The sequence below is a fragment of the Cinclus cinclus genome, chromosome Z, assembly GCF_963662255.1.
Source record: "Cinclus cinclus chromosome Z, bCinCin1.1, whole genome shotgun sequence".
NCBI classification, from domain to species: domain Eukaryota; kingdom Metazoa; phylum Chordata; class Aves; order Passeriformes; family Cinclidae; genus Cinclus; species Cinclus cinclus.
In genome coordinates this window covers 14,285,797-14,357,885 of record NC_085084.1, presented here as the reverse complement: position 1 = coordinate 14,357,885, position 72,089 = coordinate 14,285,797, and the positions used below count along the sequence as shown (strand labels likewise).

Here is a 72,089-nt window from a genome sequence, read left to right as displayed (position 1 = left end):
GTTATGACAGATAAGTGTTACATGAAAATATCTCTCATTTCAAAAACTGCTTTATTCAAGGTGCAAACGGTGGTAGTGAGTCAGAGTACAAACGTTGAGCACAAATTAAGTACAGATTTTCACAGCAGATATTTGATCTTTCTGCAGTCTGATCAAAGTTTGAACCCATAGATTCAGCACTGGATTTTCCTGGAAGACTCTTTGCATCTATGAACATCTACATAAAAGAAAGCTGATGAGGCATACAAACTAGAAAGGAACAGACTCTTCCTGTAAAGAACATAAATTTGCTAAACATACTGGTTCTACAGAGGAGAGTCTCTTGGTCATCAGTAGCAATCCAAATGGCTTTAAATACAAATTCTGATGCTTGTACTTCAGGTCCAAGGGAATAAGCAATATTTTAATGGCTGTCCTCAAACTGAGCAGTCTGGACAGCGTCTTTTGCTGGTGGTTTAAATTATGTCATCCTTGGCAGGTTTTTTCCCTCAGGTGGGCTGATGTGTTATTTTCGTTTCCTTTTAAAAAGAAGAGGTTTTGGTGTTAAATGGAATTCATGCACATAAACATTGGGTGAGCATGCTCAGTTTTAAACTCAAGTGGTTAAAATGTGAAGTGCATGCTATTCATTCATTCTTGAGGAAGTACAAATCCCCTGACTTTAGAGGGAGACAAATCCTTTCTGAAAATGGATGTTATCACAGCTGGATTGCACACAAAGTGATACACAAATAGGCCATGGTTTAATCAGTCATCAAGTACATGTTGATATTTTCTTTACAGTTTGAAAAGCAGGGCTTGTTGGAGTTTATTAGACTCTCATTTCTTCCTTGAAGGTAAATTAGAAGCACAAATTTTGCTTGTGTCCAGTTTTAAAAATTACCCCACGCTGAGTCTCAACAGGTTAATATATCTCTTCAGACAGATGGGACTGATTAGACTGAGGCACAGTTCAGGTGTTATAATTTAGGTAATTTTCATGCCTCCAGTGTCTTTTGGCACAGTGACTACAGTTCACATATGACATGCATAACTTTATTGCTGCAAAATATGCATGTGTTTATGTAGATATTTTGTTTTGTCTTGTTTTTATACGTCCTCTGTGCCCATAGATTGACTTAAGCACTTGACTGGAGATTTTTGAAAGTCAACATTCTCTTAAATATAGAGGGAAAAACATGCGCAAGGTAAAAAAGGAAATACATTAGTCTATATTTTCATTCTTTCTGTGAAAGAAAGTTTAATATGGCTTGCTTGTCTAGAATTATTTATATCAAACATTATGTTGGTGTTGCACCTGTACATGCCTGTCTTAAATGAGCCATTTATGGTCACTCAGATTATCACCATCAAAGGTATTAACAAAAATAGTTTTAATATGAATTTATAAAAATGCAATTTAACAAAGTTTAATGGCGAGCCCTACTCTAATACTACGTGGATGAAACACACAATACAAATCAAGTCAGACCTGAGTTAGAATGAGACTAATGCATAAAGATGAGGGAGACTCCCCCACTGAATGATGAATTTCACAGGGGACCCCTTGTTTTATAAACACCTGATAGAACTTAGATGTGTAAGAACACATCTAAGAGTCCTGCACCTGGTGAGGAACGCCTGCATGCACCAGCACAGGCTGGGGGCTGAGCTGCTGGAGAGCAGCTCTGTGGAGAAGGACCTGGGGATCCTGGTGGACAACAAGCTGTCCATGAGCCAGCAGTGTGCCCTGGTGGCCAAGAGGACCAATGGTGTCCTGGGGTGCATCAAGAAGAGCACTGCCAGCACTCGAGCTGATCCTGCCCCTCTGCTCGGCCTTGGGGAGGCACATCTGGAGTGCTGTGTCCACCTCTGGGCTCCTCAGCACTGCAGGGACATGGAGATCCTGGAATAGCTCCAGGGGAGGGCTACAGAGATGATTAAGGACCAGAGCATCTCTCTTATGAGGAAAGGCTGAGGGAGCTGGGCCTGTTCAGCCTCAAGAAGAGAGAACTGAGAGGGGATCTCATCAATGTCTGGAAGGACCTGAAGGGAGGGTGCCAGGAGGATGAGCCAGGCTCTGCTTGGTGGTGCTGAGCAACAGGACGAGAGACAACGGGCACCAACTGATGCACAGGAAGTTCCCTGAGAACATAAAGGAATAACTTGTGTAGGTGACTGTGCAGTGGAACAGATTGCCCAGGAAGGGTGCAGAGGTTCCCTCACTGGAGATATTCAGGAGCCATCTGGACACAATCCTGTGCCATGTGCTCTGGGATGACCCTGTTTGAGCAGGGTGCTTGGGCCAGATGACCCTCTGTGGTCCTTTCCAACCTGACCTGTTCTGTGATCTTGTGATTTAACCCTGAACTATTCTGATTATGACTTTAATTTATTCCCATTTAAAAGAGAAATATCTTCAATGGAACTTGTGGATTTGCAGGTTTATTATATTGTGTGTTTCAGCTTTTGAAAGATATCATAAAGAAGGAGGCAACCAAGTTGTGCTAAACCACAGAAACTGCCTGGCAGAATTTTCCAAGTAAAAAGACTGTAATATTATTATTAGCAACTTTTCTTTGAAAAATTATGTGCAGATTCAATATTTAGTAAGTTAAGAATGTTTTTTTTCATGACTTAGGATGTAAAGAAATGGTGAAATTAAAAGGATGAGATAATTTTAGCACTAGCTATTAGAAACTGCAGAAGTCTTTTGTCATGGAAGTAGAATTAAATTGTGAACATCTGGTATGAGCTTTATTTTAATCTTTTCTTTCCAGTATATTCCTTGTTATTAATGCATGCCATTACAATGTTTACACAGTGTTAAGAAGGTACTATAGTCACTTTGTTTTACACAAAAAGAAAATTTAACAAATTTAGTCACTATTATGACATCATATTTTTTTAAATACTAGCTGCCAGTTTTTAATATAATATCAATGTCTATATTTAAACAAAAAAACTAGTGCCTGTATGATGAAGTATGATTCCTCATCACAAAGCCTATTAAAAATAGCCTCTTAAGTAATTTATACTGCAGAAAATCTAACATAGTTGCTTTGAGTTGGCCTCTTTGTACTATAAAACACATTTAAAAATAAACTTGGGTCTTAAAATATTTCCTATTGCAGTCTCTGTGTATTCCAGTACATTACTTATTAAGGCCGTTAAAATGACCTTTGAAAGAATAAAAAATTAAAACTATTTTTAAGGAACTAATTTCATAACTTTTTTCAACAGTGATATTTTGTTGTCTTTAACTGACAGATGATGTTTAATGTCATTTTAATTAATCATCAAAATTGTAAATATGCCTGTATATAGCTGGTGTGGTGAATAAAGTGCTTATATATTAATTCTTCTGCTATTCTGCATCATAATGAATTTTACCACATTATTTTCATGCAAAACAAATAAATAAGACTTGCATGCCAATAATTTTAAAATTTAATTGTTATTTTGACTATTTTCAAACACTTACTGAACAAACACCTGTTGCTAATTGCCATGATGCATCAGTACAGAGCATTATATTTGTTGAAAATTCTCATCAGGCTGAAAAAGACCCTGGACCACATATTTGGTAATTCTTGTGCTTTTACTACACACTGTATTTTACTATATTTAAATCTGGAAACCAGCCCATAGCTCACACTAAAAAGCTGTTGTCTAGCAAGTCCTTAAATCTTAAAATACTGTTCCTCAGAAGTGCTGGCTCACAGATCCTGACTTTTTTACAGTACAGTATAATAAGATTTCAACTCCCCCAGCAAACTGCTCAGCTTTGCTGATTAACAAGCCAAAACACAAAGCCACAAGCTTCCCACTCCCTCAACAAAGTTCAGCACAGACAGGGGTAGAATACAACAACTATGCTTAGCCCACTAAAGCAAGGGAAGATAGAAATAAAAGCAGAAAAAAGAGAGGGAGAGAGAGAAGTTAGAAGTTCACAAGACCCCACATTGGTCCTGCTGCCTGGATGGTCCTGGGCTGAAGTAGTGAGGAAGAAAGCAAAAGGAGAGTAGAGGAAAATAAAGGGGGTCTGATCTGCTTCCTTTTACAGTTAACCTATTGCAGCCTGTGATATAAACTGTAGTTGTTGTGCCATTTCACTCACAGATGCACAGACAGCATTTTGAACACTCTTCCAAAGAGCGTCAGGAATGACAGATCCTGACAAGGATGACAACAAAACACAGGTGTCAAGGCAGAAAAGAAAGTTGGTTAAGCACACACTGTCCCATCTCCATGGGACCCTCTCTTCCAATCACAACTTTTGTGTAGCAACAGTCAAAATGTTTGAGAAAAAGCATGCTTATGCCTGGTCCTCCACACTAATAATTGGAACTGTAAGTGCAATTTCAGTTAAAAGTGCAATATAGGAATCTGTATCAAAATCTGACTTTGAGAGATTCTTTTCAGGTGTGTAGAACAGTCTATTCCCTACCAAAAACATGTTTTCCAACTAAAAACTACCAACAGGTTAAATATCAAAGTTCAATATTTTAGTCATATCCATAAATTCAAATTTGGATGGTAAAGTTACAACATAAAGTCATTTAAAAGGATGAATTTCTTCTCTTTCTCTTCTGCTTCTTCTGTATTTACATTGCACAGCTAATATAATGTCTATGAAATTTGAATTATTTTTTTCTGTATCTGTGTTGGGCTTTGTTTACACTCATGAAACTGATTCCTGTATCATTAACCAAGTCAAATCTTTTTGACATAATAACTTTATTAATATATCTAATGTATAATATAATGCTTCATTTTATATATTTGGATACTAGTACAGCTAGATGTATTCTGGTGTTTAATTAAATTTTATTTTCCAAACTCAGAGGACTCTACAGCAGGAAACTGCTAAGCGGTCTGAAAATTTGTCTCTATAAACATATTTTAGACATAGGTGAGGTATGATCTCTTTAATTTGAGAACTTCACTTGGATCTATGATTCAAATATGCAGCAAAGTCCTTCTGAAGCATGGATCTCATTTCTTTTATAGTTAATGGAGAAATGTTAACAGTTTTTAAGGACTCTGGAAGCTGAACTCCACAGAGAAGACTATGAAAAACTATATTTGGAACTGGTCTCTGACCTGTCCATGGCCTTTTGTAGAAAAACATTGTATGAGCCGAAGAAACATGGGAATGAAATGCATATCCTGTGTGTGATGCTGTTACTGTGGTCAAATGATGTGGTACACACAAGAATGTTTAATAAGTGGCATACATAAGAATGCATTTTTATACTAGTATATAAGAACCAAAGAATACAGAAGGGAAAGAAAAGCTTAATTTGGTGAACCTATGTATCTAAAAGAGGAAAGAGGCAATCAAAGATACATTAAAGTAGTGAGAGGTACTTAAAGTCAGCAAAAAATTCAGTTGTTGCAACAAAAGGCCTGTAATTTAGAACAATATACCATCTCTGGAGGCACTGAAGAAACAGTTTCAGCAAGAATGCTCTGTCTGTCCCATGGAGGAATTGCTTGAATTGCAGAGTATGTCACTAATGTCCCCACCTGTCAGTGGGATGGGATGGGTTTAACTGTTAAGTGCCTCTAGGCAATTTCAAATCTGGTTTTGTGTTCTTCAATGAATTAAAAATTATTCATACTGCCAAAGCTGCATATATGTCCTTTGCATAAGTGGCGGTGAAATGCAGAAACAGGGAAATAAAATGTCTGGTGGAAATGAAATAGAATCAACAGTAGGAACTTGGTAAGTAAGGAGAAGGCAAAGAGCTCAGAGGATGAAATAATGAGATCAAGATAAAGGAGGCAATGATGGGAGCAGAGGGTTCGAATGCACTCGGATTACATTAATTGCACAAGTGAGGGTTGGGAGGATTAACCTCTGTTATTGACCTTGAACATGCCAGAAAAATTACCACAAGCAGAAATATAGAGTCTTTTCTCAGTAAGCAGTAGGCACACTTGCATTAACCCACAGAGAACACTAAGGCTGTCCTGCCATCTAAGTGCTCCAGGAACGAGGTCATGCTCCAGTCCCAGCACGGCCACACTGCCTCACTCTGCCATCAGCAGAGATGGAGCTGGCACAGGCAAGACCGAGTCCTGCCCCAAATGTGGTGGGGACACAACTGGCTGCTCTGTTTGTTAAGGTGAGCCCAAACACTGGAGACACTGTAGATACAGCCAGAGTCTGCATCATCAGGACCAAAATTGCTCAAGGGCACAGAGTGAGGCAAAAATTGCCACTCACTTCAGGATTATATTTGTAATAAAGAAAATATTATACATTCAGCATTTGGACAAGCTAATCTGCCTGATTATAATTTTCAGTTAATGCACCTCTGTCTGCAGCTGTCATTTTAAGAGTAGATAAAGAAATAGTAGTGCACATATAAAGCAGTATAGGACACTACTGAGAAATGTAGCCTGTGAAAAATTCTTTTAGCTATGACTTGAGTTTGATCGGAGGCAATAGATCTAGCTCTGCTGAATGAAACCAGGAAATATGCTTTCTCATTTATTAGCAATCTGGATTTTCAGTATTTATTTCATATTATAACCGAGTAACAATTTAATAATTTATTTATTTTTCTACCCTGAAAATGTATTTGCTAATTTATTCAGCTTACAGCATCCCACAAGAAGTAAGGGTCCTGGAGAGCTAGGGAAAACACCTGAACACACCCTAGATCAGTGCACTTGCAAGAATTTCTCAAGTGGGAATGTATAGGGTACTTGCAGCCCCAAATTCCATATACCTCAGATTGAAGTGAAGCCTACTTCTTATGATACTTTGGATGTTATGAGAAAGATTTTTGAATGAAAATTTTTGCCCCCTTTTTTTTTAAACATTGTAATAATTTCAGACACATTTTAAAGGTTCTAAATATAGGCAATATAAAAACAAGAGCTAATATAAAAGTTCCAATTTTATTAAGCTGTAGTAAAGAAGAAATTTTTTGAGCTCCTGGGTGTTAATAAAGCAATTCTAAGCTTTTAATTGGTATACATGAGAATGTCAGAGTATTTCAGAATAGGGAGATTTAGCTTACATTTTACTGATAAATTTTTCAGTTGGATTTTTGGTTTTGTTTGTTTGTTTTATTGTTTTGTTTCTTCTTTTTTTTTTTTTCCTGTGCATATAGTGCATCTTTACAGGACATTAAAAAATTTCAATAATAAATTCATGTGATCATATTTTACTCAAGAAAAACTCATTGTTTTATGAACAAAATGAAAAAATTCTATTAGGTTTTTTTTGCAGGACAAAAGATTAGATTGCTAGATTAGAACTATGCAGATTTTTGTTTTAAAGGGTACTTGATTTTACAGCTAAGATTCTTCCCTGATGAAAGTAACTTTTAAATTAAGTTTCTGGATAATGTGATTTTTCTAATTATTATTTGTTCTCTCATTGCACTCTTCTGTAATTTGATTACATTAGTTTCTTAATCTTTTTTTTGTTTGTTTGTTTCCATACACCAGAGGAGCAGTGAAGTAAAATTATCAGGGGCCATGTCAAATGCTTTGCATAAATCCAGGTAGATGATGGCAGTTGCTGTGCCCCTATCCAATGCTGTAGCCCCCATCACAGAAGATCATAAATTTGTCAGGCATTATTTCCCCTTTGTAAAGCTATCTTGGCTGTTACAAAGCATCTCTTGGTTTTCCATGTGCCGTAGCAAAGTTTCCAGGAGAATCTGCTCCATGATCTTGCCTGGCACTAAGGTGAGACTGACCAGTCAGTGGTTCCATGGGTCTTGTGCTTTCCCCCTTTTATAAATGGGGATTAGATTTTGCTTTTTACAGTCATTGAGGGCTTCACCTGCCTGCCACAATTTTTCAAAATTAATGGAAAATGGCTTAGCAACTATGACCTTGGATGAATCTCATCAGGTCTTCCCATGGATTTGTACATATCCATGTTCCTTAGGTGGTCTCTGATCCTTTCCCATAGTGGGCTTAGGGTCTTCATACTCCCAGTTCCTGAATTTGAGTTAGTTCTCAGCTTGGGTAGTGTGGCTGGAGCAGTTCCTATTGAAGACTGAGATACAGAACTCAGTGAGACCCTCATCCTTCTCTTTGACCAGGGCAGTCAGGTCTCCTGTTTCCTGCTGCAGAGGATCTGCATTATCCCTAGACTTTCTCTTGCTTGCAACATACCTATAGAATCCCTCTCTTTTATCTTCAATATCCTTGGTCAGGTTCTATTCTAACTGGGCCTTGGTTTCCTTAAGCTTGTCCCCAGTTTCCTTTGCAATTGCCCTGTACTCCTCCCAGGACACCTGTCCCTTCTATTTCCAGAAAGCTTCTTTTGTTGCCTGAATTTGCTCAGCCATGCTAACCCTGGAGGCTGCCCATCATTTTTGCCCAATTTCCTCCTTGTTGGGGTTCATTGCTCCTGGACTATGATTCTAAAATAAAATGACACTCTTTTCTTATACTTATTACTGTATATTGATTAACTTAATTACATTTAAAGTATGTAATGACTGGTATTTAAAGTTATGTTTTATGGCTAATTTTAACTAAAATCTAGTTCCCATCCTTAATGTTGACATTGTAAGTTAGTAAAGACCAATAGCCAAGCTGAGAAATTATTCCTTTCCTCTTTGTCACACAATGGAAAACAGATATAAAAGCTAGCAACTTGATGCCATGAAATTGCTTCAGAAAACTTGCATAGACATGAGATTAGGTGAGGGAAGGAGCTAAATGATAAGATTTCGAGTCAGGCATTCAAAAAGTTTATAGAAATAATATGAATAGTGCCAAAATTTCTTCATAGAATAAATCTTTTCACATGAGGACTCTAAATAGCTAACAAAGCTAAATAATAAAATTAATAAAAATATTTCTTTTTTGGATATTTTACTTTACACTTTTATACATAAAACATTCAATTACTTTCCACTATACAGTTTGATAGCTGAACTACAGCTCAAAGATCTCCTTTGACTTAAAGCAGAGCTCTGGCTTTCTACGTGACTTCCATTCTTTAAAGTTGATTTAAAACTGGCCTTAACTGTCTCATTATCAAAAAATCAAAATTCTAATGGCAGTTAAAAATCAAGAAGTGTCTAGGTGTTCATTCTGCATGTAGATTGCATATAGCTTTTATAAATATTTAGGTTTTTTCTCTCTGTGTGTGGACTGGAACTGGTTCAGTCCTGTTTAAGCTTGGACTTATCATCAGTGTTGCTGCATCTTGGAGTGGTATACTCACAGTGAAGCACTCAACATCACCCCCTCAATCCACTCTAGCTGTTTTTCTCTGCAGCATCTTCACCATAATGCATCTACATTTCAGTGACATCTCTGTCCTTGTTCTTTTTCTCTTGCATTCCTTTCCAGTAGTCCCACAGTGCACTCTAAGATTCAAATGCAAAATGCCCTGAGCATGGTAATGGCACTCAGAAACAAACACTGTGTTCCCAGTACTACAGTTTCCAGAAGGACAGTTCCCACAAGGACAGTGGTAAGTGCACATCAATTTGTTTGTATAAAAGCACCATCATAGGGATGATTCATACATATAGAGTGTTCCTTCTGGATAGGTGATTCAAACCTAGAAGATGCACCTTATGAACAGACATGCAGTAAAAAAAATAAAGCTTGTGGATGTTTCTATTTGAATTATAGATCAGTGCTGGAACACAATTTTTTTTCCAGTTTACGATATGGGACTTGCTGCAACTGAGTAGTTCAAATAAACCACTCATCTAAGGACACATGCTTAACAGATGACAAAAAAACTCTACCCAGCTCTAAAAGCTCACATTTGGTATTTGAATTTACAGTGCCCATTTACTTCCAGGAACTTAGCGTTGTCATCTTCAACAACTACTTGTTAGAGACAAGCTGTTGTCTTCAACAACAACCATCATCTTCACATTCATTTGCTCCTTATTACAACTATGATTTCAAATCTTATATTTTTGAAGTTTTCTTCCCATATATGATTTATTGAATTTCATCTTTATAGAAAAGAAAAGAAAAGAAAAGAAAAGAAAAGAAAAGAAAAGAAAAGAAAAGAAAAGAAAAGAAAAGAAAAGAAAAGAAAAGAAAAGAAAAAAAGAAAAGAAAAGAAAAGAAAAGAAAAGAAAAGAAAAGAAAAGAAAAGAAAAGAAAAGAAAAGAAAAGAAAAGAAAAGAAAAGAAAAGAAAAGAAAAGAAAAGAAAAGAAAAGAAAAGAAAAGAAAAGAAAAGAAAAGAAGAGTGCGTGAAAAATTGAAACACATACCGTGGTGTAAAAGCCAGCACTTTAAAACACACACTGAATAATTTGAAGATGGACAGACCAAAGTTAGTTTGGGGTGCTTGTGCTTCACAGATGAAAGTTAGGCTTAGGAGCCACATTTCTGCAGATATTGTTTGTAGAGTCATGTTAAATAACCCACTTTAGACAGCAAAAACTTATACACCTTGTCCTCTTGCAATGGATCTATATCTGTTTGACTCAAAGGCCCCTTTGCTCAGCCACAGACTCCTTCAAGTCATTACTAAGCTTTTTTGTTTCTTTTTTTCTTTTAGAGGATTTCTTAAAAACATTCATTAAAAAGCATAAAAATTTCAAAGTACTTAAATACCTGCATAAGCATTCTGATATTTAGTGAACTACATGTTGACTCAAAAAATACTGCAGAAAGTGCTTTTGTGTGTCAAGCTTTCTCTCCAGTGCTCCTCTCTAAAATAGGGAGCTTGTTTCAGTGTTGGCATCTCTTTAATATTTCTTCATTATCCAGCAAACATAAAAACTCAAAACAAAAGCAAAGGAAAAAAATGCAACAGACAATACAGTTAAAATTAGCAAAAATATAATTTAAAGTTTTAAACCTTTATTTACCAATGAATAATTTCTCAATATTACCTTGACATGACCGTTGTTATCTTATCATGATCTTAACCTACTTACCCATCTAGGGTAAGAAATTATTTAATGCAAATTTGGGTCTCTTTGCTTTGAGAATCAACAACCAAAATATTGTAAATGTATTATAACACTCTGGCTTTTGATGCATTTTAATGTATATAGTTGGATCAATTTCAGCAGAGAATCACAGAATAGGTCAGGTTGGAAGGGACTACAATGGATCATCTGGTCCAATGTCCCTGCTCAAGCAGAGCTGTCACACAGCACATGGCACAGGATTGTGTCCAGATGGCTCCTGAATATCTCCAGTGAGGGAAACTCTGCACCCTTCCTGGGCAATCTGTTCCACTGCACAGTCACCTACACAAGTTATTCCTTTATGTTCTCAGGGAACTTCCTGTGCATCAGTTGGTGCCCGTTGTCTCTCGTCCTGTTGCTCAGCACCACCAAGCAGAGCCTGGCTCATCCTCCTGGCACCCTCCCTTCAGGTCCTTCCAGACATTGATGAGATCCCCTCTCAGTTCTCTCTTCTTGAGGCTGAACAGGCCCAGCTCGCTCAGCCTTTCCTCATAAGAGAGATGCTCGGGTCCTTAATCATCTCTGTAGCCCTCCCCTGGAGCCATTCCAGGATCTCCATGTCCCTGCAGTGCTGAGGAGCCCAGAGGTGGACACAGCACTCCAGATGTGCCTCCCCAGGGCCGAGCAGAGGGGCAGGATCAGCTCGAGTGCTGGCAGTGCTCTTCTTGATGCACCCCAGGACACCATTGGTCCTCTTGGCCACCAGGGCACACTGCTGGCTCATGGACAGCTTGTTGTCCACCAGGATCCCCAGGTCCTTCTCCACAGAGCTGCTCTCCAGCAGCTCAGCCCCCAGCCTGTGCTGGTCCCTGGGGTTGCTCCCTCCCAGCACCTTGCATCTGCCTTTGCAGTACTTCAGAGAGCTCTTCTTTGCTCATCTTTTCAGTCTGTGGAGGTCCTTCTGAAGCACAGCACAGCAGCAGTACCAGCCTCTGCTCCCAGCTGAGTCATCAGCAAATTTTCTGAGGAGGCATCTGCTCCTTCATGAAATCCATTGATAAATGAATTAAACAATACTGGGCCTTGTACTGAACCTTGAGGGATATCTCTAGTGACTGACCTCCAACCTCACCCTGTGCCATTGATTATGATCCTCTGGGATCTGCCATTCAGTCAATTCTCTATCAGCCTCACTGCCCACTAACCCACTTCACACTCCCTGAGTTTGCCTATGAGGATGTTGAGAGACACAGTGTCAAAAGCCTTGCAGAAAACATCCACTGCTCTCCCCTGATTCATCCAGGTAGTTGTTTCATCATGGAATGCTATCAGGTTTGTCAAGCATGATTTACCTTTAGGGAATGCATTCTGACTGCTCCTGATCACCTCCTATCCATGTGGCTAGAGATGGCCTCGAGAAACAGGAACTCCATTGCCTTTCCAGGAATTGAGGTGATAGTTCTCTGTGCAGTCCTTCTTGCCCTTTTTGAAGACCAATAACATTTGCTTTCTTCCAGTCCTCAGGCAGCTCTCCCCAACTCCATGACCTTTCAAAATGATGGTGAACAGCCTCCCTGTGATTTCCACCAGCTCTCTCAGCACTCAAGGATGCATCCTGTCAGGGCCTTGTGGATGGCATTTGCCCAGTGTGAGAAAACTCAATTTAAAGAGTTACTTTTTTGAGTTATTTACTCTGATGTAAATTCACAGGAGGCAATACTTCTTTTGTAACATAGCAAGGAATCCATTTATCTTAAATTATTAGATCTATGGAACTGGAGCTGCTGGGGCACATGCACAGAAAAGCAACAAAGCTGATGAAGGGCCTGGATCACAAGTCTTACGAAGACTGACTGAGGCAACTGTGGATTTTTAGCCTGGAGGAAAGGAGGCCCAGGGCTTTAGGAGGCTTTATTTCTCTCTGAAACTACGTGAAAGGAGGTGGGAGTGTGATGGAGAAGTACATCTTCTCCAAGGAAACAAATGACAAGACCATGGGAAATGGCCACAAGTTGAGCTAGGGGAGGTTTAGATAGGATATTGGGGAACAGTTCCTCATGCAGAGGGTTGCCAAGCATTGGAATAGTTTGTACAGGGAAGTGGTTGAGTCACCCTAGCTGGAGGTGTTTTAAAAACTGTGTAAATGTGGCCCATAGGGGCAGGGTTTAGTAGTCGACTTGACAGTGCTGGATTAAATAGTTGTCTGAATTATCGTAAGGGTCTTTTCCAACCTAAAGAGTTCTATGATTCCAATATATTTTGCTTGTAACAGACATCAAGGGACACCAAGATGCATAAAGACTTGTACATGAACAACAAAATAGATATACACATGCAAAATAGAACATGGGAATCCTTTTAAACACAAAAAAACCTGTAACCCTGTAATTCACCAGTTAGCAAAACTTTGGCATTCTTGGATGTAAATGTACTTAGACATCACAGAAAAAGAGTGAATCTCAAATCCCTTAAGAATAGCTAGAAAAATGAGCACATTATTAATAACTCACTTAAAACAATATGGGGTGATACATTGTAATGTGTTACCTTGATTTCCATTTCAAGCTTCTGCATGAGTTCCTCAGAAAGGCGACTCTATCTCCTCAAAGCATATTGCAGGGTCTCCTGGAGAGTTCCATAATCATAGTTACACAGGATCAATATATAACCTAATAAATCTTCTAAATAAGAAGTAATAATTTCTTCAAATAGAAGAACACATCCACCTTCCTTTCCCTAAACCACCTAGATCAGGCTTTGTGTTGCAGAATCATAGAAAAAGCAAATCAAGTATTTGAAGAAAGATTTTCTGCTAGTGCCACTAGAAGAGCATAGTGTGTTAAATTAATGCAATAGATATTTTAAGTTTTCTTGAAAAGGGGTTATTGCTTGTGAATTCCACATTTATTATTTCATTCAGTGCATGTCTGACAAATCTGGGGAGATTTTGAATTCTTCTACCGAGAACATGCATTGAGATGTTTAAACACAATATAAAGACATCTGTTTTCAAAATAATAGAGATACCAAAGAAAAGAAGTATGGTGGAGTAAAAATTTGGAAGTCCTGTGTTTACAAGTCATGACTACAATTCACATAGTAGCTGACTAAAATGCACAAAATGGAAGATATGTCATGGTAACCCTTAAAGCATGTTAACAACACGCTTTTTATGGCTCCACTGTTGTTTTATATCTTTAAAAGTATGTTGGCTGAGGAGAGTCAAGTTTCTATTATTTGACAAGAGGATTTCTCACCCGACCAGGCCACATAAAGACAATCCCTTTTAATCCAGTTGGGGATTTCTCCTGTCTGGATACAATCAAACACAATTTTTTCTGTTTCAACATATTCTAAATCAGACTTTGCTTTCCCAGTATTTCTGAAAAGCTTCGTTGGAAAGTGTGTCCTATCATAAAAAAAAAATAAAGAGAAAGAGAGAAAGAAAAAGGGGAAAAAATTTAGAAGTTACTTATAAGGAAGTTAATTTGTAAAGAAGTTAATTTGCAAGGAAATTCCTGTAGGAAAAGTAAGAAGAGAAGACGATGCTGTAGCACAGGGCTGCCAAATAAGCTTATTTCAGCATATTTTATAGTAAGTGGACAAAACTTTCACAAGCCATTTAAGTTGAAATGTTCTTCTGCTTTTTAGACAAGGTATTGTATCTAAGTTATTTATTTCTTTCATAATACAGATATAGAACCTGCTTTAATACTTTCCCCCCCATAAATACACATGAAAATCATAAAAGCATTCTTCACAATATATTTTCTCTCTGTGAAAAGAGCTCATTATTTTTCTATGTTATGCCTATCTTTGTTTTAGTAACTATTCAATATACCTTGTGTCATCCATGAGTTCATCTCCACAAAATATTTCATAGGACAGGATGTCAGCCTGTGCATTATTAAAAACTTCTTTCACATCAGCTCTTTCATCCTTGTTCTTCCTGATAAGCTGATGGAAGCATTGTTGTGCCGCAGGGACATCACAATATATGGTGTGAACCTAACATGGAAAAAAAATTGCAGCTCATGCAGTTCACATAATTGAAAGGTTAGAAAAACATGTGTTTTTTCCCATGGTGCCATTCTCATGCTTCATTAATTTATCTTTAAAAATAATGCCAACTATTAAAATTATTAAACATTATTAAAAACAATACCAACTAATGAGTGTTCAAGTTGGTCATTAATTCCATGTGTTATTCTGAAAATCTTTCCTGTAAATTACTACATACAAAATAACATTTTGCCATTTTTAAGACTAGAGCATTAATAAACTGCACTCTTTTGCTTTAATGAACTTTTTAAACACCCATTAAATAAACTTTCATCTTTGCAGAAATGTATTCTTACCATCTTGATAAGAGATTTCAAGAACATTAGCACTGTCATTTGAGGTTTCATTGCCTTATTAAATTTTCTTTCACTTTGCAGGAGCTCAGTGACTTCCCTCTGTCGTTTCTGTAAAGATTCTTGTATCTCCTGCAGGATGCTGTGTGCTTGCCAAAGATATTGCTTTTCCACTGACCAGTCAGTCTTTTCTTCTTCATCAGTTATCTGGAAGCAACCAAGATAACTTTTATACACTAAGCCAAGGTCCAAATTTTGATTGCTTTAATACAAAACTGCCAAGATTATAACAAGCAAGGTGGAGCAGAAATGGAAAAAATCAAATTAATTATTGAATAAGCTGGTTTCTTTGGTTCCAACATTCAGAATATAGTTTCTATAAGTCAAAGAGGTGGGTACTTAAAATAATTTTGTAGCAAAGTTTCTACTATCAAATATATGATGACAGCCATAGCATGCTATCAGTGATTCTTGAGCCAATGAGTTTGTTTCATTATTGTGATGTTTAAATCATTCATCATAAATGTATCATTTCAAACCATGTATACATTTACACACCTTAATTATGATCAGTTATGTTGATTTTCAGCTAGAATCGGCCTGATTGCCTTGAAATACCTGCAGTAATCCCATAAACAATCAGTTACATTTCCATTTTTTGGCTTACTTTTTCTGTTTTTAATATTAAAACTTCTGACACATCTGAATTTTCTCCCTCTGCCTTTTCAGTCTTTTGTTTAAGAATTTTTATCTGGAAATTCATGAGGTCTTGCAATCTTTTCACATGTAAACTGATGTTGTGTAGTTCCTGTAAAGCTGAATTGAGAACAATAGAAAACCAGGTAAGAATAATTTCAGCAGTCCCAACAATACTGTCTCTGTGAAATTATCTTCCAATAGAAATCAAGAATTTATCATGAACCAATAATTTTTAATAATCAATATCTCATTTTTATAAACAATTAATTTAAATTTATGTAAACTCAAAGAATTATTAAGGATTCATGATTTGCTTTGCTTTATATTTTCAAAGGAAAGGATGCAGCTATTAAAATAAATTACTGAGAAATTATGCTGATAGTATAACAAGGTATGCTAAAGAGTTTGGAGTCATTACAGGCAGTATTTGTAGTTTCAACATTCTTTTGCTATTCTACCTGAGCACTCAGTATTGAAAAGGAAATACTTATATTCAGCAGGTATGCATCTCAATGTAAACAAAAAAAAAAAAACAAATGGAAGAAACAGATCAAGAAACATCTGTATCTGAAACACTCACTCAGTATGTGCTGTGTATAAAGGTAATCTAACTTTTTACACAAATTTTCTAGAATCCAGACCTGCAAGACAAAAAACAAACAAACAAAAAAACAAACAAAGAAACGCTGGAAATCAATATTCTACCACTCTTCACACTTTTCATTATATTCCCTTTGGGAGAATAATCAATAACATGGCAATCAAGCTGTTGCTATTTATGTGTACAACCTACCTAAACAGGTTATTAAGCAGTAATTAGATATTACTGAAAAAGAAAATACAGAAATAAACCAGAGACTGCTCAGGGACCAGTGTTTTCACAAAAGCCTCAGTCAAAGGGTTCTACGCATATATTTTCTTAAGCATTTGTCAACAGTACTGAAATGATAACAGAGACAAAGTGATTGATTCTCCTGAAACAGTTGAGTAACAAAAGCTTTTGGAAGGGTTTCTATGGCAACTCTAAAGAAAAGGTTGTGCGTGCCAAATCTTACCAGCATCACCTGCCTAAGAGAGAATATTTCTTCTTCCCACCAGCTTTAGAACATAGTGTCCTCACCACTTTTAACTCTTCATTACAACACTTTTGCTACCTTCCCTCTAGATGTAATAATTAGGTCAAAAGATTTGCAAACCCCACAGGTATTTTTTGCAGTTTATCAATAAGGCATGGGACATTATAGAGGTGGGCACAGCTCAATATCCATGAAAGGTGAAAACCCTAATTTTAAATAGTGGTGCCATGCAGAACTTAAACAGAAGGTGGTGCTGGGACACTTGAAAAGAGAAACTAAAAGGGCCGCCTGAGATCTTCACTAAGAAATCATACAGGAACACGCATTCAGTGTCACGAATTAAAAAAGAATATGCCTCATAGACCCTGCCCCCAGACCACCTTCCTCCCCCACCACTCTCCAGCACAAGGTTGGGTAAGATTTCCTGAGTTTGTGTCTTGGAGAACTGCAATGAAAACTGGCTGTAACAAAGAAATATTGCAAACTTAAAGGAAGAATTGCACAATTTGAACGGAACAGAGAGAGCCCTGTGCAGAAAATGACAAACGTCAGGCCAATGTTATCTATTAAAACCCTCCCAAAATTCTATTTTTTTACACCTATGCTGTTAGTAAATTAAAAAGTGTTGTTACTACAGACAAATCTGGAAAGCCTCAGTAAATTTAGGCAGTTTTTTCTGAGAACTACCAAATAAGGTAGGTTTGCTGCTGTGTCAGCCAGCTGAAATGCAGTATTGCAATAACTTAGATAATGAGAGGCTTTGTTGATTTTTAATTTTAGCTGCTAACAAGGAAGAAGCAATGTGCTGTATTGTAATTTTTAAATTCTTACAAAAAAGACACAAAATGTGCAATGAAAGAGAAATTACCATCTAATAATTTTTAGTGGAAAGAAAAATATTATAAGACAAAACAGCGTATGTCTTCTTCCTTGCTGTTTAAAGGGTGAAACCCCACATTTTTCTCTGAATAAAAGGAAGGCAAGCACATAGTAGTTCAATCTTCACCAATTCAGACGTACAGCACACACTGGAAACAAGGACAAGAACACCATCTGATTCCAAAAAGAAAACACCAACTGTTTCTTTACCTTTTCTTCTCTCCAGTTCTCTGTTCTTTGTTTCATTTGGTAAAGAAGGTCTTCCTTCTCTTGAATCAGTTGTCTGTTTCTTTGTCTCAGGTTCTGAAGGCAGTAAAATAAGGCAAAAGGGATGACAATTGTAATACTATTTTTCAGAAAGACATCCAGTTTGAGTTTTTTTGTTCCTTTGTTGACTTTGCCTTGGAAAGTCATAGCATTTGGGCCAAATGCTATGGCAAAGGCCTGTGGACCTCAAAAGAAATTAAAATTCCTCATTTAGCAATGATCATTTGGTGCCAGAGGTAGTCTGTTCCTAAAGACCTTTTCTGAACACTTGAGGACTCTGAACCCTTTCCTCAGAAGCAGAACAGAAGGAGGAACAGAATAAACCTTAATATCTCTTCATCACCAAATAATCAGCACATATCCTATATATTCTAGGAATACCATCTATATATTATTTGCATGAAAGCAAAGCAATTTCCAAGTGCATAGCACAGCTAGGCCAAGCTTTGAAAACTGGTTTGGAAATATAATGTGCAAAGCTTTATTCATCTCCAGAAGGAGAAAACCAAAGCTTATATTAAAATTTAATTTTACAGTTATACAAACTGCATGTCTTCATTGAACTCTCTGTCCATAAGAAAAGAGCATTAATTATAAGGCCTGTTCCTGCAACCTCTGTAAGTATTTGCCGTGTTTATTCCCATGTAAAACAGAAATACTTGTTTACCTTAACTGTGTCTTTCAAGTGTATGTTGTTCTTGTTCATCAGCTCTTGGTAAGCCTCTAACTGGGATTTCACACACCTCATTTTCTCATTGTAATATTTCTTTATAGTAGTTATAGTCTCCTCCTATATATAAAAAATGTTATTGAGAAAATATATAGTGAATGAAAACAGAAAGTCAGGCATGATAAAAGAAACAGTTTCCACATCACATTCTCTTTAATCAATGTTTTTCATTGTTTGCAAAAATTTACTATTGACCACAGGAGATTTGTACTGTCATTCATTACAGACTTCAAGCAAAACTTACTGCTGAAATAACATATATTGAATGTATTTTTCTGCACAAATGAAAACCAAAACCTTTCTCAGATCAGATCAGAATGAATTCACTCAAGCACAGCTAAGTAATTTTAAAGAAATTAAACTTAGCTTAGGAAGGTTTAGAAGTAGCATAAAAAAAAAGGAATCCACACAACAAGCAAAATGAGTGCAATTCTGTGAAGAAAGATCATTACAGTCCCTGCTCTTGCATCACTGCCCAGAAGGCTGTTGCATCTTGCTACGCATATCTGTAGCCAGCTGAAAGTGGAAGGTGTGACTGTGCCAGGATTACATCCCTACCAAAGTTCAGAAATAGATTTACACTGGTATAACAATGCCTGGGCAGATGTGACAGCCTGCGAACAAGATGAAATTTTGTTCTACACCAAAAGGTATCTAGCCTTTGTGCACGACATACAGGAAATTCTCTAGATTTTACTTGACAGCCAGAAGAGTTTGTTCACCTCCCCTTGGTGGCTTTAGAGGAATTTCTGGATCTCCTCTTTCTCTGTGCCCAGAATAAACTTTAATTGTGTGGAAAGCATTTCTCTTCATAGGAGCCAAGTGCCTGTCTTACTCTGGATCAGAAAAGGAGAATGATGTGACAAATAAACAGAAACATGAAGCAAGAAAATATTCTAGAACAGAGTAGCGAAAGATGATGTAGGTAAGCTCATCCTTTTGGGAGAACTATTGACTAACGGACTGCAGAAATACTTCCATTAAGGAAAGAGGTATTGTAGAGTTTTGGTCACAGCAATGGCACCTCTGGATCCTCACTGTCACCTTGAAGGAGTTTACAGGTGAAGAGATTCTGCTATGCTGTAAACTACACTGACAAAATATTGCAAGGCTAAAGCCAAGCTAAGTAGAAAAAGTAGAAAAACCCATAGAAAAAGTAGAAAACCCAAAGGAAAAAAAAACCATAAAGGCAATACAGCCTGGCACTGCCCTTAACAGTGCAGTATTCTAGAGATGTACAGCCTAGAGAAATGCAAATGTTGAAACCACGGTGTCAGTCATGACATGAAGGTGTTAAGAGAAAATTTTGGTAACAAATACATTACAGAAAAATATCTGCCATTGTGCCAGACCAAAAAAACAAAACAAAACAAAAAAAACAACAACAAAAAAAACCAAACCAAAACAAACAAAAAACCAACCAACCAACCAACCAACCAACCAACCAACCAAACAAACAAAAAACCAAAAAACAAACAAAAAACCCACAAAACAAAACAAAAAAGTAAAACCAGACTTCATAAAGTTTTAAGATAAAATACACTTCAAGATACACTGACATTATTTACATAATTTACATATTTTGCATATACACTAAGAGTGGTATATGAATGGAAATATAATTGTGAATGAAGTAGATTTTATCTCTCTGTATCATTTTGATTAATGGTCAACAGTCCTAGTGCTCCAGGATAATTACCTGCTTTTCTTTCCTTATATCATCTAGTTTTCTGATTATCTTCATGTGTCTGGTTTTCATTTGCTGCATGTCTTTTACAATCTGTAGAGGAAGAAGGAAATTATAAACTCAGAGCACTAGCAATTGTAATGAACCAAAGATAAATAGTCAGTAGAACTCTGGGCCAAAACTTTCAGGCTTCAATAACAGAAAACATACTATGCTGTTGAATGAAAGTCTGTGAGTACCATGGAATGGAATTTCTCTTTTGGTCCTAACATTGCACCCCTACTTCTTCCTTTTAAATGTTGTGATCTAAATAGAAAATGGAAGACATAGCCATTACAATAATTCTAAAGTTCTTGAAAAAGAAGAATAGCATTATGAGGCCTCTAACTGGGAAAAAAAGGGAAGCAGTGGAAAAGATTTAATTTTTGCATTTAAGAGTTAGAAAAACAAAGTGGTTACAGAACACACTCTATTTTATTTTGTATTTCATTTAAATAATTTGAAATCCTACTAAATTAATATAATTTTAAGGTACACTGGCATTTTTATTGACTAATAAAAATAGATGTGTGCACCAAGGATGGACAAATTGAGCATTTTCTTGTTTGAAAGTGAATAATTAAAGGTTTAAATTGCATCAGGTTCCTCTGTGAATCTCTTTAATAAATTTTGTTTTTAATTCAATTCACAGTAGTCACTAAAGGGAAATTCCAGCAGTTCCCATCCTAGCTTCTGCTGTCCACCTTTTTTTTGACATACTTGCCTAGTAGGTGCAGTGTCAAGTTGCACTGACACATGAATGAGACTAACAGATATTGCTCAGTCAATTACAGCAGTAAAGAACATGATCATATAATTTTAAAAATCTAGAACTATTCCAGAGATTTCCTTGGCTTCATTTCTTCATTTAAGCTTCATATGATGCAGATTCTGCTGACAGTGAGCAGCTCAGCCAAATTAAAACAAAAAGGAGAAAATCTCAGATTGTTTATTGTGGTTGATGCATTATTTGAAAGTAGTTGTGGTTGCTAGCATGGATCTAGGCTGACAGATTAAATTATTAATATTTACAAGCAGTTGACTTGGGAGTGAGGAATCTCTACCATCTGACCCTGTCACAGTTCAAATGACATAAAAGTAACCAAGCAGCAATGCAGTCTTGAAATATACTCTCCTATTTATCCCATCCACAAAACTACTGTGGAAGTAGAGGAATTTTAAAAAGACACAATCAAAAGTTTAAGATACAAGAAAAACATCTTTGAGGAGAAGATTGAAAAGCTCCAGATGGTCTCCAGATCCCATCACGCACAGTGGTTTGAGTAATTTTAATAATTTGCTTCAGGTATTTAACTTGTGTCTTAGAGCTAGCTCAGCAGTCTGTATGTAAGCTATACAAAAGAAATCATCTCTGAACTTTTTTGAATCATAATAAAAGACCAAGAGTACAAGACCATATTTAGTGGAATATATATAAAGCAAGGAAACCAGCAAACCAAGATATATGTATATCTGTATATATTTTCTATACTGAAGAATGCAAACATATGATTTTCCATAACTTAAATATGGCTACAAAAAAATTTAGAAGTTATTCTAGTTTCTGGCACCAAAAATATTGTAATAGGAAAAAAAATCTCATTCTTCCAGTCATGTACCACTTACAGCAATCAAGAATAATGATGAGGAATATATATATAAGAAGACAGGGATTTCCTCCAAACACATTTACAAGGGAGTTTTTATCTTTAGACACCTACCTGGGAAAGTAATTTAAGCAACTTAAAATCTGATCTAACTTAAGATGGCACTTTGATATTTGCATTAATGTTTGCATTTTTATATCCAGATTGAAAGTTTAACTGCAGGCTTCCAAATGTGAATCAAAAAACCAACCTACAGAAATGAGTTCATATCAATTAATCTAGTTTATCCTAAGAAAAGAGACACTTGATTAAACTGTCAATTTTTAAAATATTGTAAACTATTCAGTTATTGGGGACTTCCTCTGAGGGAAGGGCATGTTTGTTTTAGGTTTTTTTACCTTGATGATATGCAGTGTAGCTAAGCTGTACGGAATGTATGGCACTTCTTTGGCTGTATATTCCTCAAACTCAGTTGCTTTGTGATCAGCAGCAGAACAAACTCCAGATGTGGCAAACTGATCTAGTGTAAAATAAAAATTTAGAGGCACTAACTACCTTTTTTTTTTTTTTTTTTTTACTTTTTCATTTTTTTCTTCTAAAAGCAAAATGGCTCCTAGGAGGAGAAATACAGCAATTCAGACTCGTCAGCTTTTCTCTCTGAACACCATCATACAAACTTATGTCTGACAATTACTTGTTCCTGAATACTCTGAAATACATTACTGTCATATATTTATGTCATTAAAACTAAAAATTAAAAATCAGGTTAAAAAAACCCCATGCAGAGACATGTTGCTTCTTAATAAAACTAGCTTTTACCACAATTAAGAGGACACATCCTGGAAAGCTTCCTTTTACAAGTTATTTGATAAATACATTTTTTTTTAAAACAGACTATGATGCATGTTTTAATCTTTTTCTAATCTTCCTTTTTGTTGAATAAGAGTATAAAATTACTTCCCCCCCCCAACCAGATTTCTCTGGCTTAATACAGTAGCTGACTTCCTATTGGAAAACTAATTTAAGTATCACAATTCTAAACCGAGTATCATCATCAACTAACAGGAGTATAAATTCAAAATTGTAATTACCTAGAATAGTGACTTGTGTATATCTAAAGAATTTTATTTGAAAATCCAAGTCACACAGCTTAATTCAATCACAGCTCACATACAAGGGGAAAAGAAAAATAGTAAACCTCCTCATTTTGGCTAAGGTATTATCTGTTCCAAAAAACAAGAATAATACTTGTTCTGTAAATATACCTTTTTCTTGAGTTCTGTCTTCACTCCATCCAATCAGGGAATTCAGAAATGACCACTTGCTTATATTCATTCTGAGCTTGTGGAACCATGAGTTTCCCTCTCCGTCTGTTAACAAAATTCAAGTGCTAGAACATTGTGAAAATCTTTTTCATTCTTTCTCTGATTCTCTTTGGCTAAAAAGTGCTTAAAGTAATTAAAAGGGATACAAAATGTGAGAGACTGGGAAGTAATTGAGAAAACCACAAGCATAAGAAGGATGTGTGAGGACTTGTGTGAGACTTGGATGGTTCCACTTGATCCTGAAAATAGAGATATTGAATGCAAAGGTTGCATTCTGGACTTCTTTCTCATCTTCTGTAGGAATGTTTTCAGAATATTATTTTGAAAAATTAAAAAATAAACTGGATTTTGCCCGATATCTCAGAAAATGTGAGTGTGTATGTGTGTGTGTGTGTGTGTGTGTTAAGAGGTGTGGCTGTATCAGATTGTTACATGAGGTGTGTCTGACTCAGGTTTATTTATGAGCACTCTGGACACATGCAACACTCCTGCTGAGAGAACACCAAGCCACAACACCTTCAAGTGCTCTGATGTGAAAGAGAAAAGTGTCTGAAAGAAGACTTCTGACTCTTTGAATCAACAAAAACCATTATCAGAAATTAAGAAATTTTGTGCACTGGGGAAATTTAAGTGTATACCTTTCCTGAGTTCCTAACATAATTCTCATTCACTTACATGCTGCAATTATTTTATACTAAAAAACATTTGTCTCAGCATATTACTTTTACTAGCTATATTGTATGTGGATGCACCACTCTAAAATACAGTCTGTCCAACTACTAGATGAATCATCAGATCCTGTTCAGGCACAGCCATAAAAGTTTTGTTTGTCAAGATCCAATTTTGGTGATTTATAAAATACATAAAACACACGTTGAGAAGAGTACCCTTGGCTCAAGCGGTTCTTTTTTCTGAATTCATTCTTCTCATCATTATATGTTACATATATAAAAATATCAGCTTTTTTCTGTGCATAACATCATTGAAAGACACAACATCTCTACAGAACAGATACTTTTTTAAAGACTTGACATTTCACACCTACATCCTTTTGGTTCACATTTTGTTTTCTTTCTGCCATCTTGGAGACTGTTAGCAGCACTTCACATAATCCTACTTCAGGGAAAATTAGCCAATTATGCATCAATGCTTGCAGGCCAGGAGCATAAGGTCTATATTTTCCTTAGGACAAAGATTAATCAGACATCCGGATTTCATTTGTAACTTAAAAAATATATTATCATATCATGTACTGATGCAACCACAAAATTTGTCTTCAATCTAGACAGACCATTGGGAGGAAAAATATCTGAAATCCCAACTGGCTAATTAATGAACGCTAAAAGTCAGTCTGTATGTCTTCTGTTTAACTTAGCATTTCACAGAGCATGTGACTCTCAAAGCTACTGAACATTTCTTTTCACACCACTTGTGTGACTTTACTCACAGAGAACTCTGTGCTGTGGCTGGGATGAGACATCTGTAACAGTTTTTTCCATTTCTTTCCAAAGCCTCCAGTCTGACTGCTCTCAAAGGGCACTCTGGGTTCAACAGTTCCTAGCAGTCTAATTCCTTTAGAATGTAAGGCTTCTCAAGCCAGAGGTCTCTCCTTTCTCAGATTACAGCTCCAATGAAAGCATCCTGCGAGTCTAGGCAGCCACATTACTACTTCTGAATAACTACAACTGTACTTTATGACAGTTTTCAGAGAGATTGCATCTTTGTTTTAGAAGTTACAGGTGTAGGCCGTGTAAAAAAAATCTAGTTCTGTTCTGACGTCTTTAGTTTTAACAGGCACAAAGCCATTATGCATCTGTTGAAAATGAGGAGCTTGAAGATCACATCCATAAAGCTATAAACTGAATCAAGACAGGAAACCTCCACTTAGTCCGCACTGACTTTTATCCATATTGGAGTTATATCAGCACTGACAAAACAATACAAACTATACTGTTTATGCAGTTCTGCTTCTGTGACTCTACAATAGGGATCCTACCACTACCTTTTGTAGAGAGCAGTGAAGTACAATCTCATTCTGAACATCTGAGGCACTAGTACTTCTACTCACCCTCCTCAGGTGTGTCTTCCACCACAACACTTTCAATCACACATGAGGGATGTTCCTGTACATCCTCTGAATAATCAATAATGCTCCCTGGTAGAAGAACAGTGGACTGCATGGTGGTCTGTGGTTTAGTTTCAGGATCAATTTGTACTGAATCTCTGGGGACCTGCCAGCCTGAAAGGTCAACATTTTGCACCCGTGCTTCTGAAAAACAAGCAACATAATTGTTTTTAACAAAATGCCAGGACAAGGCATTCAGTTGGAAGTCTTAAAAACAAATTTTAGAAACAAGACCAGATCTGTAATATCACACATCGATATGGATTTAAGATCAAAATACTGCAAACTGTCAGCAGTTGAATTAAACCTGGGTGACTTTCTTATAAACTGATAAGAGCAAACCTTTTGTTTGGGTCTTTCCTGTTATGAAATCTAACATGATTTGGTGATCTAATCTTGGTTTGACTGTCAGATTTAGCTGAATAAGTAAAGCACATCAAGGTCCGTGAAATAAAGTAGTCAGAATTCACAATCTATCCTGAATAAAACTGGTCAAGTCTCATGCAGCTTCCATTCAAAAATACAACTCAAATACACCCCTCAACACATAACTCTTGGCCAACTTTTGTCTCTGGATATCTCTAAGATATTTGATCTCTTTTCATGGTCAATATCTGTTTCACCACAGAAAGGTTTTCTTGATGAATTTTAAAAAAACCAAAGATATTAGATATATATCAGCAAAAAAGACTTTTTTTTTTTTTTAATACCTTGCCACCCTCATAAGTTCCATAGAGAAACATATTGGTTTTCTAGGACTTCAAGGTTTATGTGAAAGCCAGGATGAAAATGAATACTTGTTTCTGAACATGAAATACAAATGACAGGCTTTTTGGGAAGCAATTAGTGCACATTCACAGGAATGAAAATATAACTTCAGCAACTGAACTCGTGTCATTGCAGTGATTTCAGCTGTCTGGTTAGGAGTGTCAGCATTGGGACTTGCTCACTGACTATCAACATTACACAAAAAGTGCTAAATCCTTTAAAACTTGGCTTGTGCCCACTGAAAAAGCCTGAAAGTTGCACTTAAGAGTTGTCATAAAGAATTGTGATGATAGCGAAGTCATTCTTGAAATGACCATGGACCTGTTGAAGTTCTATATAGTTAATTAAGCTGACAGAATGTCAGAATATGAGATTGAGAAATGCAGCTCAGAAATTTGGTATAACAAAGGTCGATCTTGTTTAACTAATCCTTCCCTCCCACTATCACCACAGTTTGAATTTGTTTAAATCTTGATCGATTTAATAAGTAGCACTACCCAAAAAAGAAGCACAAGAATATGCTGCTAGATTGGTACCAGCTTCTACTGTGGTTTAAGCCTGTCTAGAAGCTCAGGCCCATGCAGCCACTTCCTTGCTCCCCCACAGTGATGGGTGAGTGAAGTAGAACAATAAAAACGATAAAAATTATGGGTTGAGTTAGACAGTTCAATAGGTAAAGCAAAGAGCTATGTGCAAACAAAACACAATAAGAAATTAATTCACTACCTCCCGCTGGCAACTCAATGTTTAGTCATCTACAGGAAAACAGGGCTCCATTGCATATAATTTTACTTAAAAGACAAATTCCATAACTCAAAAAATTCTTTCTTTTTTCTCTTAACTCTAAACTTTTATTGCAGCACACAATATGATATGGCACAGGATATCCCTTTGGACAATGTTGGGTTTAGGAATGGTAATCTCCAGTTCTCTGCCTGCACCAAGACTCTCCAAAGCCACACACCACTCTGTCATAACACAAAACAAGCTCTCTTAATAACTATGTGTAGAGAGGCTGTCTGAGAGCAAGTTTCTTCTTGGCTTCTTGTTACAGCACTTGCTATTAATGCACAGACTCTCTGCTTTTCAGCATTACCCACTGTGCAAATGCATGCACTAGGCTTTCTCATAACATCAGCAGACTGAACAGAGCCTGTCTGTGCTCTGATGCAAAACAAAGAACAGCAGTGTGAGAGAGGACTCGTGGGAGTGTTCTCAAAATGTGGTACATTTGAACAGCCAGAGTGAAAGAGGAGACCATTGCTTCTGGACTTGGGCAGAGAGATATAAAGAGTATTTCCTCCTTCACCATGTGGAAAATGGAGCATGAAACTTGGGTAGAGAGTAACTGTTCTCCAAATGTCCTGACAACAATGTCCTGTTTCCCTTTGTGGCTTATAAAAAGGTGGAAATTATAATTTTTATCCCTTCTGATCTCTGATCATTCAAAGAAGCAGGAATTTAGCAAAGTAGTTGCAATATTCAGTATACCTGCATGGTTGGAAAAGGGCCTTTTGAATCCTCATCTCTTGTATCTCATGCACAAGCATGCAATAATTGCTTCCCCTCCTATTTACCAACTGCCTGGATTGTTTCTGAAGTCTACTCCTTCCTCTTTAGTACCACATCACATTGGGATCAGCTGGTATGAAGATTCATACCAGAATCTTTTATTACTCCATCTCATCCCCTGAAAGTGATTTAGCAATGAAGTTGGACAGTGTATTACAAGTAAAGGCTTGTTTACATTCTTGCAAGCTACAACTCAGTTCTTTTCCAGATGGAAAAGTATTATGCAAACATTTTCTTTTTACTCCATCTGGTCAAACCACATTTTTATCTCTAAAATTCTCAGGTTACACTGCCTCAAGTAACAGCCTTACCCCGTTGTATTACCCAACAGAGCTGACAATGAAACGTGTTAAACTTGTTATTCTTAGGTTCTGGTGTGAAGGTTAAACAGTCAGTCAGGAAATATATATATGTATATATATACAGCATATCGGCAAGAAGAAGAGAATATACGGCAGCTATCACCTGATTTGGAGCAAACTCCCATGTTAAGAGTTAATATTCCATCTTACTACCACAGACTATAAAGCTTTTCTTGCTGTATTTTGTTGATATTTCATCTTGAAAATCAAAATAAAAGCCTGCATTTTATACTACAAGTCACAGAGATGCTGGACAAAATGCAAGAATGTAGATTTAACTTTCCCTGGAAAAAGATGTGCGTCTTTGTGTCTATTGCTAGGCAGAGTTGCTCTTCCATGTCAGTTAGACCTGAGGTTCCATGGTATCACCAGTCTGCTCATCATTAGTCAGCTGCCTAAGACTACAAACAGACCACACTGCCTCACTGATGGTGCTATTCATGTCTGAATCAGACATGGCAATTCAGTGTTAATCCTCACTATTGCATTTAAATTTTAAACATAATGCTTGAGAATTTTGTTGGACATCTGAGGAAAAAGCTACTTTTACAAATATGTGTGGGAAGGCCTAATATTAGGTAAGAGAAGGCTGTTCTCTCATGATTTATGGACAAAATCTGCAGGTTGCATAGAAGAAGCTGTAAATCTTCCTCATTGTTCCCTATACTGCTTTTCAGCACCCTGCTTCCTAAGGTGGGGCAAGACAAACCACCCTGCCTTTTTGTTACAGGCTTTGCATAACTGCTCTTTTTTTTTTTTAATTTTTTAAATTACACACCCTTGAAAAGCAAATATAGAATCTGGCCTTCTGCTTTCACTCTAAACACATACTTAATAAAAGTCTCAAACTATCAGTGATTGTGGATGCTGAATGCTTTAATCTTTGAGACCCAAACTTGGTTACCTGTCAGCACCTCAAATATGGCCATATCGGGGTTTGTACCAGAAAAAAAAACAAAACCAAAACAAATAAAGCTTCAGCAGTCATAATAGTTTTTGTAGAAGGTAATCTTCATAATAAAAATATTTTAAGAATGCAAGTAAAATTTAATGAGAATTTTAAGATGTCACCGTTAGGATACATGTCATCTCTGTGGAAAATCTAGGAGGAAACCCACAACTTTTGGCAATAGCTTTTTTTTTGTTTTTTCTTTTGTTGTGGCATCATCATCTCTTCTTTGAGGCAGAATTCTCTGGGGAAACTTATTTGCCATGCAGGTTAAATTTTTTTTCAGCAAAAAGGAGCTAAAATTTCAGGGCAGAAATAAACATCAGAGATGTGAGACTTTGAGAAAAGGCCTAAGTTTGCAAACAAAAAAAAAAAAAATCCTAAATAAAATAATGGTAAAAAAAATTAGGACCTATTTAACAGATTTTTAGTCACTTATTAGGGAAAATGGTTTGTGTTTCACTTTCATTAAGTTCGTTGCTTCCTGTTCTACAATCAGATTCATGATTTTTGAAGATTTCTGAACTGAGTCTTCTGAGAAATAGCTAAAGATTCTTACATTATTAGACCATCATTCCACTTTTCAGACTTTCACCAGGAGCCACACTCATTGGCCCTTTAATGATTCCCCTGTACAATCTCTCTTGCTCATCTTCTAAGATTGCTTTTCCTGAAATGACATGAGCATCATGCCTGAAATACTCAATAACTTGTTAAACTGTGAAAAGTCAGGCCTATTTTTCTAAAAAAAATCACAAACTATTTGTAAAACCTGCAGTGACTTTACTTAGAACTTAATTTATCACACTTTTCTAAATGTTTATGAAGACACAGACAGAAATTTCCAAATTATCCCCAGCATTCAAACACATATTTCCTAGGTTAGCAAGACAGCTTTTGAAAAATAATTAAAATGAAATTAAAATTTAAAATATTTTTCTGTGTTTAAACCCATTCTCATTCATTTGTGCTTATCTTTCTGCTATGTAAAGGACTTAGCTCATTTAGTATGCATTTCATATGCACATGCTGTTTTCTTTCCCTGAAAAAAACAGATGGTTGTCCTCTTCACACTTTGCACTCGACTTATTTGATAGAATTATGGCCTGGCTCCACCCTCCTACTCTCAATAGCTGTGTGTCATAATGTAACATACAGGAACATTTCCTGTTTCTACTAAATACACACTAAGTCCTAAATAATTACCTTCATCCATGGTTATCCGTCTGTTTCTCAGTGTTTCCAGAGAGATGAGAGTTAACTTCTGGTATTTTCTGAAAACCTCCCAAGCTGTGTGCATAAATATTTAACCTGCAAAAAATGCAAGAGCCTCTCTAGGCAACTAGATACCTGCAGAAAGTAAAATGGACACGGATCAGGTTTCTTCTCACTGAATCCTGCACTGGACAATGTCTCTTTTGCCAGCAGACTAAAACTTACTAGATGAAACCCAAAGCTGTAGGAAACTCAGCACAGCTTAAGTGGAAAAAAAAAATACAAGTTGGTTCTACATACCTGAAAGCACAAGTACCCATGAGATAAGAAGGGTGTCATTAGAATAATTTATAAATCGTCACACTTGTTTCAGCTGGAAGAATGTGAAACAAGATTCTTTAGCTACATTTCCAGGAGTAGTTAAACTGATAGAGTTCCAAGTGGTATTCTATATAATTTCAGATCTAATTTCATATGAACTGAGTGGTCAAATCAGTTCAGATAAGGCTGTTACCACATTAAAACAAAGTTTCCCCTGCCTTTTACAATTTTTTCAAGGAAGCGTATCGCCATTTCCCTTCTCTGCTAACTAGAGGTAAAACAAGCCCACACTTTCATCACAGCCTATGCCATTATGCTGAGTCTGGCCTCAGTGGAGACAAGCAGGTTATTATGAGCTGTAAGTCAAATATACTGTTCTCTTGAAATAACTCGAGGCACAAAACTTCTGATCTATTCCTATATTAATATGAACAAAATAGAGGCAGAAACAGGGAGAAGCAAATACTATTTAGCAATTGCAAAGAAAATACAGAATGAAATTTTGCAGGCTGACGTGATCCAGCCTAGGCAGGTGAGACCAGTGGCTCAGGATTTCTACCTCACTGCTGTTGTTGTGTACCCCACCCTTATGACAAAAAGGACTAAAACCAGGAACTTGTCTTTAGACTATAGTAGAACAGGAAGGCTTTTGTTATCACTAACTTAACAAGCAGTTTCACTGTGAGTTTACAGGGAGCAGCTTCATTGTGAACCTTTGGACAAATAATCCACAACTAATTTAAGTTTTATGACTATTTGCTCTAATGCTAATTTGAATATTTTATAGCTTCACTGGGATGTAAAGAACACAGCATGGGACCTATAAAAATGGTTTTTTTGAAATAATATTAGTTTTTTTTAAAAAAATGGAACTGTTCTGTGGTTTTCTTTTTATTATAACAAAGGAGGTTTCTGCCTTCCTTCCTCATTCCTCTTACCACTGGGGGGAAAAAACTAATAAAGAATGGAAAATGAGAAAAAGAAGCAACAGAAAATCAACCATCTGAACAAATGAGGGTGCTTGTTTTTAAATATTCACAATATTTAAAATATTAAATTTGAAATTTAAGTATTGAATCTTATACAAATTAAAACATATTTGCCAGATTATGTTTTCAAATTACTTTTACAGTAATAAATTATGTAAGTCATATTAACACTACAACTAATGCTAAATGAAGAAGCTGGCAAAGCAAACAGAAAATACTGGAATCCCAGTTGTATTTATATAGGATATTTTAAGTTTCTACTTAAATTTTTAATTTTCATTGTGATGTTTCTTGCTTTGTTTAATCTTTGAGGGCTGTGTTGTAGTCCCATTCTTGAACTAGCATATGACTATGCTAGCTATTAAACAAACACAATAAAACAGATTGGTAGTGACACAGATATCTTGAGACCACTCCTTTCATTATGTTTGTTTCGGCTGGTATTCTTGCTAATTTTACTTTAAGAAGAATCTTTACCTGATAAACATCTATGTTTTTGCTTAAAACACCCTTCAAAAAATCCCTACAGTAACCAGCTTCACAGTATGTTTTTTTCTTAAATTAATGTCATTGGGACTCACTATTCCACTCTTGTCTTTTTATTTTATTATCCATGATAGTTCATGCATAATTCTGTGAAGATAAATTTCTATGGCTAGGGGTTTCATGTTCCTCTTTGTATCTTCCCAATGACTTTGATTATCTTGAGAAACTTATAGCAGCTTCAGGGATAAGTAATTTACACTAGTATGGAATTGGGCTACATTTGAAATGTTGCATCTGCATCTTTCTCCTTTAAGAAAATCAAATGCAAATAGAACTCTGAGTTATGCACATTTAGTCAGTTCTATAATGGGAAAAATTACAACAAACATAAACCTGTCTTGAACTTTGTTCTCCCTGAAACAAGAAGAAACAAGCTTAAACTATTTAAAATTTCCCTTTAATAACCGTGACTTGCATCATGTCCCTCATTGTGCCCAAGTAGTATTTCTTTACCAGCAGTTTGAGGCAATCCAATCTAGATCAAAACTGAAATAAAAGGGGTTTTCTGGGGTTTGAGCTGGAAACAAAATATGGAATTCCTGTTCAACATCACAAAATAAAAGTCTGCAGGAAAACTCCTAGATACCATATTTTGCTGAAAGTCAACAATAAACTTATATTTAAACCAAGGGAAAAAATAACCACATAAAATAGAGGAGGTTAGAAAAATACTTTTTCAAATGGAATACTGGCATTTAGATTTTTTCACTATCAATGCTTTTGTTTTGCAAAGATTTGAGGGAAAGTTACATGAAAAGCTTTATTTTGTCTGATGTTAAATTACTCTAATATTCCATAGAAGGAAACCAGTTTTGCAATCGCTGACTAATTGTGTGTTAACTCTGTCTTCCAATTTTGGGAGGTAAGCTGCTGAGTGAAATAGTAACAGCCAAGCAGTCTCCAAAATCTTCTCCTAACCAAAAACCACCTCCATTATTGTGGGAACAAGATGTTACAAGGGTGATTGGAATGTATAGTTTCCTCAGGTTTTTTTATGACTGTTCTTACCACACCTTGAACGTAGACAATGAGCAAAACATGGTTCACTAATATGCCCTTATTATGTAATTCTTGTTTCTTCATAGTAGTGGGACCCAGGTCACGACTATGCCACTCAGAACAAATATCTCCTTGACTGAAGTGATTCTGAAGATTCAGAGCATGATACTTTCACCTAGTTGTAGATAGGAAATTTGTTTTATTTTTTATACCTGGACATTTTTTGTCAATAGATCCATTCACTGGTATGTATTTCAACAGCAACCAAAGCAGCACAGTTTGCTAAGGACGTATTTATAAATGTTTAGAGTATTAATTTTCTTTAAAAGAAAAAGTGGCACAAGAAATGGCAGTAGATGTAAAGCTACTTCAAAGAATCAATTTCAGAATGCCAAATAAACTGGGAAATCCCAGTTGGCTAAATTTAACCTGCATATTGCAGTACCACATGTGGTTAATCTGCTGATTAATTTTTTGTTAAGTAGTGCTGTCTCTTCTTTCTTCGAAGTTACAATAACCTAATTGTGCAGCAGGGTTCAGTCGGTTACAAACCAGAGGGCTGCTCATCCTGCTGCTTGGTTTCCCTAGAAGAGATAGCCCAGTTCCATTCCTCCTAAGATCAGTTGTGACGTACCACCAACTCTCTTGTTTTGGTTTGGTTCTTTGTCAGTGAGGATGTTTGGACGTTTTCTCCATTAAGGGCACTGACCTTTCCACAGATTTTATGCACAGTTCAATTGTTAAAGTCAGTTGTATTCCCTTGATCTGAATTCTCTTCTGTTATTATTCACACCCTCTGATTAGCATTGTACACTGCTTAGGACAGTAAAAGACTTATGCATGCCCACTTTTTCTTGTCCCCTTAGCACTTTCCTCTGAATGTGCACTGAGTTTTACCTTCTACTGTAATTTTTTTTTTTTGTCACAATCATCAAACAGGTTTGTTTTGCTCTACTGTGATTTGGAAGAAGAAATGTATAACAACGATTCCCAAAGGTTTTTTTTCGTAGAGGCCTCCTAGAACGTCCATATTTTCCTCATATAAATTCCTTTGGCACACAGTTAAAGTGGGTTTTGTCTGGAGGGCAGTCTGAGACATTGAAAAGCTTCTGGAATCGTTTCTCTGAACTTGAGTTCATTTAAACTGAATGGGATTTCTAAGGTCCAAAATTATGTTGCCTTGGCATGATTTCTTATGTGGCTACTCTGCTTGTTTCTATGAGAGGATGGGCTATTTTTATTTCTCTGTGCAGGGGGCTGCTCACTAACATTTTGGTTCTTCTGAATAGCCAAGCCATGTTTAACCATGAGACTCAGAATATCCCATTACACTTCTAAAAATTTATGGAACTGCAGAAAAGTATTTACTGCAACTAAGAGAGCATTAAGTATTAAGCCTGATTATAGAAGCAGATGCACATTTAATTAAACCATGGAATTCCTGTTGCCTGAAAATTATGGCTAATTCAGTATTTCATGAGGCAATAACAAAATGCTAATCCATGTTAAATGACAGAGGTGTTAAATATTTTTTGCAGTGTAAATAAAATGAACCCTTGTTAGAAAATTCCTAAAAAATATTTATGATTGTTTTTGCATCAGTATCAACAAACGCATGTTGCCCAATCTTTTCCCTATTTACAAGCTTGCAAAGAGGTTCAGAACTGAAACATGATCTGAATGGGAAATACAATATTAATAAATAAAACGTTTAACAGAGAATCCATAAGAGATATTACACAGATTTGAATGTGTCCTATTGTGTCTAATGAAGATATATATATAGAGATACTTTTTGTTTAAGCATGAAGTTAAAAAATCAATTGTATGTCTAGATTTGAAACCATCCAGCCCATAATATAAAATCAGAGCTACACATAATCACAACCTGACTTTAGATGGACCTCACTAGAATCATGCAGATCAGGTGCAAATGAATATAGTGTAGCTGTTCTCACTGAATTTGATATTTAATCTCTTGTTATATCAAAGGAAGAGATGAAGGTCTGAGGAGGCCCTACACCTCAATATGCAGGAAAGATATTTTTCTGAATAATATAACTGAGACACACTTCCTGAAAAAGGATTTGTTCAGGAATTGGTAAATATGTGTTAGTGAAAACACTGCATTATCTCTGGAATGCCTTCTTGGAAGTATTACTGCCTTCAGTAGGCCTGCTGTAAGCAACACATGCTCTTCGATCTGTATCATCGATATTAATGTCTCTGTGGCCTGAAACCTGAGTACAGGTGCTACACTGCAGGTCCTTGGTGCCTAAGGAAATCAACTAATGTGTTCCTGCTCTGTTTTTCATGAAGAGGATAAAAGCTGCTGAAGATAAAGTCACGAGGTGCAAAAGATGAGCAGATGAGAGCCCATTGGCTCTGCATTGCTATCAGATGGTCCAAAATGCATGGCTGTCCTGGCATGTCCTTGCTCTGTTTCATGATTTATCACCTGACGCTACTGTCAGGAGCTCTTTCAGGATAATGCTGTTTCATTACAATGCAATTTTTGAGCACCAATTTTCTCTTAAAGTTTATCTCATAGGCATAGTCTGAAGGTCATTTGTAAAATGGTGTCATTGGTTTAGTGCAGGCAGAATCACAATTCCCTAAATTTCCCAAGTTTAACTCTTGTTTAAGGCACCTTGAATAGAATAAACAGAGTTACATCATGTTGGTAGCATCCTCTGAAATAGATGTAAGGGCTGCTGCTCTCACTGTCAAACTCCATGAAGATTCCTGACTCAGTTTCATATCATTTTGTGTAGGATGGATTGCTGGGGGAAATCCCATCTTCCCAACTGAGCTGTCATCACAAGCCTTAAGAGAAATATTTGGCATGGCCAAATCCAGCACTTTATCAGGTGATAATTTTTCTTTTTTATTTTCACTGAACATTCCTGTTTCTCTCAACTGCATTCTATGCATTGAGTGTTGTAAACAAACTTACTTATTTCTGTCACTTTTGAGACTTTTGAGCCTCTACAACAGTGGCTGCATGCTTCACCACTTCTGAATAAATAATGACAACTCAACAATAAACAATATGCAAAGTGTGCTAGCTTTATGAAACAAATTATGGAGTAACCCTTAAAAACTTAACAATAAACCACTGTTAAGAGCTTCATCCGATTAAACTGCATTTTTTTAAGTGGCAGCCTTTTGTACAATAAAGCACTCCAATGGAGATGGTGACTCAGTTGAGCTCCAGGAAGACAATGAGTCAACCAACATCTGTCCACCCATTAAGAAGGAAGAAAAGCAAATGCAAACAGCTTCTGCTACTCATTTTAGTAGCACAATGCCTTCTTGTGACATCACTCTGAAGGGGGAAACATAGGCCCAAAAGATAATAGAATTAGATTTTTAAAAAACCCAAAACCCAAAAAAAAACTAAACCAGAAGTTAAAAAATACTATGATAAAAATAGGATATAATCTGATTATGGAAAAATTATGTTAGTAAAAAGAGGCCACAAGGAGTAGTGTCTTACTGTGCTCTTGTAGCACACTGAGTCCTACCCTTAGCCATGTTCATTAATACAGGGCAAACAGTCCCATTAAGACAGGGGAAACGGTCCCAGAAAATTAGTATAAACAGAGATTCTGGCCAATGCCTGGCCCAAGTGAAATGTCAGAATGCTAGTGTCATTCTGACATGGCATTCAGGTGGGCTAGAGTAATTGGAACATCACATATTATAATTAAATAACCGGACAGGTTGCTCACTGTATCACTGTCAGCTGGTAAGCCCCTCCAATTATTCAGCTTACTGAACAAATCTAAAATACTTTTGTCAAATAATATATTAAATGTACAGGGGGAAAGGAAATAACAAAGCATAGGAGAAAATTTCTCTGAGAGAGTCGGAGGGGCTGGGGGCCAGAAGTGTGCCATGGGGGTCACCAGGCAGGGTCTGGCAGCTCCTCCTGTCCCGTCACTCCAGACAGAAGCCCCAGCTCCAGGCTCCTCTCTGGGAATGTGACAGCCCATAGGCTGGGTCCCACTCTCAGTCCAGCCCTCTGCAAGGCAGCAGGGCAGTGACTCAAGTGGGGAATGAGGGCTGAGGCCAGTGCTGAGGGCAAATCCTGGCGCTGTGTCCTTCAGCACCCCTGGAGGCTCTCCCCTTAGGCTGCTGGGTTGGGGACCTCCTTGACTGTGATGAGCAGATTACTCTGAGCACCACACGCTTGGGTGTACAGAAGAAAATGCATGCTGTGCTGGAATGTGTATGTGTGTTACATTACATTTCAGAAATTTGTGAGGGTCCCATCTAATAATTACCATCAGTCTGTTCCTCTGCCTTCTCCTATAATTAATTGTTAGACATGGGTTTCAAGGACAGACTGCATTTCGTATATGTTCATGTGAGGCAGATCACCCATACTGAGGGAACCTGTGTATTGCAGCGAGTCAGCAGAAGGAGGATGAAAGTCTCCTGGGAGTTCTCTCTGCCCATTGCAAACATTTCTGGCACAGCAACAGGTGAGCTTCACTGGGCATCATGCTCCAGGCCAATCTGAGATGTTAGTGATACGCAAGGCAGTGTGCTGTGCTGGCTTGGCAACGAAGTGCTTGCAGAAAACCACTTCTAGCAGATATTGCCTCATCTTGTGCAAACCACTCTCACTTTGAACGTCAGAGTTTAATATTTCAATCTCTTTCCAATTATGTAGGTGCCAATTATTGCCTTTATATTAAGCCTCCCTTTCCCCATTAGTTTCTTTCCAAGAAGAAAAGTTATTTATGTGAAATACTAGACATGTTTTATTCCTGGTTTGTTTCTGCCATGGGCCCAAAAGCAAAAGATGCAGAGCTAATAGCCACAGGATCTCAGTGAAGTGAGGATGCTGCCTTGACACTTCACCCTTTCTTCACTCAAAGTTGCAATGAGCAAAGATATATCTTAATGAGTCATTTTTGAAATTATATCAGACATGTCAAAGTGTGACAAGAGCAACTCAAGCTTAGTTTTCTTAACATTTAATCATATGATGCCAAAAGAATTGTGGCAGTATATTAAAATTGGGGATGTGGTCAGGACAGGAGAGGAGAGCTACCATGGCTTGCTCATTTGCTGTATTTTCCCTTCTGAAATCTGCTCATACTTTCGCCAGCACATAGTTTTGCAATGAGTCTTTTTTTTTTCTTCCTAATGTTTCTCCACTTTGGGTGGCACCCAGATCTAGCTGCTGCCGATGGTTACTAGGGCTGTGGAAACACTGGTTGCTGGGTGGAGTTTCCTGTACAGGCTATAAAAGCTTTGAGAACCCACTGCTCCTTTACTCCTGACTGTGCAGCCCTGCAAGGCAGTGTTTGTGAGGAGAAAGGTAGGATTTTGAAGTTCATTATTGCTCTCTGTAGACCCAGCACACTTTAGGAACTGTATGCTGAATTTGTTAAATGACCTGGTGCAAACTTTCTGTGGGTTGGACTTGCTGTCCGGGAAAAAGATGGGTGTGGGCAGGAGAAATTCTTTCCATTCTGGAACATTTTACACAAGAGCTTGGGCAATTGTTGCTTTTATTTGATGCAGTTAAATAAAGCAAATTAAAAAAAAGGTTAAAACTTCAAAAGCAAAATTATGTGGAGTTGACCATCTCATATGCTTTCTTTTGGCTTTTTTAGTAGGCTGCTGTAGAAATCTGCATTTAAACCAGAGTTCCTAGAAAACTACTATGCTGTGTATGTAAACTTAAAAAATAGAAACAGCTGTTGTTACTTCAGCAACAGTTTGCTGCATTATGACTGTACAGTCATTGTTCATGAAAGTGATGAGTATCAAATCTCTTAGAAATCAAATCAGAAATAAAATTTTGAAATCAAACCTATCTTTTAAAAACATAAGAGCAAAGTCCTACTTTTCTGGCTAGGAACTTGGGAAAGCCTTGTAAAAGCTGTATCATCTGCGATTCTTCCTGCTAAATCTTTCCATAGAAGTTTACAAGGATGGGATTGTTTTTTTCTCTCTGATGTTTGCATATTCAGCAGACTTTCCATTGCAAAGAAAATTACTCCATTAGATCTTCTGCCTGTTTTACTGACTGGGTGTCATGACTGTAATGTACATCAAGATCCTGTTATTGAGCCTTTGAAAGTAACCAGGCATCTGACATGCTTCATTATATGGTTAAATAAGCACAGAAAAATGCTGTCATTTGAGACAGACTGTAGTGTAAAAATCTAGTTTGTGTCTTTAAATATTTTTAGTAACATATTTTCTCAAAACCTTAACATTTTTTGATTGGTCCTGTTCAAGGGTGCATCTTCAGGGGATTAAGAGCCAGACAGAAAGCGATATTGTGGTGATTTTTGTGAAACAACAATTAGGGCTTTCAGTCTGGAGATCGGTGTGATTTTTCAATCCCATTGTGAGGTTGATCATTCCAATTGGGAATCAGTTGCTTCAGTCCTTTTCATGCTATATTAAAGTAAAAATTGGACTGAACGTATCCCTCCTGGATCTAAGTATTGTTTACATGATCTCTTTGCATTTTAGAGTGGCAAAAAAAAGTATTGGGCAAGACCTTGTTTCCATCAGGGGGCGGGCTGTCTTCCTAGATTCCAGTATTTTTTCTTATCAGCTGTAGTTTCTTCCAAAGAATAAGAAGAGTTTTATATGTAAGTTGATTTCTTAACTTGCTAAGCTGATTTAAGTAGCCTAAGGTCTTTAGCTCCTCCAAAGGACCATTGACTACTTTGACTTATATTAAAATTGCAATTTTTTCTTTACTAGATGGGAATAGATGGATCTACATGGCAGTGTCTTCAGTTCAAAAGAGAAAAAAAAACAACTTCTAAAAGCTTTTAAGGCACAGACTTTTTCCCTTACTGTGTAATTTAATTCAGAAAATACATAAAGTTTTAGAGACTTAATGAACCAAATTTAGTGTAGTCTAGTAGCCTTCTGCTCCAGCCAGCCCCAAAGGCACCAAAGCTTTCAAGCTTGGTGTTAAGGGTGGGTGTGAGGATATGTAGAAGAAAGGGATGTGTTAGCAAGCACTTCCTGAAGCCAGCTCTCCCTGAAAAGGGTTATTTTAACAGGCAAAATACACATCTTCTCAGATCTGGAGCTGGGAGACTGAATTTTTTTCATGGTTTGGAATGGTTCTCTGCTCTATGAACCAGTTAGTCAGCAGACATACCAGGACAAGTCAGTGTTGATGACTCAGTGTACCCAGTGTGGAGACTTTTAAGTGTTTCCAGCCCACTGCATACAGCCTTCGTGTGTGCTGTTAAAAAGTGCAGCAGAATTTTGGGTACCATATTGCTTCATCTGCCCTTGTTAACTTATGTCAATAGAAGGGTGCAGGAGTCACTCTGACAGCTTGAGAAAAAATGCAAGTTGCAATTGTGATTGTGAACATGCTGTTTTGATCTTGAATAAATAGCAGGTCATAAAAGTTGGTCCTTAAATCTGACCGAATATTCTGTCCATTTTTTACCCAGTAAATAACATACAAACACAAATTTTAAATCTGTTTCAGCTTTTCTGTCAGAGCTAAATTCCTTCTTGAGGGAAGGAAACAAGTAAGAGTTTTTTGGGGAAGAGGGAGTATGGCTGGCTCTTACCCTGGAGAGAGCTGCCGGCAGGCTGTGTGAGGAATTTGCCACTTTATTGGCTGCTGAATGCAGAAGCAAGCTTTACTGTTTTGCTGTGAGAGAAAGAAAGAGCTGTGTGCAGTTACACTGTCTGGTCCTAAACTTGTATCAACTCAAAAGACTGGTTGCTGCCCTTCCTGCAGGACAGAGGGGGTGTGCCAGCAGCATAACTAACATAACTTTTTTTATAGTTGTGTATGTGATGTATACTCCAATCCTGAAAATAGAATTTTGTCTCTTAACACCAGTTTCAAAATCAGTCTGGTTTACTCAACAACACTATCCCCAGTTATTACTTACATGTATACTTTAAAGTCAAGTCTTCTCTAGAGCTTGCTGAAAAAAGTGTTTTATAAAAATAATCCATTTTGAATAACTTTATTTGATAAACCATTGATTTCTTCTATTTCCTCACTATTTCAGTTAGCAAACAAAATATTCCTCACACCAAAACCAGAAGTTGTTATGAAGCAACCTATTCATTATTTTTGAGTACTTAATGTTACATCACCTCTCATTTTTTTCCTTTTCTGCACAGTGAGTTTTGAGAAAGCTGGGTGGACTTTCTTTTTGAGTGGCAAAAAGCAAAACTTACTTTTCTTTCCTTGAATTGGTAATACTTTATTATTATTATTATTATTATTATTATTATTATTATTATTATTATTGTTATGTGAATTGCAGAAATTGTAGAAAATATATAAGAAAAATCAATGCAAATAAAACTATCCAGATTTACTCATCTTACTTAGAAATTGTCTAGTCAAAGAAATTACATGAAAATATATTTCACAAGGGAATATACTTTTTCCTAACATAATACACAAAAAGTCCAACTCAGTAAGTGATGAGACAAGCAACCTTGTTTACCAGTGAATTTCAAAATCATCAAGCTAAATGGACATAGATCATAGACTAACTAATGAGAAAGACAGACTAATTGGTTTCTAGTAACTTCCTGCATAAGTGCTAATGATAACATAATGCTGTAATCAAATAGTACTACTGCTTATACTGTTCTTATCCAAAACTTCTGAAAGTAGCTAAGGTTGTAGGGGAGAGCAAGCAGCTGTGGAGTATCACCTCACTCCTGAAACATCAAAGTTACCTGCTTCCAATAGTGCTGGCCAGTGAGACCAACTCAACATTGTTAACCTCAACATGTCATAGTGCTAGAGAGGTGATTTTGAGGGTGGAAAATCTTGAATTGCACTGGTACTGAAGATAATGAAAAATGGTTTGTAACTCGATGTATCTCTTCCCAGAACTCTGTCAACATGGCTATGGTATCAGAATTTCTGAAGCAGGCATGGTTCATAGACAATCAGGAGCAGGAATGTATTGTAAGTATTATCAGCTTTTTAGAACCCCATGCTTATTTTCCTGTACTCTTGCAAGTGGTTTAAAGGTGTTTGAACATCTTTCATACAGGCAAATGTAGGAAAAACAATTGTAACTCTAGCAAATTAGAACTGGAACCCAATTTTATTGCAGTGTAATCTAATGTAACCATAATCTAATGTAACCATATAACCTAGGAAATTTGCTACAGGATGAAAATTTGCTCCTATTTGCACCTATCAGTCTAGTTATCAATTCCTAGGCAGAACTAGCTAGCGTGATTAAAGTATAATTCCCAGTGGCCAGTCACTGATTCACTCAGATCAGCTTCTTTAATGTAGTAATCTGATGCTGAGTTGTATGAATGTGTATGAACATGTTCAGATAATGTATGTGAAAAAACCAGGGATTTTTTGGCTGAAGTAATAGGAAGCAATGAGTTGGAACCCAGGAATGTAAAGGAGGAAGTAAAGTCACTAGTGTATATCCTAGCCTTCATATCACATGTCATGCTTATGGTGGAGTGAGCCACAGCATGTAATAAAAACCCTCAGACAAGGAGTGCTGTTAGTCATTAGAAGAGAGGGATATGGTTGTGAGAAGTGAAGAGTTATTGTGCTAGGATGGCATGGAGAATCTTTGTGATGATGAGGTGAAGCTACTGAAATGAAAGCAAGTGTAAAGCAGTGCACTGTGAAATCACACAAATTCCCTAAATAATTTATATTTTGAAAGCAAAATTATATATGAGAAATTTCAGTAAAGAGAATTTTCTGCTCTTAGGCCCCTGTAGATTTTGTAATTTTCACTCCACAGCATTTTGTGCACAAACCTTTGGCTCTACTATCTTATCCCCCTTGCATACCCAGTGTCCTGAGACATTCTTGGCTATGGTGGTTACAGACAGTTTTGTATTGCTGGTAGAAAAGTTTGGCATGGAAACCAGTATACAAAGGTTAGCCTTTGAGATTGAGAAACAGCAGTGAGACACTCCCATTTCTTTGTTGACTTAGCACACAAGACACAGTGATCTCTAGCAAAGTATGAAGAGTCTAATTTAAGTATGCAGTCTGTCTGCTCTCTTACAGCTCCTAGTGAGACAACTGTGTAGGGAGATGAACATTTAATTATCAGATGCTAGAACTGTACAAAATTCAATACAAATTGTATGCAAAACATGTATTCATAAAACCTTGCCCTTTCTCTTGGTATATTTTATTTTAATGGCAAAGGATTAAAAAATTTAAAATACTAGTTTTTGTAACAGGAGAAAGATTATAGGTGATTCTGAGTCATCTAGCTAAACTACTGATGTCTTCTAATAAGAAATCTCTCCATGTATCACAACAATGGGAATTTTCTGTAAATCTTTCATCCAAAAATCTTGGAGTATTTTGTAGTTCAGTGATAGTAGGAGACTGGAGTCAGTTATTGAGTGCTGTATGAGCTATTTAGTACTGTTAGGTCCTACCCATAACTTGATGTGTCATGTTGCTGATACAGGACATGCCAAATGATCTGCTGTACAGCTCCTGGAGATCTTTAGCCACTGACTAGGGAGTGCCTGTCTAGGAGCAGATTCACCAAAATCAACTAGTGGATAATGCTTTGCAAAGATTGTGGCTTATGTCTAAAGTTTCAAAGAAGCTGGGTGAGAGGTCTCCACTGCTTTGTAGGGTTAGGCTTAAACACTTCCCCAAGATCTTGAATGCAAGAAGTGTTTAAAAGTCTAGATATGAATCAGCTGAGGGTACCCTTAATGTGATGCACAGTCGGTTTGCAAAAGATGAACAAAGAAATTAGCACTTTACTGGAAGTGCCTGTAGGATTTAAATGTGGGTTTAGAACCTTTAAAATTTGAGCAATATTTCCTAATTATGACAGTTAATCATTTTCTTATGCAATCCAACTTACACTAAGAAATACGTACTCAGGTTAAGAAATAGGTGTTCAGGTACCTAAACCAATTTATGAAGTACTTCTCTGTTTAATATGAGAACTGTGAAAGGAATAGATCCAATGCATATCCATTACTGAACCCGTTCAATTACCTGTAGCTAGAAAACTGATAAAAGGCAATCCCAAATGCATAGTTTATTTTGGCATTCAAAACTACTTCTGTGCAAGAATATTTTTTGGTATAAGCAATTTTTTTCCCCTTTTAAAATGTAACTTTTTATTTTCCCTCTGCAGAAGAGTGCAAAAGGTATCCATGGAGTACAGTCATACCCAAATTTTGATCCATCGGCGGATGTTGCTGCTTTGGACAAAGCTATTACTGTAAAGGGTAAGCAGAGTAAATATTTAACTTAGTACATTAAGACTCTCCCTTGGAAAATTTTGAGAATAGTGCTGAATAAAATACTGGAGGAAGAGGCAGTGGCAAGCTGGAGAGGTGCCTCTACTTTTAAAAGCTTGGCAATACACTAAATTGTTCCACTTGGTGAAGAATCTCAACTCGTCAATAGCCTGATGTTGTATTATAGTTTCAGACATTAATGCTGTATTAAAGTTCTTGAATATATTGAAGGAAAAGTTGTAAAAATTTTAACTTCTAGGGCAAGAAATACTGCAACATACTATACTGATACCTTTTGGATTGATTTTCATAAAATTCCTGCAGGAGACAGTGATTATACTGACAATATTGTATGCTTCTCATACATTTCTCTCTTTTAATGAAATTCTCATTTGATACTTTGTACTTCAAAAGGTTTTTCAGTTTGACTTACTGAGATTAAAGGAGTATGCCATCTAGTTTGTTTTTCAGTGTGTGTTTCTGTTTGTTTGGGTTTTTTCAGGACTTTTTCAGTTCAGTGGAAGTTCTACACTCATAACACTTTAAGACTCTGTATGAAATTTCTGTGTCCTAAATGGATCTATTTATTTGGTTTCTTAGCTACATCATTAATCTTGTGAGTCCATAGATGATTACAGCTCTTCCTTTGGTTAAATTTGCATTTGTAAAGAAATAAAAATATTACATAAAGCAGATAATAATTTAGAAAAAATTAACAGGCTAAATTAGATATATATTTTGAATATATTGAAATTTCATTCGGTGATTCATAGGTGTGGATGAAGCCACTATCATTGACATCTTGACTAAGAGAACAAATGCTCAGCGACAGCAGATCAAAGCTGCCTATCAGCAGGCTAAAGGAAAGGTAAAGTATATTCAAACCAAGCTTAATTTACACCCAGAATATAAAATTTTCTCCTGGCTCAAATGGTATCTAAGAGTAAAGGTATAATACTGAATAGGATAGGAGAGTTGTAGGACCATTACACTGTTCCCCAAGTATACAAACACTGGTATAGGGAGGGGCTTCTAGTGTTTTTAGAACATTTTTTTGATAGGTGGAAGAATAAATAATATTTTAAACTTTTTTTCACCCCATTTAATTAAATTTAGGTCAAATTAGAATATAGACTTTATCTTCAGATCTTGTGTTTTTGTTTAGGGTGATATTTCATATGTTATTACATATGTTGACTTCAAACTTCATGCAATAAACAATGAGTTCAGATGTAACACAAATAAGCAACTCAGTCATAATTATAAGAATAATATTGCATTATCTTCTCTTGAAGAATGAGCAGCCTATTTTGAGTCTTCTGGTGCTGTAGATGTTTCAATATAGCTGAACTGCAATGTGTGAAAGCACTCCAGAGTACTTACTGGAAAGTTAACACTTTAATTAACATAAAGTATCAAATGTGACAACTTTGAAAGGTGAAGTAGGGCTTCATAATTCTTTCTATTATAGATATAGGAATGATGTAGACTAAGACTGATCAGAAGTCAGACTAATTTTTGGACTGCAGATGAACAGCAGCTACACTTTTACCATTCATTAACTTAGTGTGTTTCTTACTCTTCCTGAAACAGAGTCTAGAAGATGCTTTGAAAAAAGCTCTGAAAGGTCATCTAGAAGATGTTGTTGTGGCTTTGCTCAAAACTCCAGCTCAATTTGACGCTGAAGAATTAAGAGCTTCTATGAAGGTAAGGCAAAATCTTCAGAGATAAGCTTTCCTACAGTGCACCTGTACTTATTAAGGCCTGTGAATAACACTGGAGGTAGATTTCAAGGCTTGTGTATTATCTTTATTTTAACTTCATTTTGTTAACTAAATCTTTACTGGTAACTCAGTTTATGAGAACAAGAATCAGTAGTCCCTAATTTTTGAGTCAAGGAGATTCTTTAGTGAGAATGAACTCTTTCTGCCTTCTGAAAACTGGTTGGTAATGGGAGCTATAGCCTTTACATTCACACTTACATAGGAGAAAGAAAAAAAGGGAAGGCGGTAATTTTTCTTCATATATTTTACATTATTTTATGTTCACTGTTTGATGTCTTTAGCACTTCCTTTGAATACCAGTATATTGAATGTGATAAAAATTTAATTCCAAAAGAGCCGAAATTACATTGTATGGAAGCAGAATATTTTTAATTTTTATTTTTCATTCTGTATTGTGCCTTTAAAGCCAATGATTTTCATCTTATTTCTGTTATGCATTTTACATTTTTGCTATTGAATAACATCTCTAAAACTTCAATTGCTTTGATCAGGGGCTTGGAACTGATGAAGATACCTTAATTGAAATTCTGGCCTCAAGAACCAACCAAGAGATCAGAGAAGCCAACAGATACTACAAGGAAGGTAATTCAGAGCAAGAAAGAAGTATTAAGAACCAAGAAAGAAGTTGTACCATTGTATAACCCTATAGCAGACACGTTGATGTCACAGCCTCACTCAGTATGAGGAGCTGAGAACAATACAGGTGGCAAAGGAAGCTTCACAAAAGTTTGACAGGGCTGCTAGGGAGAGAGGTCATGGTGATTTTTGCTGACCTATGTAGATCCCAATAGTGAAGGAAAAGATACACCATCACTGCTGAAATTGTGGATGTCTCATGGAATGAGTCACACATTTAGATGTTTTCTTGGATGCATGCAAAGCCAAGCTGCATTTCTTCCCCTGTAACTAAACCTTGGCTGACATTTTAAGATAAAAGCATAGACTTGGAAAAAAAGATCTTCCTAAATTAGTGACACAGACATGAAAGCAGTAGGAGCAACCAGTGAACTATAGGGGGGAAATACTTGAAGAAATTACTACAGTATAGTGTGCCATCTCTCTTATATGTAGAATTTAACGTGTTGTCCAATTAAATCCTGTTTTCTGAGATGATGAGGTAACTTTCACCAAGACATTTCTTCTTCGATGCCTGTATTAAAACCTTGATTTTTTGGTAGAGTTTGTGTTTGAATTCAATACTGGTAAGAACAGCCAGAAGTAAGAATGAAAAAGGCTCAGAAAAAGGTTTGTGTATTTTACAAGCAGAAACCTGAGACAATGATGCCCACAAGACCTTAGAGAAGGACATCTTCCAGCATGTTTTAGGTTTAATGGTCCAATTTCACAGCACATCTCAGGTTTTAAAGGCTATGTTATGAATAAACTCCTTTACTAGAAACCAAATGAGATAAAGTAAGAAAATCACATTTCTAGTGGGTATATTTAAGAGGGAAATTAGGAAAATACCAAAAAAAGATCATAGAGTGATTTGATGGGACCTTTAAAAATTATGTAGTCAACTTAGTTAATAACTTCAAAACTTTTTGATTGCAGTGCTGAAGAGAGATCTGACACAAGACATCATCTCTGACACTTCTGGAGACTTTCAAAAGGCTTTGGTTGCTCTATCCAAGGTATGTTATGTTTAAGTATTTTGATTGAAAATATCTGTAATCAAAAATCAATGTTCTCAAGAATATTTTAGAGAGGTGTGCAATAAATAAAGGTTTATGCAGTATTTATTTCTTTGCATTTGTTTTTTTTTGTTTTCCTATCCTAGATCATTAACAAACTATAATAAGATTTTATGTCAAATACTTGCTAAAAACTTTATTTGAAAACAGTATTTCTTTTTTATCAGTACAGCTTTTAAGACATTTTTGTGCTATCTTTAAGCGCTGGAAAAAGTAACATAACACATAATGTCATGTCAATTGACTAGAAAAAGAAGAAATGTTTGAAAGTAGATAATGGGACAAAGACATGGAGTTAAGAAGTGGACAAAGTGTTTTATAAATTTACATTCAAAAGTAGATCACTTCAAACTCTGGACCTTCCCAACAAAAATATCCTTCTAAAATTAATAAATATTTGATTTTTGAATATATGTATATGAACCTTGTACTTGTGTACAGGATGATATTTTGATATATCCATGTGCATGATTTGGATTTCCAGTTTTAACTTTCAAATCAACTTGAGAGGAGTCTATTGAATGATAATAAGGGAGCAGGTCACAGGTTTGAAGCCTGTACTTTCATGTCAAGAAACAAATACTTCCTGTGGATTTTTAGGTAGGAATTAAGTAATAAATTGCTGGTGGCTGTAGAAATATGTTCTCTGATTACAAATGCAACAGTTTTATTCACAAGATGATTGAGATAACTGCATGTATTTACAGTTATGTATTGGTTTATGTATGAGAGTGGTGCTGCAGAACTCTTAAATATTGAGCTTTAGTGAATTGAATGATTGTGAGAACCAGTGAAATTTTATTAATTTCTTTATGTAGGCTGATCGATGTGAAAATCCTCATGTGAATGATGAACTTGCTGACAATGATGCCAGGGTAAGATCATACTTGCTTCTCTGCAGAACTTCTTCTGACTTGAGATTCCACTGGCTGTCTGAATCCTGTGCATTGCAGACCTAACAGAGATTTCAATGTCATACAGCAGTCATTTCTGAGGAGATAGTATTTTGCAAATTTCATGTAAGTTAATTATATGAAGGAAATTAGATTTTCACTCTAATATCTAGCTTCAGAAACATTTCTGCAAGACCTCATCTAGTTAATGAATATCATGCAGACCATTCCAAGTACAAGTCAACAAGTAGAGGAATCAGACCCAGTCTTGCTGCTGTTTATAAAACAGTTCTTGAATTAAGGGACAAGGGTGTGCTCATCTGTGTGCAGAATTAGCTACCATATACTGACCAGTGTGAACTCTGGAGCATGTTAGCTATAGACATTGCTTTTTAGTGACAAACTGTTCAAGAATATTGAGGTCAGTCAATATTCTCACAGTCATTTTCTCAATAATTCTAAAAAAACCCATTTGATCTTTTTCTTATTTCTTCCAACATTAGTGGAACTATCTTTACTAAATCTTGATAAAACTTAGCAGTCATTGCTGAGTTTTCATCTAAAAAATGTTGCTTCACACTTACAATTTAAGTTTAGATTACCTCAAATTGATTTTTTAAAAAAAAACCCAGCCAAGAAAAGGCCATTGAGAAATGCTACTCTAATCCCTTTTACATAAGGAGTTTAGTTTTGTCATCAGCCCTAGATATGAAAGTGAATTAATAATTTTTCTAAGTTCAAATTTGTCTATCTTGATGCAGAGTGTTAAACCTTTGTGCTATGTGGAGGCCTTTCATTATTACTCTTAGAGAGGTTTGAGATGGTGAGGAAAATGGAGGAGATTTATTTGGTTTTTACTTTCCTGGAGGTTAAAGTCACTCCTGGAAAGATGAGGAAATAGTATATTTCCTGTACATTGCGCCAGTTAGTTGCAGAAATAATTTTGTAAGTCTTACTAAATCCTACCAGTCCTGAACTTCTATAGTTTTTTCAGTCTTAAGAAATCCCACCAGTCCTGAGCTTTCATGCAGACTGCTGTCATGACAAATGAAATATAACTTTATTTAAGAATGTAGTATACCCTGGAAAGCTAGATGATAATCGTAAAATGTCTGAAAAATATGTTTTCTAGCTGCATAGTGTTCGCTAGGTACTATTATGACACAAATGAAGTATGAAGTATTATTTGACAGAGCTGGAGTTAGTCTGAGGTAGAGTTTTGATCTGGATTGTGTCAAGGGATAGTGCTCTTTACTAGCAAGCAATGGCCCTCAAAATACAATATTCCTGTTTGAGTTTTACTGTTCCGATATTGACCTTGCCACCTTTTTTTTTTTTTTTTTTTTTTTTTTTTGCTTTATGACAGGCCTTGTATGAAGCAGGAGAGAAAAGGAAAGGAACAGATACTGGTGTGTTTATAACTGTTCTTACTGCAAGAAGCTACCCACATCTTCGAAGGGGTAAGTTTAACAAAGCTTCATGCTTCTCAGGGATGATTTTTGAAGATTGCCTGGTGATGAATTCAGAGAAGACACAGATTATCAAGACATGACTCTAATTGGAAGCATGCTTGCTGGCTAAGGGTGTGGTTGGCAGTCTGGCTGCTCTTTCTAGAGTAGAGATGAGCAATATAATTCAGGCTCTTAACAGAAGTGAAGTCTCAGGTGGGTTGTGATCACAGTGCCGAGCAATAAGGGCTCCTCAGAATGGTCTTGCTTCTCAGCCAGTTTTCCCTAGATGGGGGGGCTATCACACAATGTCACAGGTGTAGTCCCTTGCCCACCTCTACCCCAAGTGATGGGAAATGAACCTTTCCATTCTACCACAGTCCCATTCCATATGCTGATTCCATCAGTCCATGCAGTAACACTGCTCTTTACACTGTGCTGTCTGAAGAAAGTGAGGAAGATGATCCACAAACAGTCCTCTGCTGCAGCAGAACAGGGCAGGGAGAATACTGGTTTTTTCCCATTATTTAGTCTTTCAGAAGTACACCAAATACAGCAAGCATGACATGAACAAGGTACTGGACTTGGAGCTGAAAGGTGATATTGAGAATTGCCTCACTGCCCTTGGTAAGTGGTTCTGAAGATTGAAACCTACTTTATGTTCTGAGTAAACTTAAACTTTTATTTCTGCCATAATTGCTCTGATCAGAAAATGTTCTGTACTTACCTGCTTCATTGAGAAGCTTGCTAAATGATACCTTGGAAAGTCTAATCACTGGTTTAATTGACACCTAAAATCAGTTGAAGCTGATGAATGAGTAGAAATATCTTTCCGAGTATTTAGAAAGGTCTTTTAAGGAGACCAGATTAATTACTAACATAGGAAGACCCTTACAGGAAATCAATATGCCAAAAAAAGCTGTCAGAACAGGTATAGTTTGTATCAAAAATACAATAGTTTTAAAACTTCCTTCAACCAAAGCCACTCTTCTCCAAGTTTCATGTTGCAAGAATACTTATAAAATTGATCATTAAAACCATAAAAAATTCCTTTAGTGGTTTTGTTCAACAAAATATTCATATAAAGTTAGTGACTGTTGTTCTTGAACAATAAGGTAAGGAAGGGACTCCCTCTTACCACTGGATCAGGGATGTTACTGGGATCCAGGCACCCGTCTGTTCTTAGATTTTATATCACAGTGAAACATACTTTGGATAAAAGAATAATTTCCATCAGATGTCTCTTAATATCAAAATTGAACTATAACTTGGTTATATATTGGTTTAAAAAAATATCAGATTATAACCTCCAGCTTTGCTATAGAAGACATAAATGCTTTCCAATTTTTCTTCTTGGGAACTGCAACACCTTCCTTAATTTTGTGGCAGTAAACTAGGGAGAAATGTGTTGTTTTTATAGCAATTATTTCCCCATGACTGAATTTCTTTCTGAATAAACAGAGGAAGGATCTTCTTGTCCTCATACATTGTGAAGAAAGGTAACAAAGAAGTAGATAAATAGGGTATGTGGGTAGGAAAAATGAAAGGGTTTTGAAAGTGTTTTATTGGTAGATTTTATTACATGTATAGCAGAAGTGACCTTGTCTCACTGCTTCATTACAGTAAAATGTGCCACAAGCAAGCCAGCTTTCTTTGCAGAAAAACTCCACTTGGCAATGAAGGTAATTTAAATAAAGGTCTCCTCTTTGTAAACATGAGGTGCTTTATAAACTGAAAGATAAAAATTTGGGTAAAGGTCTCTAGGCCCTTTGTGTGATAGAAAAAGACTGCAGAGGGAAATTCAGAGTGTTTCTCTCACTCCTTCTACTCCTTCCTTTGAAACGTGAGACTTTCTGTTGGAGGAGTTTTCTGTTTGCTATGGTGTGTTCAGGGGGACATCTTCCCATCCACACACATCTTTTACTTGTCACAGTGGCAGGAAGCAGACTAGAGCCCTTCTTATGAAAGTAAAAAGGGAAAAAGAGAGCAATTCTAGATCTTGGCAGGCACCTTGTGGAAGCCTAATCTGTAATGAGACATCCATGATTCTTCTGACAGATTTGGAACCCTTGTTAGTGAGGTAGCTGGAGATCATGAAACAGCCTAGTATTTAGGTATTGTCATAACTCTGTGATGTGGTTAGGAGCAATATGTGAAAAATTGAGTGAAGCATTGTGAAAATGCGTGTCATTGCACTATTAAAAATGTAATGCAAAAAGGCAGTAAAATTTAGCCTGTCCCTAATGTCTAGCAAACACAGCGAAGGAGATGTCTGTTTTTAGGAAACGGATAAAAGAAATGTTTAAAAATATTAAAAAAGTGTGCAAAAACAACAAACAGTGTGGAGGTAGCCTATCAGAAGTGAATTGTGCTCGTAGGGAACATTAAGGCCCATGAGACCTCCCTGTTAAGAGATATACTGAAGGAAAAAGAAAGGGATATATTCATTTATAAAGGAGTCTGATGTATTAACATACAGACCTTGATTAAAAGTATTCCAGTGATTAAAGTAGTAAAATAAAAATAATTATTTTCCTTCTTTTTTCTTCCTCTTTTTACTTTATTTCTTTTAATAGGGTGCTGGGACCCGGCACAAAGACCTCATCAGAATCATGGTTTCACGCCATGAAGTTGATATGAATGAGATCAAAGGCTATTACAAAAGTCTCTATGGCATCTCTCTCCGCCAAGCCATTATGGTAGGTTTTCTCCCATGTGACACATGAAACACAAAACAACCAGATAATTTTTGAAGTCCAGTAAAGATCTCTTAACTTTTCTGTTCCTCAGCCACTGGTTCATCTGCATAGCTCATTGCAGATGAGTGCCTTATGTTTCCTATGGCCCACAGGCCAAGAGAACTAATTTCTTTTCCAAATTAAGGCTTTTGTCAAAAGAGCTATAGAAATAGTAGTGGTACATGTCTCAAGATATCATCTTACAGTATAATCCAAGAGCTGAATGGAGAGTAAAATATCCCCAAATTCTTGTCTTTAAGTAGTACCTTGGCAGGAGAGTGGAGGTGATTGCTGTGACAGCTCTAAGGGGTGCATTTGACACAACTGGATATTGGCTATTAACATTTGGGGTACTCCAGCAAATGAATTTTAAACTTTATTAATATTGAGTTGGCCTATTTTCCCTATGACCACAGTAAATGAGTTAAACTAATAGAAATATTTTGTTAAAAGAGACTGACCACCCAATGTACTTTTCAGAAAATTCAAGTGGTGAGGGCCTAGAAGAAAGCTAATCTGGAAAAGCATCTTTGTGGAGAGTAGTAGACATTACTGAAAAAAAAGATGTCTTGACTGGAGTAGAAACATACTCCCTGCATGTATGAAAATGCCTTTCAGATTTTTACTGATGTCTGCTACTTTTTCAGTTAAGTGCCAAAGGTCACATTTAATCTTCCCTTAAGCATGCGTGTGACCTGTAATCTGGTATGTAATTACACCACCTCATCATGTACCAAAGTAGTGATTGCATCCAAATGTCTTGAGGCATAGCTTGGCTACACTAAACAATTCATTTATGTCTGCAAATTAGATTCAAATTAGAGAAAATAAGAAATGCATGCAATAGTTGCACTACATACTTTATGCATATTTTTGTCAAGCTGAATAAGCAATCCCATGGTAAGTAGAGTATCACTGTACTGTTAGCCTTTGTTTGAGATGGTCCTAAACACAATGTATATGCTGTAGTGTATATATATATTATTATATATATTATATATATAATGTAGTATTACTGAGCATTGGACACCACTGATCAAGAAAGAAAGTTTCACTCTATTTAGAGGAAAAGCTTAAGCTCCTGGATATATAAAAATCTTATGTGCTTCTCTTCTTCACTGATGCTACTAGACCTCCCAGCATTTTTACTAACCTTGTCTACCTATGCTGCACTCGGGAAATGCATGCGTTTATTTCTAGATCATACAAATAACTTCAGTGAGGGTGCATGGTTCCAGCTCAGTCTATGGCTAGCTGTCTTTATCAAGTGATTAATTTATATGGGTGGAGCACTGATATTGGATCAATTTATATTGAATGTTAATTGAAATTTATTTTATTTGAGACCATTATTCTAACCATTGTGGGGTTTTCGTGTTTAAATTTACAGGATGAACTCAAAGGGGATTACGAAACCATCCTGGTGGCTTTATGTGGAAGTGATAACTAAGTTTCATGTTTCTGAAGTGCACTCAAGTTCAGTTGCTTAAAGTTTTTATATTTGCATGTTTATGTAAAACACAAGCTTTACACACAGAGGTTTCTGTGGAATGGCACTTAGTACATATGTATTATGTTTAAAAACTGTAACCCAGAATGTATTTTTTTCAATATTCTTGCTCTGAACAGCATCAATATTTCAGGTTGCCGTTATTTATCCAAAGTGAAAGAATGCCCCCAAGTTTCTATTCACATGATTAAGTATGAAAATGGTAAAGTTTTCATCTATGCTAAGCACATAAACTTTTAAAAATAAAATTCAGCCATGTGTAACTTTGTATATCCTTTGTTATTATTCTGCATTGAATTTCAAGTTGTGTGAGTACAGTGTGTGAGGGAAAAATCAGTAAATATCTTAATCAAAAAGTAATGTAGCAACATCAGGTGTAACTCTGATCTGCATAAGATTTCTTTTTGGCAGAGTGCAAGAAGGTTTCAGCAGCAACATGTCCTTTGTGAGAGCCTAGCCTAAATATTCATCTTCAAAATGGGCATGAGGGACAACTTAGAATTTTCATTTAGAGTAAAGAAGGAGATAAAGTTAAACATGTTGTTAATATGAAAACGGTTGTTATCTGATTACAGGGGCTTTGTAGGACCATGCAACAGAGGAAATGTTTGCTGCACATTGCTGCATTCAAGGCACTTCTCCTAATTTTAAGGCATTTCTATTTTAAAAAGTATTGTATGTATGCATCTTAGCTACAGGCAAGAGTAATTGCATTTTGGTTGTATTCTATTTTTATCTACTTCTAAAATGCAAATGCTGATTGTTTTGAAGAGGAAGGATTGGTTTGTGTAGTGCTGTATCCAGGAGAAGACACAGTTTTACTGCAAGCCAGCTCAATCCCCCTAGATATTCACTTCTGTCTGAGAGGCACAAGTTTCTGTACAGTTAGGGAATGACTTCCTTAAACATTAAAAAAAACAGAAGTTTTTTTTTTTAAATTCATTTTATATGGCTCTTTCACATAACTATTTCACAGTTGTTTTAAATGTTATGATCTGTCCATTGCCATGGAAATTTGCAGCCCATTATTATAGTCTGTTAACTTCCATACTGCAAAAAGTAGGACTGAGGTTAATGATTGAGAAACAGCACCATCTATTTCACTGCCAAAAGGCCCCATGGTGGTCTGAGTAGAATGGGAGATGCTTCTAAACAAAAACAACAACAACAACAACAACAAAAAATCACCAATCCCCCCCCCCCCAAAAAAAAAAGAAAAAAAAAAAGAATTTTAGGTATCCGAATATAAATGGAAAGGTCATTTCCTGGCTTTAAGAAGGACAATCTTTGTCTTAAAGAGCTATGCTGCAGGGTAAAGGGGAGAGACAGAATTAAATGGATCAGCCATTAACCTTTGTTTTCAATGCAAATTAATAAGAGCATCAGCAGTGAAATGTAAGTGAAAAGTCCACATAAATTAGCTGTAGTCAGATTGTCATTAAGATAAAATGGATTACCACAGAAGACCAGTAATCTAAGTGTTGTTTGGATTTTTTTGTTTTTTGTTCCTATCTTTTTGCATTAAAGGAGAAAATGTCACATAAAATCACAGCAAATTAGTATTAATAAGTCCCTAAGGACTCCCCTCAGTAGAATGCTTCTCACTGTGCTGAGCTTCAAGCATGAGAAGAGTACACAGATTTGTACCAAGGAAGTACATCTGCAATTTTTCTGCAGCTGTTTTCCCAACCAATATTAGATATTAAGCATCAGTATAAGGAAAAATAAGAAAGGCAAAATAAAAAAGGACATTTTTCTAAACATCTCAAAATCAAAAAGTCAACTATGGCAATGTTGTATTGTAAAGAACTATTTGATGCTTAATCAGACTGTACAGAGGAAGGCTTGCTGGGGCACAGTGCCACTGTTTTAGTGAAACACAATTTATGACTTTTATAATCCCCCTTCTGAGACAGGGCAGGTATTTCATAACACCCTACAAAAATAAAGAAGGCATTAATCATGTGTGAACATGGAATAAAAGGAATGTAGCCTGTCATGTTTCAAAGACAGTAAGATATGATTTTATTGGAAAGCAATGTGTTAGAATTTGAATTTCATTCAAACACGTGAGGAATGGTGATCTACTTAATAGGGAATGGCCATCCAGCCATTTAGAGGTTATGGAGAGGAGGTGAGCGGTGAAATCAAGAGGAAGTGTCAGGGGAATGTCAGTAAATGTTGCAGTAAAGGCCATAGCGAAATTCATGATAAGGGCTTCCTTGCTTTGTTGTAAATTTGTGGGAGGGCAGGAGACAAAAGGGTCACAAGAAAGGCAACAAGAAGATTGAAATATGATTTTTTAAATCATTGTACACTTGTAGTCTATCAGCAGAAAACTATTGTGAGGGCACAGCTTCAACACAAACATGTAAAAAACATGCATCTTCACCAGGAAAAGCTTTCTTAAGGGCTGGTAACTTTGAAATAATTTAGAAATACATTGGAAAACCATTCCTTCAAATGGTACTAATTCTTTCATGACTGTTTAATAAAATACAGTGGAAATGCTACATTTGTCACATTTAACTTATTATCACTTTATGATCAGCCATCTACTGCATGGATTGGACAGATTCTTCAGGTTCTCTTTCACTGTAAATGCTTTTCTGGCCATTTTGGCTTTGCCCTCAAAAAACAATTAATGAGCTTACAGGAGGCTAGGAAAAGGATTAGGAGTTTCCAAATGGCATTTCCAAAAAAAAAAAAAATGAGCTCTGATGCCACCTTGTGACTGTCAAGAACAAGGAAAAGGGATAGTATTTCAACAGAAATTCAGTCTTGAGCTGACACTGATTATGAACTCTCATAATAAAGATAGATAAAGTAGCTCAGCATATTGTGGAAATTAGGGGTTTTCTATCTCCCCCCTGCTCCAGCAACCCTTTTTTTTTCACGCTGGTTTCAAAAAGAACAAGTAGAAAAGAAACGAACTAGCTGATGTATTCTCAAGAGCAGAGGCAAAGAGAAGTTTCTCAAAGCACTGACACAGGCAGTTGTAGAATATGAAAAATAAACTCCAACACATCACCATACCTTTCTAAAACCGTAGCAGACGTGTATGTGTGCTTACAAGAAACCCTGTACTTGAAATACTCATCCATCATGAGGTCTGTCTCTCTTCTTAAGCAGACTTGGGCAAAGAAGGGTGAATTTGTAATAGACACCACCACTACAGAAGGTTCTATGGCAAGGTGATGCAGCTAAACAGCTCTGTGTGTCTATCTAGCATAAAGATAAAATGACTTTTTTTTTTTTTTTTGGGAAATTAGGCTAGTTTTCCATCTCCATTCCAGAGGTGGCCTGTGCCAAATTCTATCAATCGCTATGTGCTTTTATTGTATGCCTGTTTTGCTCCAAAAATAATTGGAATAATGACAAGAAGTTATTTAAAAATCTGGGCTCTGGTTTTTAATGTCTTGTTTTGAAACCTATTCAAGTGCCTTCTTCATTCAGTGGGACCAAATATAGAAAAACTAGACACACTTCTTCTACAGAGGTCAGATTTACAAAGGAGGTGGCAAGGTGCCCATTATCATATTTATTATTGTTTTCTATGCTATTCTTCACAAATCAATGAGTCATATCTAGCATTGTTGGCATAAAGAAAGGCAGAAATTACATCTTGTATGTTCCCCATGCTATGCAGAGCTTTACATTAAATTGTTCACTGTGATACTGAGGTTTTCTGAGCAGTTGCAGTTAGTAAGTATTGCATAACATGCATTTGTGAGTGGCAATAATAACTCTTACCTTGGCAATTAAACCTATTCTGCCATTTTCAAACTCTGCTTAGTCCTTCTTTCTTATCCACACTAAGTGGTTTTAGGTCACTATAAAAAAAAAAAAAGCCAGTTGATTTTTCAAAATAGTAGATTAACGTAATTTAATGTATGAAGAAAATTTTTGCTCAGGTTTATCCATTTTTATTTTCAACACTTTCTTCTTCTTCCACAACCACCTCTTGCCATAATCTAACCTATACTAGAAAGTGGCTGCTAAGAAAAAGACAAATATCTTAGAAGTTTCTTGGGAGGTTATGTCAGGTTTCAAAAATTCCAGTAGAATTGTAAAGGTTCTTCTGCTATTTCTGCCATTTTTCAGTGAAGCTCTTCACTCTTTGTGGAGTCATATGTGTTTAATTATGGGGATGATTAGGAGTTTTTAAATATACTTTTCTTTGCATTGAACATTTCAGTTAATATGAGTTTAGTGGTAAATGAATGCCTTTGATTTTTGAATTGGTAATATTACTTCCAAATACTTGCTTATTTAAAACAATAACTGGATATGCATAAATATCATACATTGCAAATTATTCCTGCTAACACTATCTCTTTTTTCAAAAAAGACTGGAAGTTTGTGTGTGGATTTTTAAATTTTCTTTTTATAATCTGGAATTTCTGTTACGTGGAATTGTTTGAAATATAGGAAGTTTGCCACTAACTGATTGAGGCAAATGCTTCTGTAGTATCTGAAAAACAGCATACTTGATATGATGGAAACTTTAAGATTTTGTCCATCTATAGTTCATCTACCAGGTCTAGAAAAAATGTGATAGTTAGGTGTTTTTATCATATTCTGATATGAAACTGTGGCAAGTTACCTGAGTTTGTTTAATTTCACTCCACAAAATTTAAATCTTAGGATTTGGAATTTATCATTTTATCTATATGCTTATTTAACCTACTATTAAGGAAAATTACAAATATAGTATATGAAACTCTTACACATATACAATTGAAAACTTACAAAGATAAAGAACTCCCATAGACTTATTAGCACAAAAATGAACTGGGAAAAGAAAGTGCTTTTAGTGAAGCATCAGTGCTGCTGCAAAGATCTCCACTGGAGAATAATTTAACTTTTGTCTTTGATGCAGAATACAAAATGCTTCCCTAAGGTGTAATTTGGCTGTAGGTAAATTGTCCACACTGACTAAAACCACTAGATGTAGCTGTTGGTGCTTGCAGCAGGAAGAACACACCCAAACACACACCCACACCTACCTGCCCCCCTCCTCCTCTCCTTCCCCCAGCTGGGTATTTGTTTTTTCATGTAAGTGATGCTTTGGATTTTAATTTTTTTTTTAAAGCAAATCTTCGTATTGTGGCTTTCCTTAAAATTCTACAGAGGTCTTTTCGCAGTCTCTGAATTTGTCATTCTCTCTTCATTAGACGTGATACAAGAAGGAAGTGTAAAATTTAAACATTATATGACTGCTCATTAATGAATTATAAATAATGATTGATAATTGAAAATAAGTTAACACGTATGATTCCATCAATTGGCTTGACATTGTGACTGGAGTGGTACAGGGCAGGTTTCTCTGGCAGCACTTATGCATTTTACAAAGCTGGGACATAGCAATAATCTGATGAGCTGCAATTGCCACAATACCAGATGGATTCCTGAAAACAGGAGGCCTGTACTAATCTGTCTAGATTATTGAATTCAGGGGCCACTTGCCAATGTACCAGGGAATGTTTGTAGAACTGAATCAAAATAAATTATGAGATTTTAAGTCATATCTGTAAATGTTCTATATCCCTTTTTACCATTTCCATGGGAAATGCATCTAAAAAAGTTACCCATTGCTTTTATTTATATTGCTTTTTAAAATTTCTTTTGTTCTTCAGCTACCTGTGCCACAATAATATTTAAAATTGTATTGACAGTACCGCTCTGCAAAATTTTGCTAGAATTTCCAGTTTAATTAGGAAAACTATGAAATTTTTAAAAAATGAAATAAAAAACACAACAAATTTCCTTATCAATAAAAATCAACTATGTGTATAAGCATGCACAGGAATTTTTGTATAATTTTCTCCTGCAGTGATTAGGACAAGTATGTTTGCAGGGACTTGTATTTGCATTTAGATATTTTTCTAGAGTGTAATTGTAAAATGTACATTTAGGGAGAAAGAGACAGAAAAGATGGATATGGCAGTGAAGAGAGTCATGCTGGTTGCTATGCTTCATTCATGTCTTAGGAATGAAGAAGTACTGAAGCTAGGGGTCTCTTATTGCTATTAATTTGTAGCTGATAAATGCCAACAAGTATTTAGTATAACAAAGTGTCAGTTTTAGAAGGATGTCAATGGCTGACTGCTGACAAGCACCCATATCTGTAAATTTATGAATGCAGGGAATCAGCTTTTGAACTGGGAATGAGTTTTTGGGTTTAGTTTACTGTTAGTGAAAGTGCTTTATTTGTTATTAAAATGAGTTTTGTTATACATACAAATGAGTGGTAGAAGACTGGCATCTACATCCTACCTGAATGAAAGTGAATACCCTGCAGATACAAAAGACCTACAATATAGTGTGTCATGTCCTGTCCTTTGAGCCCATGTCCTGCTCTCAGTTGTGTGTTCATGATTCTCAGTCATGTTCTGTGACTTTGTACAGATCCTAGGGTGACTGATATGGTATAAATACACTTATATCTAGATTTGTCTATCTGCATGTGCTCCTTTGACTCCATGGTTCACAGCTGATTTGTTCAGAAGCTCTGATAACTTGTCCAGACATCACATGGCAAATGCCTGGTCCAGGCAGCAATACAAGTAGATCAATGCAAGAAACCACTATGAGAGGATTATAGGTATTTAAGGAAATCCAGAAGCAATGATAGAGGAATTTTGCTATGAAATACTCTAGAACTCAAAGTAAAATTAATCCCTGAAGAATTAAGTTAATAATGAAGTACACTGGTTTCTTAAGCATCATTCTCTGCTCAGACAAGGCAAATTCCCTGCAGTCCCTGAGCCAGGAGAAAAACAGCTGCAATTTTACCCTGTCTAGTAACCTAGTCCCTGCTGCTGATGACCTCAACACAGTTTTGCCCTCTCTGTGCCAATCTCACAAAAGAAGTTGTTTCCCCTCTCCACTTCTTCCCTCCTATTTCCTTCTCTCCTCTCATATTTAGTATAGCTGCTGCCACTGGGGGAATCTAAGTCTTCAAGTTAAGAGCTGTGCTACAAAATGTGTACACAGGCCAAGGAAATTGCACAGAAACTACCACAGAAATATCTATCGAGCAAAATATGTGAATCAGGCTATTAAAAGTAAATTTTTTACTTCATTTTCCCCTATTGTACTGTGCTTTATAACACGGATCTGCTTTCCTTGAGTCATGAACCCTTACATGTACCTTACAGAGGTACAACAAAACTATTTTAATTTGTATTTTTATGGTACAAAAGGTCATGAAAACAAGCTCTCTACGTTGGTACCATGTTTGTGTAGTCCACAGGATGATTTAAAGTCTAGAGTGCCCAATTTTCAAATTTTCTTTAGATACCTGGAAATACAAATGCAAACAAAACAAACCACTGCAGTTTGAAAGTTCCAGCAATGACTCAGTCATTGTATTAAAAAAAAAATTAAAATCCCCAAATGTTCAAACCAATGTCATTTGTTTTACAGTAACCTTACAGTAACCTTTATTTTAACCAACCCCATCCAAATGTTGGGGCAGGGAGGGGTGTTGTTTGACTTTTTGGGGTTTAGCGGGTTTGTTTGTTGGGTTGGGTTTTCTGTGTATTTTTTCTCATTAGTTTAAGGGGAAATCATTAGGAACGTAAAAAATTGATTCTGAAATGCAGGTGTTTACTGCCATTCAAAGGTGTTTACTTGGAAAAGAATTGCAAATACAATGCATCAGAAACATTCTTGATTTGTTTAAACTGTCTACTCTCACTTTGACTGCTGACTAATTTTTTAGGCTGCTATGATTACAACAAATTGGTTGATCCAGTTCAAAACAGATGTTGCACTCATTTCATGCACCAAGAAACACAGTTTATATATGGCTGAAGGCCTGCTCTGTCCCTTGTTAATTTTCTGGTCCCTGGATGAGTGGAATAAGTGACTCTTTTCTTCATGGCATCTGCAGACTACAACAGGAAACCTGGTTGCTTATATATGGCACTCACAGTCAATGTTTAGGACTGGACTGTTGGTGGAGAAAGGTAGGATACAGGTAGTGTGATCTATTTACAGCTGTCACAGCTTAACAGAAGGGCAGCTGCATCCAGCATCAGAGTTTCAATAGCCTTTTGAGGCTGTTGTAGGAAGTACTAATGTGATTTGGTCTAAAAGTTACATGTGCCTGACCCACTGTGATGAACCTGACCTTTGATAAAAAGCTTGTGAGATATAGGTCAGTATAATGCTTTCAATCTGGAGAACCAAACAGAAATATGGGGAGAGTCCAGGTTCAAAATGCAGTCCTAAATTACAAACCTAGACCACTGTTAGAGTCTCAAATAACCTGTTGCCACATACTACCCTTTTGGTTAGACCTAATAAGCTTTAAGTAGGTGAAAAGCCTTTTCAACCCTGGAAATTTTTTAATGCCTGTCTTGGATTGAGATAATTTAAAGAGGTGGGCAGCCTGAAATGAGTAACCTCCCTCTTGATTCCAATCAATCTCTTCCCACCAATGATGAATGAGATATGAGTAGATACAAGTGAAGAAATAATAGGTTAGTAACAGAATGCCAACAGGCAAGGGGAAAAAAGGAAATAACACAAACTCACGATCTGCCGCACCAACAAAGAGACTTGAAATGCTGGAAATGCCCTTCCTAAGACCCTGCCAAACAGGGACAGCCCCGGACTTTAGGACAGAGCAAAGAGATGGCAGCAGTTCCCTGCCAGGAAGGCAGGAAGGAGCTTCCAGAGCAGCTCCAGCAGCAGATGGAGAGAGACCGGATGGCTCAGCCAGGGCCAAGCCCTCGCCACAGAGGTGCAGCAGAGCGAGCCCAAAAGGTGAGCCCTGGCCTGGGATTCTCACTCGGTATTGGTGGGACCAGCACAGACACTCACTTGGTGTTGGTGTTCACAGCCCAGGCACTCAGTGTTGGTGTTCACAGCCCTGGCCCTCACTTGGTGTTGGTGTTCACAGCCCAGGCACTCACTCAGTGTTGGTGGTCACAGCCCAGGCACTCACTCAGTGTTGGTGTTCACAGCCCTGGCCCTCACTCAGTGTTGGTGTTCACAGCCCTGGCACTCACTCAGTGTTGGTGTTCACAGCCCTGGCCCTCACTCGGTGTTGGTGTTCACAGCCCAGGCACTCAGTGTTGGTGGTCACAGCCCTGGCCCTCACTTGGTGTTGGTGTTCACAGCCCAGGCACTCAGTGTTGGTGGTCACAGCCGGCCACTGCTGGGGCCACCGCCCTCCTTCTGGCCGGTGCCTGGACTGTGGACAGGCACCTGCGGAGTCCTCCCCAAGGCAGCCCAAAACTCCTACTGCAGACTCTCCGAGATGAGGAAAAGAACCCAAAAAATGAAAAGAGACAAAAAACACCTTTTCCTGAGCAAAGACCAAACAGCACGTGAAGCAAACACCACATGGCAAAGCAGCTCCACACGAGAGGCAGTTTTAAAAACACTCATGATAGCACCCCCAGACACACATACGAAGTATTTGGCTGTATGGTCTTACAAACACAGTAAGCAATCTTTGGACACAGAGAGATATGGAATACAGTAACATTATGGATCACAGGAGAATGCCTCATAAGGCAAAAAAAAAAAATTACTAGCACAAGGCTGTTGGTGTTTAGCATGGGCTCATCTGCTGGTACACATGGACTTAGTGATGTTTTAACCAAAATTAAAATTATCTTTTTTCTTTATATGTCACTTTTTACAAGTATTAGCATTCTTCACCAGAACTAAAATTACCATATTCTCTTAAGTGAGTGCTCCACAAGAATATATTTTCACAGTACAGTTTATAGTATTCATACACTGAAATAAGCAGATCCAAGAAACAAGCAAAAGATCAGCACAGCTACACCATATCAAGTTATCTTAATAATACATCTAAGCATATACTTACACACAGTAGTTATCCATTGATGTTACATTACAGAATGCATCTCCAAAATGTCTGTCAGTCATGATTTAACATGGGAATGTCTTTACAGTTCCCCCACAGATGCCTTGCCAGCTCTTTGGCTCCCTTTAGTCTCCAAAGCCTGTGCTTTAAAACATCTCACAATTTTAATAATGAAGTCATTCAGCACATTGTTTGCTGTGGGATGTAGAAAGCAGAGTAGCTTTCATTTTACTGGAAATACTCATGAGAACACACTTGAATACAGAAAATACAGAAGAGCAACACCACACACTCTGCAACACCACCAAGGACTGATGCTGAGGCCAATGACAAAAGTGGGGCAGGACCTGAGAAGAGCCAAGAGTGGCTGTTGATATATCTATTGCTTTTTGATTTCACGTACCTTTTCAAATTGTTTTCTAATTCCACTGATGGTTTTGGAGCACATCCTGAAGCAATTTGAAGCCATTTCCAAAGAAGGGGCTGTGTTTCCAAGCTTGTTCTGGACTCATGGGAAATTTTCCTTAAATTCTCTTTGCACTCCTAGAGTGCCCAGCCTTTACTTGGGAATTCCCACTCCTTCCAGAATGTCATCCTTTAGAAATTGCAGAAGAGTTAAAAGGCTAATTTGTGTTGCAAACATACATTCTAGAGTCAACAGCTGTCTAATTTTTTAATGGAGCTGTATGTTTTGGCGTTGAAGAAATATGACTTCTCCCATAATTCATTCAGCAGGTGCCAATGAATAGACATAATGGTTCAAATTAATTTTCATTTAATTTTGTCCCCCTACCCAAGAATCTTAGTTCTATGGTCTTTCAGATACAGAAACAGCAAATTAACAAAAATGTGATAGCGAATATCATTGCTTATGAAATGTATCTCATGAAATTTGTTTTTTCTTTTCAGAAGAACAATAATTTAAAAATTACCTAATGGAGATAAAAACTGCTGGAAGGGACCTATGTAATTTTTCCATTTTACTGCATCCTTGAAGTAAAGCTTAAGACAAATGAATGTCAATAAAACCCACAGAAAATACATACCTAACATTCCTACTGGCATAGTAAGAAATGTGTGTTGCTTTGTCTGGCTGTGTTCTGGATATGAAATACTCCTCCATCTCCCTACCACCTAAAAAATCCCTTCTGAGGTAATCTGTCTCTTTTTTTCTAATTTTGCATCAAAGCAAGAAAGTCAGCATAATTACTTCCGATACAAATTCAGACATTGTGTACAACATATTGGTAAACAAGCACACACTCCTGCAAATTATAGAATATTTAATGATCAACAATTGGAAAGAAAATGAAAAAAAGTAAATACGGATCTCAAACTTTTCTTATAATCACATTATTATTCTCTCTGTGAAGCCAACTGTCTTTTCTAATCCACTGCAATATCATAATGGCAATTTATTTGCAATAAGTACCAGAGAAGTCTCCACTCTTCACTGTAATGTCTCTGAAGGTGAAGCAGCCAACTCCATTTCTAAAGCTGAAATTCACAGTTCGGTTCCCACTTCTTCTGAGCTCACTGACATCAACAGAATTGCATTTGTGTAGCTTTGCTGCTCCGAAAAAAGCACTAGACTCCACATTCCAGTCTGTTGTGGGTTTAGTTCATCTGGTTATTACTGTTCTGAAGGATGCTTAGGGGAACACTGTACTGTGCTGTCCTGAGTTGTGTCTGGACTGCTATTTTCACAGGGATAAAGATGAGAGGAGAACTTGTAAGCAAACAAAATACCAGAGCGGGCAGAAGCTGTTAGTAGCAAAATAAAACAGGTAAGCCTGTCACAACTACAACTACAGTGTTTTCAGACACAGCTACAGAAATATTTGCAAACCAGGGAGCATCAGGTTGCAATGTGACAATGAGAGACAGTGGGGGCTGGAGGGGAAGTTGCAGTTTCTTTCAGGTGCCTTTGAAAAAAGTCCTTGTTCCCATCTCTTTAGAGCCAAGGCTGTCCTTATTGCAGTGACATAAAATAAGCAAAGACAGTGGTAGTCAGTCAGCACCCAAAAATCTCTTGTAACAAACTGAACATTCTTTTATCTGCATTCTTGACATAGGCAAAATGTTAGCATTTGGCATAAAGTGATAAGACAATTTAAAAATCCCAGCAACAAAGAATTTCTGTGTTATTCTTGTGTATTAAATTGGAGTCCTGGCTGCAGTGAGAGATGGCCTAATCAGTAAGGGAATAAAATGGTCTGAGGTCAGCCTCAGTGAATGACAACTTGTCAGAAAAGACATTTCAGCACCTTCCTACCATGTCCTGCAGTTGATTGTAATAGCTGTTGATTGTAATGGTAGCTTGCGCCGTTTCATATTATGGGAATTGTCAAAGTCTGTATGATACAGTCTGTATGACTCCTAGGTTTACAAAAATAATCATTTAGAATTGCAGCTAATACAAACCATAGCCTTCCTAAATACTAGATGGAAGCCCTCACTTACCATACTTTCCCCCTATTTTCTGCATTTGTCTGTCTTCTGCTATGCTATTATAGTGATTATTTGATTTGCACTGTTTCATTCTGAGGACCATTGTGTGGGTTACTGGTTTGTTCATAGTAGGAGCCTGTCATAACCTAGGAGAAGAGTCTCCTGCTGTTATGTAAATAACATTTAACAAAGCCTATGCTAGAATGACACTTTTGACCTCCAGATGACACATCATTACAAAAGGAGCATTTAGAAATTGTTGCTATTTTTATAGTTGCTTCCAGAATGCTGGGTTTTTTGCTGAAATTTTACATTATTTTATAGCTGTGACAAAATGCTAAAGACCAATCTAAAAAAAGATTGCTCTTCACCTTCATCATATCCAGTTACTATCACTGTTTTCTTCTTTTTTTTTTTCCCCTGCTAGCACAAAATATTTGGTATGGTACCACTATTTTTAAGTTGGCATTCCTTAGTATGATGGTGCACCCAACCTGAAAATTTACAATGGCATTGAGCCACTACTAACTACAGCACATTTTTCACCTTTTTTTTAATAGATAAAGTTTAAAAATAATCTAGTTTTTAAATCATATAACTTGTCAGTCTGCCCCTGAATGCACCTTTCTAGTCTATTGAAAATCAACAGTTGTGACTTCCTAGTGTATTTTTGACTTTTGACCATCACTTTATTCAAAACAGCTGGTGTTTTAAAAATTAAAATATATACCATGATGAAGAGAAATAAAATTAAACTGAAGATAGTTCAGCCATAAAGGGTTCATCTGTTGGATATGTTAAGGAAAAAAAGCAAATTAATGAAAACATTTTGGCATTAAATATGTATGACACTAGCTATGTTTTTTAATGGGTCTTGCTAGGACTCATAAATAAATTTGGTGCTTATTTATGTTCTAGTTTCTTCTCCTTTCATTTAAACAGTCTGCAACTGTGGAGGGTTGGGATGGCCAGAACATTTCTATAATCAATACAAAGTGTGCAGCTGTTAGAAAACAAAGAACTGTCTTCAAAATTAGAAAACATGTTTACATATACAACTCTTCAAGACTGAGTCTAGCTTTATTAGGGATGTCTTAAAATGGAACTGGCGTTTGTATTTTAAAATCCTTTTCATAATTCCCCACAACTTCTTTTTTCCTGCTCTCTTATTGTGCCCATCACTGTTTTTCTTCACAGGAAAAGTACATTTGTGGGGGAAGCAGAAACATAATCAAAATCCAACACATTCAGTTAGATTTTTTATGATGTTTAACTTAGGATTTGTTTTCTGAAGTTACAATTGAATAAAGGAAAAAACATTGTGATTTTCTACTGCAATTTTATTGGGAAGGAAAGGGAAAGAGAGTAGAAATTACAAAAAATGCAGAACTCATAATTAAAAAAAAAATTGTTTTCTAAAGAAACATTTTAGCATCTTATGTGAAAATGAGACTTTAAAAAGAAGGCTTTTTGTGAACCCTTAGCACGCATGTTAATAGAGAGATTTCCAGCTACTGTTGGTATTAAAGAGGAGACAGAAGCCTTATAATGCAAAAATAGAAAAGGTAATTTTCATTTCATCCTGAAGTGTAGTCATTAGCATTTGCCTATTGGATTATTTTCCACAACAAAGAGTGTATACTCAGAATTCTTACTACGAATATAATAGTAATAGCAATAACACTAATGATAATAATAATTCCAGACTTGCACTGACAGTAAAGTCAATTAAAAAACTAGTGACATAACACAGAATGTTAAGAGTAAGAATATCTCAGCAGGAGGATATTTTTCTTGACATTTAATGTTTGAGTCCATTGTATTAAAGAAAAGGAGAGCTGTGAATGCAGAAAAGAGGTATTTATGATGGAGGGAGCTGGCCATTGTGACAGCTAGGTATTTTAATTGTAAACTATGGCTAGGTCTTCTTAATTTTACAGTTTGAAGCAATGAATTGCATCAGCCTTATTTACAGCCTTTCTCCCACTATCAGTTTTGCACAAGCCAGAATCCTCTATGGAGATCCTGTGAGGTCTGTCTCAGTTTTTCTGCATTTGTTAATCTTTAAATATTTATATTGTATTAAGAGCAAGAGATCTTTCTAGCAGGGTTCTTGGTTTTATATTTATCTGTTTGCCATACATAATTAAAATGTAATTTTAAAAATCCAGCTACTTTCTGTTTAAATAGTAAGAAGCAACCAATATCTTCCCTCCCAAAAAACCCACCCACCTGAAAAAAATCCTAAACCCCAAATGAACTCCTTTTTTTTTTTTTCTTTTTCTCATCCTCATCATCTTCCTCTCCCCCTTCTCAGTAAAGACTGCTAACTACCTGTATTCTGTATGCTGTGGCTTATATTGTACAACTGCAGCATGTAATCAAAGCTGACAGGTGAAGCCCCCAAGCAAAACTATTTTCTGTTCAAGAATAGAAAAAACTGGAAAAACATAGGCAAAACTATGCAGTTAACACAGATCACAGATCCTAGAGAAACACTGTGTTATGCTTTCTCACTATTTAAAAAGCACTTGCTCTAAGAGAATCTCATAAAGGGAAGAACCAGAAATAATATTTTCCAGAGATTTTTTCTTTCTGAAACTAAAAGAAAGAGGAAGTTCTTTCATTTTTTTTTTCTCTCTCTTTCTTTCTCTGTGTCCTTTTGTACCTTTTCCTATTTTTTTACTGTGTGACAGTATATATTTTGATCTGATTTGAAAGTAGTCAAGGGCAAGAACAGAAGGAAAAAGAACTTTTAATTTTAGATCTACACCAAAGCTCAGTGACTAGGCAGGAAGACAACCAAAGAGCCTAAGAGGAAATCAGAGAAAGAGAAAATTGGCCACAACCAACATGTAAAACCCCACACAGATTTCTAAAACATGAAGAAAAACTGAAATAGAATTTCACTTCAGTGCACTTCCTCCTGCTGCTCTCACTGTTGAATTCAGTGTTACTGAGAAAATCCAAATTGCAATGCTGTTCTTACCCCTCAATGAAAAAAGAAAAAGAAAAAGAAAAAAAAGAAAAAGAAAAAGAAAAAAGAAAAAGAAAAAGAAAAAAAAAGAAAAAGAAAAAGAAAAAGAAAAAGAAAAAGAAAAAGAAAAAGAAAAAGAAAAAGAAAAAGAAAAAGAAAAAGAAAAAGAAAAAGAAAAAGAAAAAAGAAAAAGAAAAAAGCAATGGAAAACGGGAAGGGGGAAAAAAGTGACTGTAGGTCTTTGTATAAATAGAGCTTCTCATCAGGAAACATTAGCAAATCATTTTTGCTTTCTGTATAGCAGATAGTAGACAATCAGGGAAGGATCTCTTAAAAGCTTTTGTTCAGATCACCTTACTAAAGTAAATAAACTTCTAAGAAGCATCTATGTAAATCTCCTAATGGTTTACAATGGTTTAAGCCTGGCTACATGAGGACCTTCTCTTTTAAGAGATGCTATTTCCCTCTGGCCCATGAAATATACATCAAGAACTTGCTTATATTTCAACATAAATTGGATTAAGAATTCCAACTTTGTAATTTTCAGAAAAACTTTACAACATCTTGTATGCTAACCAAAGTAGAGAGCAGAATAATTTTTTTTTTCACTCTGACATATTCTTGCAATGTCATTTGAACTTCACTGACACTATTTTTTTTTCATTAGGAAGATACTTTTGCCTGTGTACACGAGCAGATTATTTTATTGTTATTGAGGTGGGTACTCATATTTTATATTCTGAGGAGAAGAAAATATATGTTTCAGCAATAAAACATGGAAAACCAAAGACTGTTGGTCTAGGTTTGTAAACATACAGAACTTACTACAAACTTTATGTATCACAAGGTTTCATACATTAATGCCTGTACATGAGAGTGTATTTTGGCAGGCTTTAGCTTTTCTCTGCTGAAGAAATCAGAGGATAGTAATGAAGAATATGAGGGTTCAGTAAATAATTGGAGCCAAAACCATAGAGCATAATTCCCATCCCTTTCTCCATTATGACAAAATTTAATACAACATTTATTGCTTGTTCCTGCTTTTAGGGTTGATGTTGTGACCAGATAAGACTACTCATTCTGCAAAATGGTAACAGAACACAGTAAATCTTATGGATCACCTTTTTTGGTTTTGTTGTTGTGGGTTTTTTTTGGGTTGGTTTGGTTTTTTTTGGGTTTTTTGTTTTACCTCAAGATTCCCTTAGAAGGCTTGAAAACAGCTACTTCAAACACCTATGAAGAACCTGGGCAAAGAATCTATCTCTTAGTTTGACTTAGGTGTATAGTCCTTGAAGAGGTAACCTTTTCACACTCCCACATTGTGAAGACAGGGGAGAGTTTTTTTCCTTGGATTCTTCCATTTCACTGAATATTGCACAATCACAGCATGAGTTCTTAATATTTCTGTTTTATAGTTTGAAAATTCCATTAAGAATAAGCACAGACTTTAATGATTTCTTTTTTTGCTAATTTAATTATAAAATATTGTAGGTTTATGTAATTTGGGGAAGACATAGTAAAAATTTGGGAGGTGTCATTTTTAAAGAGAAAAGACATGACAAGCTGTAACCAGATCCTAGATACGTAAAGCTAAATCCTGTTTTATGGTGGTAGTCAGTAGTGGGATTCCCTAGGGAGAACTAGGAATGAAGCTTTTATTCAGGCCTGAGAACAGTGAATATAAACATTTGGAACCAAAGAATATTTTCGTTTCCAAGGCAGATCAAGGGGGCTGTTCAGTCCAAACCCTAGTGAATACAGGCCTAGTTAATACACGTTGCTCATGTCTATGCCCAGCTAAATTTTGAAGGTCTGTGAAGAAGGTGATTTCACAACCTCTCTAAGCAGTCTCTTCCACTGCTTGAACCTTCTCACAATGAAAAAGTTTTTCCTAGGATTTGTCCAGCATTTCCTAACATAGATCCTAGTTTTGCTCTCCTTCTACCTCCTTCATTAGGCATCTGTGGACAGCCATCAATTCTTTGTCCTGCCCTTTCTGTTTTTTGGGAGGCCAAACAAATCTAGCTCTTTACACTCTTTGCATGTCCTGTGCTTCATCATCCTGAACAGTGTGGTAGGAAGAATCACATGGCTTTTTTGCCTCATTTGTTGCTAGTTGGATTTCCTTCA

The 72,089-nt window shown here is 36.5% G+C and overlaps 1 protein-coding gene across 1 annotated transcript; it reads left to right on the top strand.

Annotated features, from left to right (window-relative positions):
- Positions 1-38,677: 38,677 nt before the first annotated feature.
- Positions 38,678-54,920, top strand: ANXA1 (annexin A1). The gene is made up of 13 exons (XM_062512870.1): positions 38,678-38,699; positions 42,237-42,314; positions 44,506-44,599; positions 45,385-45,479; positions 46,205-46,318; positions 46,887-46,977; positions 47,950-48,029; positions 48,908-48,964; positions 50,349-50,442; positions 50,962-51,057; positions 52,054-52,112; positions 53,007-53,129; positions 54,559-54,920. Exons 2-13 carry the CDS (start codon positions 42,249-42,251, stop codon positions 54,616-54,618), a joined length of 1,029 nt encoding a protein of 342 aa, XP_062368854.1. The 5' UTR covers positions 38,678-38,699; positions 42,237-42,248; the 3' UTR covers positions 54,619-54,920.
- The last annotated feature ends 17,169 nt before the right edge of the window (positions 54,921-72,089 follow it).

What these genes read in the sequence shown, in the direction of transcription:
- ANXA1 (XM_062512870.1), top strand. Translation starts at nt 42,249, where the DNA reads ATGGCTATGGTATCAGAATTTCTGAAGCAGGCATGGTTCATAGACAAT. An exon ending in CTTTGGTTGCTCTATCCAAG is followed by an intron (nt 48,030 to 48,907) that starts GTATGTTATGTT and finishes TTCTTTATGTAG; the next exon opens with GCTGATCGATGTGAAAATCC. An exon ending in CTCTCCGCCAAGCCATTATG is followed by an intron (nt 53,130 to 54,558) that starts GTAGGTTTTCTC and finishes TTAAATTTACAG; the next exon opens with GATGAACTCAAAGGGGATTA.